At 36.1% G+C, this 72089-nt stretch overlaps 5 protein-coding genes across 5 annotated transcripts in view; all 5 read left to right on the top strand.

Annotated features, from left to right (window-relative positions):
- LOC110775430 (topless-related protein 3) overlaps positions 1-8291 on the top strand; it is a 9458-nt gene extending 1167 nt beyond the window's left edge. The window contains exons 4-24 of the mRNA XM_021980031.2: positions 1096-1254; positions 2031-2205; positions 2328-2463; positions 2691-2806; positions 2923-3058; positions 3163-3272; positions 3409-3475; positions 3592-3665; positions 3749-3844; positions 3939-4031; positions 4241-4368; positions 4502-4736; positions 4856-5023; positions 5599-5727; positions 5800-5910; positions 5989-6168; positions 6260-6388; positions 6482-6577; positions 6924-7106; positions 7198-7373; positions 7698-8291. Coding sequence (XP_021835723.1) covers positions 1096-1254; positions 2031-2205; positions 2328-2463; positions 2691-2806; positions 2923-3058; positions 3163-3272; positions 3409-3475; positions 3592-3665; positions 3749-3844; positions 3939-4031; positions 4241-4368; positions 4502-4736; positions 4856-5023; positions 5599-5727; positions 5800-5910; positions 5989-6168; positions 6260-6388; positions 6482-6577; positions 6924-7106; positions 7198-7373; positions 7698-7914 — 2914 coding nt within the window. The 3' untranslated portion in view covers positions 7915-8291. The remainder of the gene's footprint in view (positions 1-1095; positions 1255-2030; positions 2206-2327; positions 2464-2690; positions 2807-2922; positions 3059-3162; positions 3273-3408; positions 3476-3591; positions 3666-3748; positions 3845-3938; positions 4032-4240; positions 4369-4501; positions 4737-4855; positions 5024-5598; positions 5728-5799; positions 5911-5988; positions 6169-6259; positions 6389-6481; positions 6578-6923; positions 7107-7197; positions 7374-7697) is intronic.
- Positions 8292-20137: 11846 nt separating this feature from the next.
- On the top strand, positions 20138-25440 carry LOC110775426 (pre-mRNA-splicing factor 38). Its single transcript, XM_021980026.2, has 6 exons — positions 20138-20541; positions 20837-20958; positions 21046-21136; positions 22657-22777; positions 22866-22924; positions 24714-25440. The coding sequence occupies exons 1-6, from the start codon at positions 20252-20254 to the stop codon at positions 25165-25167; spliced, it is 1137 nt and encodes a 378-aa protein (XP_021835718.1). The 5' UTR covers positions 20138-20251; the 3' UTR covers positions 25168-25440.
- A 2519-nt stretch (positions 25441-27959) lies between these two features.
- Positions 27960-34910, top strand: LOC110775431 (eukaryotic translation initiation factor 3 subunit A). Its single transcript, XM_021980032.2, has 14 exons — positions 27960-28118; positions 28477-28544; positions 28703-29184; positions 30074-30289; positions 30668-31036; positions 31149-31178; positions 31285-31512; positions 31627-31788; positions 32020-32241; positions 32318-32515; positions 32595-32801; positions 33703-33783; positions 33971-34172; positions 34324-34910. The coding sequence occupies exons 2-14, from the start codon at positions 28499-28501 to the stop codon at positions 34650-34652; spliced, it is 2772 nt and encodes a 923-aa protein (XP_021835724.2). The 5' UTR covers positions 27960-28118; positions 28477-28498; the 3' UTR covers positions 34653-34910.
- A 12800-nt stretch (positions 34911-47710) lies between these two features.
- On the top strand, positions 47711-51306 carry LOC110775427 (single-stranded DNA-binding protein, mitochondrial). The gene is made up of 6 exons (XM_021980027.2): positions 47711-47880; positions 48232-48413; positions 48608-48810; positions 48896-48996; positions 50716-50775; positions 50915-51306. Exons 1-6 carry the CDS (start codon positions 47814-47816, stop codon positions 50929-50931), a joined length of 630 nt encoding a protein of 209 aa, XP_021835719.1. The 5' UTR covers positions 47711-47813; the 3' UTR covers positions 50932-51306.
- Positions 51307-54198: 2892 nt separating this feature from the next.
- LOC110775428 (agamous-like MADS-box protein AGL80) lies at positions 54199-54791 on the top strand. Its single transcript, XM_021980029.2, has one exon. The coding sequence runs from the start codon at positions 54199-54201 to the stop codon at positions 54691-54693; it is 495 nt and encodes a 164-aa protein (XP_021835721.2). The 3' UTR covers positions 54694-54791.
- The last annotated feature ends 17298 nt before the right edge of the window (positions 54792-72089 follow it).

Raw genomic sequence — 72089 nt, 5'->3', positions numbered from 1 at the left:
GTAGAACATGTGGCGACAAATGCAAGAATTGGAAATAGATTAATTTTGGATAATCTGGATAAAAAAGAATATTGCAAACAACCAATAAGAAAAACTGTTGCCCATTTACCATGCACTGGGATGATTGAACACCAGATGGCAATTTCGAGATTTGGAGGTTGATCAAATAATTTGATTCTAGGAGTATGGATAAGAAATAAGTTACATATGAAAAACTTATTTATTTCTAACGCAATTGGGAGAAGTGGAAATTGATCAATTTGGATAATTTGATTTTAGGAGTATTGATAAGTGGAGTAGTTTGTAACAATGGGAATTAACTTTGTATACAACACATGGATTTGTAAGAAAAACTGTTGTTGCGCTTATGATGCAATGGGATGATTACTAAGATAATTTGATCATAATTGAGAGAATTAGAAATTTATCGATTTGGAAAATTTTATAGGAGTATAGATTGTAATAAGTTGCATATGGAAAGTTGTCTTTTATACAACGTATGTATTTGTAAGGAAACGGTTGCCGCACTTGTGATCTAATGACGATTAAGAGTTCCAAATAGAACACCTCTTTATAGCTACAGGGTTAAGGCTCCCCTGTACATGCCTTGGCTGCTGGCTCTTCGGAAAATTATTAGGTTGACCTGGGAGTGTGCCGTGGTGATGTGACAATGATTTAGGGATGGATCCTTACTTCGAATGGTTGGCACGCCACTTCAGAATGCGAAGTCTCGTGTGCACCTTATTGGTGTTCAGCCTCATAAGAGCCATTAGTGGTTATAGGATGCATGGTATGTCTATGATGTATGTGAAAATGTACAAGATTGCTTGCAATTGAGTTATTTTCTCTTGCAATTGTTGAGCTTGACCAATAAATAAATAAAGTTATTAGTTTGCTGAACGGTGGATGGTGGTTCTTTTTCGAGTTATGCTCCCATTCCTTGTTCCATTAGCTGAACAAAGCAGCAAATTATGTTTTATCTCTGGGAAGATTTATCATGCAAGACAATCCAATTCCATGACTTGGATGTGTGTTCTTGCGTTGACTGTTTATATAATGCTGTAAAGTAATTATAACCTTTTCTGGATTCTTCAGGGAAAACGAGCAGCTTTCCAAGTATGGTGACACCAAAACTGCTCGTAATATAATGTTGGTAGAGCTTAAAAAGCTGATAGAAGCAAACCCGCTTTTCCGTGACAAGCTGGTGTTTCCGACTTTGAGATCGTCAAGACTGCGTACTCTAATTAACCAAAGGTAAACTATCCCGGCGGTCAGTTTGTTGGTCTATTGTTGAAGACTTTCTGTAACTGTGATGATTATTTATGGCATTTGCTTGAGCTTTTCTTTATGTCTACGTGAAGACAGTCTGATATCCAATGTTTATTTTGCTAAATAACTGAGTGAGACTGTAAGTCGTGTTTTAGTTGCTGGAACTAGGAAGGACACTGGAAGAAAAAGGAGAGAAAGGATTAGTGTAAGAAAACATGAAGGCAGGTTGTTGCCTAAGAAAAAGATAACGATGATAGTTCATCTTGCTGGATTTGGCCGGCTTCTACAAATGACGCAATTAGAACACGCTGATTGATTTGCTGGGAAAATTTTCCTGTGACCTTTGTAGCTGGTTCAAATATTGAGTTCTTTTAGGTCTGAATATTATTATTCATTCAAACAAGAAGGGGGTTATAAAACATGGCAGTACCAAAAAAAGATCATTTAATGACCAGATTTTCCCTGTAAGGCTTGATGATTGCTAGCAAAGATCTACAATATCTTTATGGTAATTTTGTCTATTTCTCTGGGAAACACCTACCTTGGCTGATTTTTTGTAAATAGATAATGGTGTATTTATTCTGATTTTTATGTCAAAATGGGCTGTCTGGTCAGATTCCTCTTCTTCTGTGTGGTTTTTGGACTCTTTGAAAACCTATAAATCTCTTGGTATCAGATTCCCATGTATTACTGCATTATTAATGTCACAGAAGAATCGGTATATTTTGGTAACTGATACGTTGAGTTTCTCTTTTGTGCAGCTTGAATTGGCAGCATCAGCTTTGTAAGAATCCTAGACCAAACCCAGATATTAAGACGCTGTTTACTGACCATACATGCAATCCTCCAAATGGTGCTGTTGCACCTGCACCTGTAAATCTTCCAGTTGCTGCTGTTGCAAAGCCTGCTGTTTATACGCAGCTAGGAGCTCATGGCGTATGTTTACTATAATCATTTGCTAGAATTTTCCCTTAGAGTTTGCTGAATGTTTGTTCATGTATCTTGGTTATGATGTCTCAAGTAGGAGCTCATGGTGTATGTTTGGTTATTTCTTGCAGCCATTTCAACCTACAGCTGCAGCAGCTGCTGCTAGTGCTAATGCTTTGGCTGGCTGGATGGCAAATGCTGCCGCATCCTCTTCTGTTCAAGCAGCAGTTGTGACTGCATCATCCATTCCTGTCCCCCCAAATCAAGGTTGGTGCCAACATAAAATGCTTGTCTGTGAACATTGACATTTTGGAATTAAATTGAGGCTGGTGAAAAGAATTAAGAGGCTTCCACTTTCTAACTAGTTCCTGTTTAATATTTTGACTATAGAGGTACCTTATGATACGAAGAAGTACCCAGCAGTTTGTGTTGTGTTTTGTTGACTTGTTTTTCCTAATGATGTGCTAAATGAAATGCCTTTTTCGTTTTGGCAGTCCCGATCCTAAAAAGGCCAAGAACACCACCTGGAACACTTGGCATGGTTGATTATCAGAATCCTGATCATGAACAGCTGATGAAACGTCTTCGCCCTGCACAATCTGTAGAGGAGGTAACTGTTCCGTTGTGGGGTGATCTTTTCATGTTGGGTCAAAATTTGAGTATGTTACTTAGACATCAGTGCACTTTGTACTGAATTTTGTCTATTCTTAATGGTTTTGAATTTAGGTTACTTATCCAACACCCCGCCATCAAGGTTCTTGGTCACTGGATGACCTCCCAAGAACAGTGGCCTTTACTTTGCATCAAGGCTCTGCTGTCACAAGCATGGATTTCCATCCTTCTCATTCCACATTGCTGCTTGGTATGAAGGCTATTCAACAATAATTCATATCTTGTAGTTCCATACTTCCATTCATGCACTTCTTTTATGTCTTATGCCAATTTGATGTTTGAACTTTTAACTAGTTGGTTCATCTAGCGCGGAAATTACACTTTGGGAGGTTGCTTCACGTGAAAAGTTGGTATCAAAGCCATTCAAAGTTTGGGACTCGTCTTCTTGCTCTTTACAATTCCAGGTTAGTATATTGGCATGTAGCATAATGTTCGGAATCTCTCTGTGTGCATTTGTATTTCTGCGATTCTTTTCTGGAAATTCTACTTTTATGACTGCATGCTCCTATAGTTGAGTCTAACGATTGTGAGATTTTACAGGCTGCCTTTGTCAAAGATGTAATATCAGTCAATCGTGTAGCATGGAGTCCTGATGGGAATTATGTGGGTATGTCTATGAGCTTATAACTTTTATTTTGTTATTTCTTTACTCTTTTTACTCTGTATTTCTTTCTTTATTTTTTTATTTTACCGTGTCCTTATATTTGGTTTTGCTTTTTGCAGGAGCTGCCTTTAGCAAACACCTGATCCATTTGTATGCTTATTCTGGACCAAATGATCTTCGCCAACAGTTGGAGGTGAGTGATTATTATCCTGCTTTTTTAAGCTAAGTTCTGAAATCTGAACATCATATATGACTTCTATTTCCTTATGCCTGCAGATTGATGCTCACGTTGGCGGGGTGAATGATCTAGCTTTTGCTTATCCAAACAAGCAACTTTGTGTTCTTACATGTGGAGATGATAAGCTGATTAAGGTAAGAATGGAGTAAGTTTATAACCTTCAGGTGCAATTTAGCATGTTTGTAATGATATCCTTATGCTTGTTTTACTATTCTTGTTATGAAACAGGTATGGGACTTATCAGGAAGAAAGTTATTTAATCTCGAAGGCCATGAAGCACCTGTTTACTCAATACGCCCTCATTACAAGGAGACTATTCAGGTATCTAGCCCAATAATGGACAATGGGTAGACATGCTGCTCAAAACTCCCATTGTTCGATTAAAAAAATTACACAGGTTTCAGATTGTACTCTATTTCTTATCTGGTAAATATGTATTTATCTGATTGATGATGAAACTTGTGCTGGAAAAATACTACCCTGTTTCCTATTGTTGTAACATTATGCTCTTGGCTCCCTTTCTTTCTCAGTTCATTTTTTCAACTGCATTTGATGGAAAGATCAAAGCTTGGCTGTATGATAATGCGGGATCTAAGGTAGATTATGATGCTCCTGGACACTGGTGTACTACAATGCTCTACAGTGCTGATGGTACTAGGTATGCATATTATTTATTAAAATTGTCTTGCTCAAATGATTTCTGGTCCATTAGAATCCTATTCCTAAGGTTCAAGACACCATGGTTGTGTGCCACATGATGTTTTACATATGATTGGTTTTTTGCATTGTAGATTATTTTCTTGCGGAACTAGTAAAGAGGGAGAATCTTTCCTGGTTGAGTGGAATGAAAGTGAAGGAGCAATAAAAAGGACATACACTGGATTTAGGAGGAAATCAAATGGTGTTGTGCAATTTGACACAACACAAAATCATTTTCTAGCTGCAGGGGAAGATCAACAGATAAAGTTTTGGGACATGGATAATGTCAATATACTTGCTCAAACTGACGCAGATGGAGGGCTTCCGGTTAGTTTATTTGGATTTATTTAATTCTTTACATCATGTAACACCTCCCCCCTTCCCCAGTATCCCCACAAGAGAGTTTTAGTGCTGTTGCTTACGTTATGTTCTGAAATACGTTTCAGAATCTTCCACGTTTAAGGTTCAACAAGGAAGGGAACCTTCTTGCCGTTTCCACTGCAGAAAATGGAATAAAAATACTCGCAACTGCAGTTGGGCTTCGATCACTGAGGACTGTAGAACCCCCATCATTTGAAGCATTGAGGACACCTATTGAAGCTGCTGCTATTAAGGTGTGACATTCAGTGATCTAACTTTATTTTAGCTCTGTCAGTTGTCTAAATGATATACTATCCCTGTTTTTGAGTTCTTAACACTCACTGTTTGCACGGGCTTGTATGCAATATTTAAGCTCTAATATATCCAATTCCGTATGTGAAAAATTATGAAAAATGGATATTTTGAAAATAAATATCGAGACAAATTTTACGGTCAATTTCATAGTTTGAACACATTTCAAAGCATAAAGAACTTTCAGGAACGGGGTTGGTATTACTTAATCTGTTGACTGTTCGAAATGCTTCAATGTGATGACCACTAAACTTGCGAAGAGAGTAGTGGACTTATTTTGTATGCTTATCCGTGCCTGTATTTCCGTCCTCTGGATTATCTCACCGGAGTTTCTGTTTATTTGGAGTGAGGGCTTTGTTGGAATAATTGTTTATATGAGAAACCTGGACAAAACAGTTTACTGTTGTACCTTGCTTTAAAAATCCCTCCCATTTAATTTTACACTGCATAATCTTTTCTATTCAAATTCCTTTGCATCAGTCTATGTAGCTTAGTTATGGCTTCCCATTTTCTTCAGATTGAAAAAGCTAGGATGGCTGAAGATGTAATTGAGACTAAAGTCAAACCTTGGCAGTTGGCTGAAATTGTGGAGCCTGTTCAGTGTAGGCTAGTGACTTTACCAGAAAGCATGGACAGTTTCACCAAGGTTTGTTGATTGACTCTCAATCCATTATACGGAGAAGTGCTTTTTCTTATCTTGAATGTTTCATGTCATCAGGTTGCCCGACTTCTTTACACCAACAATGGTGTTGGGATCTTGGCGCTTGGTTCAAATGGTATCCAGAAGTTGTGGAAGTGGAGTCGTAACGAGCAAAACCCTAGTGGGAAGGTATGAAGTTTCTGTTGTCTTTTAACTAAAGCTTAGATCTCTTTAATGAAGTGTTGCTAATATTATTGGGTTTCAAAGGCCACTGCCAGTGTGGTACCGCAGCATTGGCAACCAACCAGTGGTCTTCTTATGAACAATGATGTCTCAGGCGTCAACCTTGAAGAAGCTGTTCCATGTATTGCACTTTCAAAGAATGATTCATATGTGATGTCGGCCGCTGGTGGAAAGGTGTCATTGTTTAACATGATGACGTTCAAGGTATGTATATATGTATTATTTCGTGAAACATGCCCACTGTTTCTCTATAGTTTAGCTTAATTATGGGCAATGAATTTTTTCGCATTTTCAGGTTATGACGACATTTATGCCTCCTCCACCTGCCTCAACATATTTGGCTTTCCATCCCCAAGACAACAACATCATAGCAATTGGAATGGAGGACTCATCAATTCACATTTATAATGTTAGAGTAGATGAGGTGAGTGCACTTCCAGCTGCAAAGTAACTCCATCATAGTCTTTTCCTTTATGAGTTCATCATATATTTGTTCATTTGTAAACTCTCCTTTCAGGTAAAATCAAAATTGAAAGGCCATGTGAAGCGCATAAGTGGTTTAGCATTTTCAACCAGTCTTGGTATCCTAGTATCATCTGGTGCTGATGCTCAAGTAAGCGATACTCGTCCTCTTTTGGGAAGTTAATGAATCATTTGATCTTAGCTTTTGTAATTTATGTATGTTGGAAAGTATATAGTTTACAACTTTACAGTGTCAAAAATGAAGTTAGGCACCCGAGATAGGATCCACACTTGGGTTGATGTATGGTCTAGATGCTCTTGTCCTATTCTGATTTGGGCATTAGCGGGCAGTTGGCTCTGTATAGGAAGCTTGGGTTGTTGAACGCTTACTTGTGGCGTAATTAAGAAGTTTGGTTTATGCGCTCTATGAAGCATTTAGAGGCAGCCAATCTCTCTGTATACTATTTACTTTTTTAATGGAGGATTTATTGCTACAGCTGTGTGTCTGGAGCATTGATACCTGGGAGAAGAGGAAGTCTGTTACAATACAACTTCCTGCTGGTAAGGCAGCTGCAGGTGATGCACGAGTCCAGTTTCACTCTGATCAGACCCGTTTGCTGGTGTTCCATGAAACCCAACTGGCAATATATGACGCCTCTAAAATGGAATGCATTAGACAGGTATGCCAAAGTTATTTTATTTTGTTTATTGTGCTTTAAGGTTGTGATTTTTGATGGTCATTTATGATCCTTCTGCCTTTTTAAATTGCAGTGGGTCCCCCAGGATGCATTGTCTTCGCCGATATCATATGCAGCATATGCGTGCAACAGTATGATAGTGTATGCTTCCTTTTGTGATGGCAACATTGGAGTATTTGATGCTGACACTTTGAAACTTAGATGTCGCATTGGCCCTTCAGCATACCTCTCTCAGGCTCAATTGAATGGGTGAGTTGAAGCATATCCATGATGTTGTCCTATTTCTTTATATGATGAATTTATCATTTTATTAAAGAATCCAAAAAAAAAAAAAAAACTGAATTTTGCAATTCTCTTGTTAATAAGTACCTGAATTTGATTGCACGTGTTAATATTGAGAAACTCGATATTAAAATGTAGTGGTGATATTTTTCTTTGCTTTGTAGCCTGTCGTATACTCGAGTACATTCAATTTCTTGGATATTTATCTAATTTATATGCTTAATTAATAGGTTTATGTAGATAATGTAGATTTCTCTTCATCTAATCTTTCTTCTCTTTCCTTGTGAATAGGAGCCAAGCTGTATATCCGTTAGTAGTAGCTGCCCACCCGCAAGAACCTTTCCAGATTGCGGTAGGGTTGAGTGATGGAACCGTTAAAGTGGTAGAGCCGACAGAGTCAGAAGGCAAGTGGGGAGTGTCTCCACCTGCAGATAACGGGTCGTTAAATGGCAGAGCGGCCTCATCGTCAGCGACAAGCAGTCATACTCCTGATCAAATACAAAGATGAAAGAAACTCTCGAGGAAATCTTGTTTGTACATTGTTGAAATTCTTTATTCTGTGTATTACTAGTTTACTACATCAGTTTAGTGTGTAGACTCTAGGACTGTGATGACCTTCCCTTCCGATAATGTTTCCTCAGTTAGCATAAAGAGATGCAGTATTTAGACAGAATTGGTTTAGAGAGATGCATGCTCTTGCATCTTTATCTTGTGTCCAATTGAAAATTGTACTGAACTCTGTATTTTAGATAATTGTATATTAGTTCTTCTTATCCCAATCATTGTATCACTAGTCATTTACAGATGCTTTGAGCAATTGCTCTGCAACAGACTGATTTGTTAATCAAGTATTATTATAAGCATGCATGATGATGCATGTCAATATATTGTTAGCTTGATGTCAATATTGTCATGTTTAAGTTGTTTGCAGTCACAAGTTCGAACGCCCCTTGTGTTTGTGTGCTGAGTTTTTACTTTGTACAAGCAGATTTTTGGGTAATAAAACCAGTCTTGGAACAGTTTAAAGTTGTGGTCTTGCAGTCTTTGGTGCTTAAACGTCAAGTCGAAGAAAGTGTTTGACCTCCATTCGATGAAATGAAGGTAACTTCAGAGTTAATGATCTTGAAAATTGATTTATGAGATTGAAGTTTAAGTTAGATCATGTTTCACCAACTGACTAGGCAATATTGATGAAGCTTTGACAAAATCTCAAAGGAGTAAAGTTGATGGAACATCTAGAGTTGAAAATTTTTAAGTTGTGTAGGGATAGGAAATTTGAATCTCATGAACACTCTATCCTCTTTTTGCTTTCCCAACATGTTTAACAAGCTTTTAGGTACAATGTTGTAACTTGAAGGGTATTTTGAAGGCTAATTATTTGCTCATTTGCTTTAATTTGGAACTTCCCAATGAACAAAAAGAATGCTTTGGGCGTAGCTCGTAAAGTACAACTAGTTGTATGGTGAATACTCTCCATGCGTCCACGTACTCAAAAACTTATTTCCCTTCTTGTTATATACAAATTGCGACTTATAATTTATTTATTTTGTTTATTATAGAGTTTGTTGTACAAAGTACATTACAATACTCCTATTTTATTTGGTACACTAATATTTTAAGGTTATTGATATTCCTATTTTATTTGGTACAATAATAATTTAGGATTATTTCAAAACTAGGTACCGCCAAAAATATGCTCGATTTTTTTAAATTAATATACTCCATCTGTTCCATAACGATCTTCCAGTTTAGATTTTTGACACTATTTACAATTGAAGAGAATTTTCTAAATTATTTTCAATGCATAAGAAAAAAGCATATTCATGCGGGTCTTGTTTGATTCGTCTCAACAAGTACTTTAAGTATATCAAAATTTTGTAATTTTTGCTAATGTGTAATTAGAAATATAAATGATACAAAATGCGCATTGGCAAACGTAAAAAACAAAAATTAGAACATCATTATGGAATGGAAGGAGTACACAGGAAAATATAGTTAAGTTAATTAAATATTTTCACTGGAAATTGCTTTTTTATGAATAATTAATTATTGAATAAGATATTGTTTATAATCCGAATGCAATAATTTATTTAATTAATCTAACTTAATTATTGTTTTAAGTTGGAAGTTTAGGAGGGAAAATCTGATTAATAAACGGGTTGAGAACTTTACAACCCAAGCCGACATGTTTACTTCAACGGTTGAGATTCTCAACCCAACCTAACCTGTTTATAAATAGGTTGACCTGTTGACCCTTTTAAGGTAATAAATCGACTTGACTTTAAACCTAAAGTTTTTTTAGGAAAATCTTGTAGCAAAAAATAATAGTCTAATACGTATATATTTCGGGAATTAAATAATAATTAAACGTTGAAGAAAAAAAGGAGAAATTAAATCTTAAAAATGTATGTTGATCTATACTACATCATTGTTTGAACCTTGAATGGTTGGTGAAATAATATTGCAGTAATGATTTTCAATAAATGAAGGAAAATTTGCCAAATACAACCTAATAAAGTTCTCTATTTGCCAATTACAACCTCAAATTTCTATTTTTGCCAATTACAACCTCAAATTTATACGTCCATTTTAAATTACAACCCGAAATTATTTTCTGGCAAAAATCACCGGAAGATGATGTCATAATGTCATTAAAAAAAATAGTTACATATTTTCTATAAAAAAAATCGATAAATAAGAATTAAAACCAAAAAAAAAATCGAAAAAATATTTTTTTTTACAGATATTATATACTTAATAATTGTTTTTAATAACGTTATGACATCATCTTTCGGTGATTTTTGCCGAAAAATGGTTTTGGGTTGTAATTTAAAATAGATGTACAAGTTAAAGGTTGTAATTGACAAAATTAAAAATTTGAGGTTGTAATTGGCAAATAGAGAACTTTATTAGGTTGTATTTGGCAAATTTGCCATAAACGAATGAAAGAAAGTCATGCGTAAAATTGGTCACCAATCTAAAAATCGGCCGCACTCACAGGCTAAGAAGGGACTCATTATTTACTTCTCCTTCTCGTGTTCCTTCATTGTTATTTAGAAAATGATCCTACATCGTATGCTTTATTTGTTGATGTAGAGAATAAGTTCATAGAGAACAAATATAGGTTAAGAATCTTAGGGATTGGGTAGAGTTGGTAGATATTGAGAGAGAAGTCCAGGCACTGATGACTACTAGGTGTTAGCAGTGGCGGACCGAGGATTATAAGTCAGGAGTGGCACAAAAGCTATACGAATACCTGAAAATTATCAGGGGCACTCAGGTACACTGTACATCTAAAGATATTTTTATGCCCATTAGTGGCTTGTACCACATGTTCTCCTCTATTTAAGAGGCAAATATGAGAGGGTGTACGATGTACCCGGGTGCATATAGTATGCTCTAAGAATACCTGCTAGTATATAAAAAGATATTACTATATTTTTTTGTATATAAAAAAGAGTGGTAACTCTTAGGTTTTTATATGATGTTAAATTCGTTAATTGATTCTAGACATTTGTAGACGCCTACATTTCGTCTCCGGCTAGAAGGATAAGTTCGGTGATGAAACATAACTTGGCAAACGCATTCCTAAACAACAAATATTCTAAGACTGGCTGACTCATTTCCACAAACCCAAAGTTTCCATTTATAGTAACTTCTATTTATAGCAGCTGCCTTTTAAAGTATCCGTTAAAAATAGTAAACCGTCCAAAGACATATTTGTGTCAATGAAATTTTAATTGCATTCCATTTAAAATTCTAAGGATTATAGGAATTTTAATTTCACTCCGATTAAAGTCCTAAGAAGATTGAAAAGCACTTGAGAATTCTAGTCGCATTTCGATTGAATTCCTAGAATCCTAAACATATAGAAAAGGACTAAAATAGAGTTCTAGTGTATTAATATGGAAAATAAAGATTAAAAGAATTTTAATGCGGCATAAAATCGAATTAAATATATAAAACATGAGGAAAACGTATGAAACCAAGATCATGCACAAGAACATTCTTGCGCAGAAAGGAACAGCGCAATTGATCATTAATTCAAGCAAACATTTATGCGCCCTTTTTTTTTTTCTCATGCCACAATTCTAGTCCAATTCTAACTCAAATGCCAAACAAATCTAGCGCTCAAGTGCTAAGCGTGAGACATTTCTCACGCCCAGCTGCCAGGTGCAAGGTGCTTTTTGCGCCCACTTGCTTTTTCAGTGTACCCTAAACTCTTACAAATCATAATATTTTACGCCACTAATTCACTATAAATAGAGGCTAAATCAGCTGAGTAAAGGGAACCATATCATATTCTCATACTACCCACAAGTTCTAAGCCTAAGTCTAAGGTCCCTATACGTCCTTATAATCGCTTTATACGTCCGGTAGTTCCGCCGTCTTAACTCTTGTTAAGCGGAACGCTGTCCGTATAAGTGCCCGAATTAAGCCTGGATCCTGTCCAAGAGTCTAGTGAAGTCGAGGAACGCTCGTTGAATAAAAGGAAAGCATGTAAAGCCAAGTGGTTAGTTTTTGAGCACCGCAATATAGCCAAAACTATATTGTAACGTGTCATAATCTGTTTTATGGCTTTAATCACTATTATAAATCTGTCAAGCCTAATTTGGTTGTTTATCACGCCTAATAAGATAATCTTTGGACAATACGGATTATTATTAGGTACCTTAAGTCAATCTAAATCACCCTTTGATGATCATTAGTTAATATTTGTGCATTAATAGCAACTCAGATTAGTAATGTAGTCTAAACGCGTGTCCCGTCTTCGTTACATTGAACTAGTAAGGACCGCTTTATGGGCTAATATTGGGGACTCCCCGTATTAGTAAATGTCCCCCGAACCCTCAATCTCTACTCCGCTTGATATATGTTGAGCGATCTCCACACCAGGGATCACAATTCACAAGGGAACCTAAGGCCGTTGTGGTCAAATACGTGTGCCTGGGTCTCACAAGCGTTTACGCACGTATCACAATAACCGGGGTTTGTCAGTTTTGTAAAACTGAATGGCGACTCCATAAACTAGTAAAAAGAGGCTAATTTCCCACAATTAGTCCGATTTTACTTAATATTGCTTGCCACATATCCGAGAGGGAAGAAGTAAGGAAAAATCCTAAATCCGTCTTTTTCGACCCCGCTCACAGTGGCGACTCAAATGGGGAGTTTATTGAAATACTCGTGCAAGTAATGAGGGGACCTAGCCCAAGGGAAAAATCTACCGCTATGCCATGTTTATTTTCTTATTAAGTTGGGACGATCTGAAATTTCAATGTAACGATTAAACCGGACAGAACCGGCCAGACCGACACTTAATTCCGACTTCCTTGACATGTTTCATCTCGGAAGTTGGGACTAAGGAAACCTACTAGCCCCGAGGGATGCACGCGCGTCGGATGTTGTGCACTTGGCACGTTCGCAGCGTAGCTCATCCACCCAAATCAAATCGTTTATCTCATAGGTCCATTCTCGATACACGCCACTCCAGTGTTTATCAGATAGGCCTTGATAAAATTCGTCATGAACCCGACTACTTCGACAAAAAGCCTATTGGGGAATTGGTGATAGATTTGGTACCCTTTTGACACCCAACCTGCTATTGACCATAGAGACTTACATAAAACTAAATACGCATATTTAAATTCCGCAAAATCATGTTCGTCGTTAGTTTCATGTAGAAAATTATGTGCTACGTGCAAAACTAATTAACCAGACGCAAAGTTTAAAGTCAGCAATATTATAAAAATTAATAAAAGTGCTTAAGACATTGAAAATAATAAGAAGTTATCTGCGAATCGATTTAAAAACAAAATTAACAGGATACGAACGGAACTTGGCGCATGAAACCTTCCATGCCAGTCCGGTCAGCGCAAAAGAATCCCACGCGTACGAAACAACGCAAGAATTCTTTTACGCCAGAAAAATATTTCTGGTATACAAAAATAAAGTAAGACTGCAACTAAGCGTGAGAATCAACTCACGCAAGCGTTAAAGCGCTTCTTGCGCCCAACACTGTGCGCGAAACGTTCTTTACGCGCAGTGTTGCGCGCAAGATATTTGTAACGCCCACTTTATTCCCTAAAAGTGAATTTCGCATGTTTAAAGAAGTCAAGAAACGTTCCTACAACTAATTCAAAAAAAACCAAAACGCATTCGTGCTAAACGATACGTTGGTTTAGTTAAAGATGTCCATTGAAAAAAAAAGTGCAAATTCAAAATTGCGCCATAAGCATTTTTATGGAATTATGTTAATCGAACGAGTCATGAAATTAATCCGAATAACATTTAAGAATTACCCCAAAGGCTAGTACGCACAAATTATACTTTCGTGCCGGAACGCTAAATGTTTGAGTGCACGTACACTCAAGCAAAGGGCCTAATTTAGTGAAACATAAGCTATGGAAAGATTGGAATGACGAAATAATAATACTCCCTTCGTGCCATGACTTCCCAAACATACTTAATAATTAAAAAATCGATTCGTAAGTTGTTGTTAATTTCTGAATGACACTAATGTGCGGTCTAATATATACCGTCATGCTAATAAAACAATTTCAACGTTCACAGAGCCAAAAAGAAAAAAAAGAAGAAAAGAGTATGTTTTTGAAAATCAGTTTTTTAAAAACATAGATTTACACCAAATTAATCGTTATAATCGCTTAATAATATTCGAGGCAAAGGACAAGTCAAGTTGAGTCAAAAATCCCGACTGAGTCTGTCATCGTTCATGTGAGTCATCCCTTGAATCCATCATGTTTATCAAAGTCTAAATCAACACCTATAGTCATAAACAAAATTGTTTCCTAAGAGTTTAAACCAAGTTAAAGTCTACCAATTGAATCATCATTCACCTAGAATTACCTTCTAGAGAGTCTTCACACACTTAGAATCCTTTCCCTAGCTAGAGTCCACTTACACCTAGGGTAGTTTCCTTAATCCTTATCTTGTAACTTGAGTCAAACCTGTATAGCCAAAAGGCAAAACACTAAAACGGTCATAAAAAGAGTTTTTACAAAGAACTATGAGGCCCATAATCTATCAATCCATATGTATAACCTTAGTCCCATCATCCAGAGTCAGTTTCAGCCCAAGACAGTTAGCAGATTGAAAGTTATAGCTGTTGCAGTCCAGCAGTTTCATAAAAATCCGTTTTTGTGTTTCAAGTCAAACCCATGTCTAACCTTTGAGTCTGAGTCGTCCGAAATAGCACGCCGACATATTCCAAATAATTGGCATGTTGTTGTAGATAGCATTCACTATCTAAAAGGATTATTGAGTCATTCCATACCTTGAAATTAATAAATTAACATTCTTAATTTATAAGCGATTTTCACATTCTGTTTTCATCACCTAGATCCTAAAAGTATGCAAAAGTCAACGCTAGACCATGAGAACACTAAAACTCTCGCTTGACTAATAGACACGGAATTATTGCCCAAAATGCAAGTTGTTATTTTGATTGAATCTTGAGACGATCATGATAATCCAATTTCTAATCGTCTAGATTTTAGAGCAACCTATTTCTTGAGTCTAATACTTAGAAGAAGGAAAAAACTACCTTATGAATTGGCAGCCCAAACTTCCAAGTATTCGACTTGTCACTCAGATTGATCAAGCATTCCTTATCATCTGAACTTTCTAGTAGTGTTAATCAAATCTAGCCACCCCAATTTGACTAATGCATCAATCTTGACTCATTAACATCTTAAAATAGAGATTTTGTGAGAAATCACCTTTTAAAATAGAGATTTTGTGAGAAACCACCTTTTAAAAAAGAATTTGCGAGAAGAAACCTGATTTATAAATATTTTTGCGAGAGACCACCTTTAGCTGGATACTAGTAGTTGACTCTTTTCCGGCGTTGACTTTACACGTGACTTTTTAAAACAAAAAATTAAATAGTTTTTTCTTATTTTTCCCTTCAATTTCACTCTATTTCCTTTCTCTCGCCTCACTCATTGCGCAGTTTTTTTCCTCCATTGTAAGCTTGTTGGGCTTCAATTTTATCATGTTGAGTAGAGATGTTGTTTACTATCAATGTTCTACTATCAAAACTTAGACATCAATTCTATTTACTGCTCAAAACAACAGCTTGTTATTTAGCTCCATACAGACAAGCTACCAACAGTGCACGACTTTTTCCTCTTAGAGAATCCTGCAATATGTGAGGTTTGTTGTTATTCAAAGCATAGATGACATTAGACAATGCAAACAGTGAGTGGTTAATATATCTTGGCACTCTCTTGCAAAATGGTACCTTCGTTTCCAGAATTCCAGACCTTCTGTTATCTTCATTGCCTGGGAGTGAAACCATGTCTAGTCAACGGATGGAGTAGTTCAATGACACACACATAATATATATTTCAGTATATTTATATAACCTGCTAAATCTATAAGGTTCAGTTGTTTAGTAATACTAGTCTCCAGTTGATCAGAAGGTTTAGAAACAGTGATTACAAGTACCGCATGGTTTGCGTTTGAGATTGCCTGAGGGTGGCTGCATCACGAGTTTGAGTGGCTTGAGACTGACTCAACATAGCTGTGTGACATCGACCAAGGCTGACAGTACTAGAACTTGGCATCGCACCCTTGTTTCTGGTATTTGTAATTGCATCTGACACAGGTTCATTTATCTTCCAATGTTAAAAAACATTGCGCAGCCAGAGAGGTGCGGGAGGAAATAGAGTGAAATTGAAGGGAAAAATAAGATAAAACGATTTACTCCCTCCGTCACAGATTAGTTGTTACACTTTCCTTTTTCGTCCGTTCCAGATTAGTTGTTACACTTCTAAATTTGGAATGACCCACAATTATTATATTGTCTCTCTCTTCCCACTAAATTTATTTTTGTCCCCACACCCTCTCTCATTCAATTAAAAAAATACCCCACTTATTCCTATCACATCTACTTTTTCAATAAAATAACAATTGATAACCACACTACTACTTATCGCATTAAACTGTGTGCCCAAGAGAGTGTAACAACTATTCTGGGGCAGAGGGAGTAATTTTTTATTTTAAAAAGTCACTTGTAAAGTCAACGGCGGAAAAACGTGTCAACTACCGAAATCCGGCTAAAGGTGGTCTCTCGCAAAAATATTTATAAATCGGGTTTCTTCTCGCAATTTTTTAAAAAGGTGGTTTCTCGCAAAATTTCTTTTTTAAAAGGTGGTTTCTGACAAATTTGCCAATGAAATAATAACCGAGTAAATTTATGATAATAGCCATGCGCAAATTATAATGTACACCCGATTGCGTGTAGCTCTACACGCAACCATGTTAAAACTAAGTTGTTTTAAAACTTTTGAGCCAAAAAAATAAAATTAAAATCACAAATATTTTAACTTCCGCCAGAAAACAAGCATTTGAAAAAAAACAAAAAAGTTACTTTTATTTATTCAAATACTCTATTTTATTATTTCCATCAATATCTTACAAAATTTACATTATTTTATCGCTACTCCATTTTTGCCTTTTTGCCCTAGTTATTTTTTAAACTTAACCATTACGATTCTATTTTTTTTGAAACTATCATTCGAGATCAAATTTATAGAGACTGGAATTCAAGTAACAACTCTATTTTTTGACATGTAGTGTTTTTGGATTTATAAGGTGCTTTTATTTAGTGTAATGTGTTATTTTCCTAAAAATGTATTTTTGTTTATGATTATGTGTTTTTCATTATTTAATGTGTTTTTATGAAACATTTTGTGCATTTATTATGCTTTTATTAACTACAACGTTTGTACTTTTTATTAAACCTGTTTGTGCTTTTATTATGTTATTATATACTTTTATTAGTATTTTGTGTTTTTCTCTGTCTCTCTTTCACTTTTTGCTACATGTTATTAACACAATAACAAAATAACATAATTTTTTTTAAGTAACTAAAAGAATATAAATATGAATTACGTATAATTGTCTTTTAAATACATAGTCCGAATTACATTCCATTGTCGAACAAGAATTAAAATTACCAAATTAATTATAAACAAATAAAACGAAAATTTATACAGAGTACTATTTATATAAAGTTATCAAAAGAATGAAATTACCCATTAAATTACCCAATAAGTGAACATAAATGTACACTTACTTGAATAGATGAAGAATATTTGATATTCCCGGATTTTGCAATTGTGGCTGCTCCCTTGCTATTTTTAGGGTGGTTTATCTTATCTTATATTTTCTTTTGTAATTTGACGTTTTCAACGAGGATGTTGGATCCTTTACAGTTCTAAAATAACTCTAGAATGTTGCAATATTAACCATTAAATGAAACATCAACGGCTCATAGATTATCTTTTCAAAATCCCCCCTACTTTTTTCATCAATATCCACCCCGTGAATTTCCTTTCCCACTAATATGAATCATTGATTTTAAAATATATGATTTAGATACAATTCTATCTTGTAGAGTTTTATTAAAACTTTAGAGGATCCAAACTCTTTTCTCCTATTTTGATTTGCTTTTTGCTTAATTTTCTTTTTCTTTTGCCATTTTTTTAACCATCTTTTTGAATTTTAAAATTTATTCCTTTTTAAAATAATTGCTAGACTTTTTAGAAGTTTAAAAGCTTAAACCCGATTATGTGTAGAATTACACGTAACCGGGTGTACTTCTACCAAGTGATGTGCATGACATCTTTTTAACTAGTATTGAAGCCCGTGCATTTTCGTACATATTTGTCCTTATTATATCATCGTATACAAATAAGTATTTTATAAATTATACGTATAATAGAAAGTAAAATTCTATTATATACTTAATAATAATTATCCAAATTTAAATTTATCATATGTATTAATTCAAATATCAAAGGTTTAATGTAAATAAAACTCTATTTCATATTTGATACTTATCTAGGCATGGAGTGTTTTATATTATTACGAATATGCATAGGTATGTAAGTGTATAGAATGAAGAATTGTAATTTATCTATTTTTCTTCTTTGATTATTTTATCCACTCCCTATGGTATTATTTAGCATTTGAGAAAACTCACTATTTGATAATTGTTTTTTTTTTTTTTTTCTTATTATTCTTAGCAAAATTTCTAAATTCATACCTTATTGAATGATATTTTTTTATATATGAACGTTCTATCAATTACATTTCTACACAAAGGGTCTTGCATAATTATAACTTAGTCTAGCAACTCAATGATATTTTTTTTATATATACGAATGGGGAGGGGGAATGGGGAGGGGGAATGGTCGAATGAGGAGTGGGAAAAGTAAAGAATTAATGTACGTGAATTACTTAAGCAAGATGAAACACTATCATACTATTTCTCAATTGCTTTAGTTTCTTCTTCTTCTTCTTCAGGATACTCGATGATTGGGCCATTGATACTGCATGTCTGCATGAATTGTCCTCAGTACTTCCTTGGTTGCTTGAGATATCTGAATCTATACCAAAATCATCTTTTTCATTGGTTGCTTGAGATATCTGAAAATTTAGAGGTTAAGGACCTAATCAGGTACCATATACAAAACATTACAACTAATTACGGAAAATTGATAACAATAATTCCGAAAGGTTTCAACCGTAATGGTGTACGACTCTACGAGTAACCACAACCATAGACATCAATAATTTTTTTTTCTTTTCCTGTATATATCTACAAAAAGGTAGAAAAGAAGTAGGATAAATTTTAGTTGAAATCTATCTTTATCATATTATCTACCATCTTATCAAATTCAGTGGTCAATCATGGCAAGACTCTAATATTATTTATTTAATTATATAATAAGTTAATTACATGTTAATTATATAATAAGTTAATTGCAATATGTGATGACATGGAAATCCTACGTGAACGCTCTAAATTACCACCTATTATTATTTTAATTAACATCCATACTCACCGTGTATTGTTATTAGACTAACATTAGAAATCAATTCTTCAATATTATATAAATTAACTAAAAAGTTATAACAATACATAAATAAAATCAAATTGTAAAGGAGAAAATTATATTGATTAATTTTTCCTCCAATAACATATCATGTACTACGTAGTTACATTTATAGTTGTGAGAAATAATTCCCCTGACTTTCATTGATTGTGTATTGTCAGTATATTATACAAATTACCCGTTGTACAATAGCGTGATATAATTAAGAATTCTAATTAATACATAATATTTACAAAATAACTGCATATTCTATCATATCCTCGCAGTCGAAGCGGGAGATTGTCGTACGCTAAGACTGTCCCGAAAATCATTAGAAAGTACGCGTGTAAGACCTTTTATAAAAATATCATCAATCTGGTGGCGAGACGGTACATGAAGGACATCAGTAAATATACAAACTATCTGTTGTTCAATAGCGTGATATGAGGCTATTAATTAGGAATCTAATTAATACATAACATTTACAAAATAATTGCATATTCTATCAATGGTAATTCAATTATATTTTATTTCATTTTTATCTTAGTTCCCTAAAAAATGCAAAGTAAAATCTTTTTAAAAAAGTTGAAAAAAGAAATTATTTTTGGCGGGAAAAAATCGCACCAGGAAATGACACGTGTCATTCCTGATGTCTCTTTTAATATATAGTAATAATAGAAGTAATAGATTAGATTTGGAAATAATAACTTCGGTTAAAATAATAAATTCAAATACTTTCGGCGGGTCGAATCATAACCCGCTCCGAAACTCCTGCAGGTAGAATCATAACCCGAAAATCGCACCGCCCTTTTTATATTCGAATCTGGGTGAGAGGAGAGAAAAAGGGAGAGAAACGCTTGCTCATCTTCGAGCTAAGCTCCAACCTAGGGTTAGGGTTAGGTTTCCGAACCGAGCAGAAATTGAAATCGACCTTCAACAACAATGGCGAATCGAACAGACCCACTAGCAAAGAGTATAAGGGGAACGAACCCACAAAATTTGGTCGAAAAGATAGTTCGATCGAAAATCTACCAAAACACCTACTGGAAAGAACAATGCTTCGGTCTCACCGCCGAAACTCTCGTCGACAAGGCCATGGAGCTCGACCATGTGGGTGGCACTTACGGTGGTAATCGCAAACCTTCTCCATTCATGTGTCTTGTCATGAAGATGCTACAGATTCAACCCGAGAAAGATATCGTCGTTGAGTTCATCAAAAACGAAGATTATAAGTAAATCTCAAATCTCTATATTTCTTATTTTTGCTGCATTTTTCAAATTTATTTATCTTGAGCTCAAATACGTGGTGTTGAAATTGAATTAGCTGCGGCGAATTTGTTTTCTTATGAATGATTATTGATTTTTTTTTTCTTGCAACTACAAGTTTGAATTGTTTTCTGATTGTATTTCTCGTTTAAACTTTTGGTTAAGTGGGAGGTTAGGCAAATTTTTGGATTCAGTGTTCAATTTTAATGTGTTTTTGTTTATTTTCTGGTTCAATGTTGATTGTGGCTATTGTAACTGCAGGTATGTGAGGATACTTGGGGCGTTCTATTTACGTCTTACAGGAACGGATTCCGATATCTACTTGTACCTAGAGCCATTGTACAATGATTACCGAAAGCTGCGTATGAGGAAGCCGGATGGGCGTATGTATTCATATCTATATTTATATCAACTTCTTGCCTTCCTTTATTACTTTGGATTTTGGCTAATCTCTTTTTGTATGTGAACAGAGTATTTGCTGACTCATGTGGACGAGTTCATTGATGAACTTCTGACGAAAGACTATTCATGCGACATTGCCATGCCCCGTATTAAGAAGAGGTGATACTTTCTTTTCTTAATTGTATAATCATGCTGATAATAGGTTGGTACCAGCTGTGTACATGTGAGGTCTCTTCCGTTCTTTTGATTTGAAGTTCCTTAGGTTTGTTTGGGACCTTTTATTTAACAAGCACCACTGCCACTGGCGGAACCAGAAATTATACACAGGGGGCCAAATTTTAACATATAATTTTTTTAACATTGAAAAACAAAAATAAAATAAGAAAATTAAGTATAAAATTGAGGGAGCTAAGAATTGAACCTTGTACCTCCTTGCACATCCAATCATAAAGGAAAATAACCACTTGAGTTATAACAGACATGTGCTTCTGTAGTGCATAATACTTGGACATATCATGGGAGGCATGGCCCCCGCCAGCCCCCCTAATTCCGCCCCTGACCACTGCCTCTGAAGTCCTAAAAGTAAATCGTTAGCTTGTATCCTTGTGGGGTTTCTCATGATTTGTGATTTTACTTCTCTTAGCCCCACATCAACTAACTTTGTGTTTGTTTCTTAACAAGCGCCGGAGTCATAGTTAACATGTACAGTATGCACTGTCAGTTTTATAATCTGTAGGAAGCTAGTTGTTGCGTATTTGTGTTCATTTGGGGAATAGCCAATTGACTTCTTATAATGATGTTTGATTAATCATCCAAAGCAAAATAATAGCATGACACCCCCCCCCCCCCCCCCAAAAAAAAAAAAAGTAAAAAGCTCCTTAAACTGTTATTAAACCTCTTATTGTGCTCTCTAGGGTTGTGCCCAAATGACAGTCACTAAGACAATACCAGGCTAAAAAGCTAGTAATAAATAATAGTTCTATTTCCTATGGCTAGGAACACCGGGTTCAATTGATATTAGGTTGATATGATTGGCAATTCATTTGAGAGGGAAAATCTATTTCCATCTCACTTAGAGAAGGGGAAAATGCATTTAGGACTTTTTTTGCTGTTGTTGTGGGGGGGAGATAACTTGTGCATAGGGCTGGCCATAATGTGATGAGGATTTTCATAGTTTTCTGATGTGGTCTTTGGGTTTAATTAGATTCAATAGCTGTAATTACTGATTGGTGATTTGTCATGGGATTTTGATAAAGAAAAAATATACACACATAGGGATTCAATTTTGAAGAGAAGGCTGTGCTGAGTTGATTGACAAATTGTATAGGTTAGCAATGGCTAATATTTGGAAGGTTTGGATGCTTGGGGTTGTTTTCTTTTGTGGAAGTTCTTGTCAGATTATGCGCTACAATATAGCTTAATGTACTTGTGTAACTTATAGGAAATTTGAAGTGCTCAAAGTTAGAACTGTTCTGTATCTAAAATCCTAGGAGTGATGAGGTTGTTTTGTACCTTTGTGATTCAGTCTATTGTGTCTTTGTTCCTCGTAAGAAAATTGTAATACTTTTGTTGTGTCTGCTTGAAAGCATTCTACACCTTCATGTTAGCACATATTTTTTTCTCAGAGGTCTTTTGGTTTGTATAGGATAGTACCTAACTCATCAGTTCCTGACGAACAGATGGAATCTTGAGAACATTGGTGCTCTAGAACCCAGAAGAAGTGCCCTAGAAGATGATTTCGAGGAGGAGGAAGAAAAGGAAGAAGATGAGATGGATGTAGATGTTGATGAACATGAAAAGGTACTAAAATCCCTGCTCTTTTGAATCTTCTGTTGCAAATTTAACTTTGTAGTTCCATTTCTTACTTGCTTCTGTTATTTTTCAACAGGATTATCGCAGGAGTCCTGTGAGAGACAAGGATAGGAGACGTGATAGTCACAGACACAGGTTTGTGCACTAGACATTATTGTACATTTCTTTGCTTTATTACCGTCTGACCGATGAGAGACAGACGAGCTATGTTTTTAATTCATTTTTATTGTCTATAGTTATTCCAATAGTCTGTGTTCTTACTTGCATTCCCAGTTCAAAGTTGGAACATGATGTCCTTTAGGACAGTATGTTATAGTTGCAAATTTCAATAACTTTTCTTTGTAGTCATCTTAAAGTACTGAGTGGAAATGACTATCCCATTGTAATATGATACATATTCTGATGACGTCCTATCTTCATGAATATTAGAAATTATGGTTTCATTTTTAATTGAAACTTCCTCTGTCTCGAAATAGGCAACGTAGCTCTTGGCACACGTATTAAGGAAGAGGTGAGTGGAATAGGCTTAATTAATTAAACAACTTAAAACTCTTTACCTCCCCCTCCCGTTTTCCCATGCCACACCCTCTGTCAGTTCACCTCCCTCCCCTTCCTAAACACATTTCATGACCACACCGTGTCCCTTATCAAATTACCAACACTAACCCCACCTTCCACTCCCCTCTCTCGTCCAACCCGTCCTTAATCAGTAAATTCAAATGAACAACTAGAGAGGAGCAAGAAGATAACGAAATATCCTGTGGGGATTGACAAGTTCTTTTTTATTCTTGTGTTTACCACATATAGTGGCAGTTTTTGAGAAATCCCAACCTCATGTTTCTTTTTTCTTGTGTTGTTTCGACAAATCTGACGCCATGGTGATTGGGCCATGGTGGTTTTAGTTCCGGAATATTTGACCAAATCTAACCACTATGGGTTTGATTGTGGCTGCTTTCGAGGGTGGTGAGGATGGGGGATCCTTTTTCTCTCTCCAGATTGATGACGATGGTGGTTTTTCGTTGAAGGTGGCGGTTTAGGCACTGATGAGGGTTGGTGGTGGTTTTGGTGAGAGTGCTGATGAAGGTGGGTGACTGGGTGGTGAGAGTGAGTGCTTGTTGGTAGACGTGTCAGTATGGCACTGGTTGAGGTGGTCGTGGACGCATTGTAGTGCAGCTTGTGCCGTGGACCTCGTATGGAGCCATGGTGGTTGTGTAATTTGGGTTAGATAGCAGGGGGGAGATGAGGGATTGATGAGAGAGTGGGGTATTTATATGCCTTAATTTGTTCCTTTAATAAGAGAAATATGTAAGAATAAGAAAAAAGTTGGCATATTGAGCTAGGTTACAAGTATTGCAGCATTGCCATAAAATTAAAGTATTGCAAGTATTTTGAAACAGTGGAAGTATTACTTATTGCATGTTGACTTGCAGTGTCTCAACATTAAGTTGTCTTTAAGTACTTTTTTTATGGATCATCTGCTTGTGCAATATGTGGCGTTCGATACTAGCCATACGGAAGCTGTTCCCATTTTTAGTCACATCCCACAAATTTCACACTAATCACACACTCACAACCGTACAGTTTTATAGACTAAAAAAAACTTTGTGATATATCCTGCATGTCTATTGTCATGCAGAGGTTTAGAGCAGCTTCCTACAGTAAAATATGATGATCCTGCCAGGTTTCTCTGCACTGGCAGTGTGCAGTTGAGAAGTATGATGGGTCACACATTTCTTTATATTTTTATCCTCATTTGTTTGGTAAACAGTCATACTAGTTTTTGCATCTTTTCTATCTGTTTTGAGCAAATTGTGACCGTTATGTGGTAGTACTGTTAAGCCTTATAGGAGGCATTGAAGAGTTAATGGGGAATATACTTTGTATTATATGTTGACGTTATCTCGTTTTTGTTCATCTGGGATAGGGACTATGACCGTGATTATGACCGTGATTATGAGAGAGAACGTGGAAGAGGGCGAGATCGAGATCGAGACAAGGATAGGGATAGGGACCGGGACCGAGATAGAGATTACCGAGACAGGGATCGAGACCGAGATCGTTATCGCATCAGAGATGAAAAAGATTATGGTCGTGATAGGGATAGGGATAGGGATAGGCGTGACAGGGATCGTGGTAGGCGAAGGAGTCGGAGTAGGAGTCCGGATCGCAATGACCGTGATGGTGACCGTAAGAGGCATGGTAGGAGTCCGAGTCCCAGAAGGCATGGAGATGAGGATAATGGTGCACGAGAGGAGTCTAAGAAGAAGAAGAAAGGGAAGAAGGAGAAGAAGGATGATGGCACAGACCATCCTGATCCAGAAATTGCTGCAGCTAACAAACTTCGTGCTGAACTTGGGTTGAAACCGTTGCAGTTATAGATACAAATATGATTGTACATTTGTTGTTAGGTTGAAAAATGTGGGTAATCTATGTTTTCTATGCCCAAGTTGGTTGAACCCAGCAGTTGATGTTAAATTGTTAACTCATCTGTCATACTTCTGTATTGTATGATTCATTTCCAACTAGTTAACATCAAATTCTGGAGAGTGTAACCTTCTTAAGTATGCTTTTGGTTAGCCCATACGCGTTACATGTTGCACTTGATGTTTTGTGGAATCTGCAATAACAATCAGCAGTCGACTGTTTCCTGAGATTTCACTAAATTTTCTGGCCTGCCCAGCAGTTACATTTTGGAATTCATTCACACGTTTGACAAAGATTCGGGTGCTTATTATGTTGTATGATGCATTAAAGCTGTAAGTTATGGACATTATTATGCGTGGCGGTCCTTGTTCTCTTCACCTGATGTGGTCTGATTTTTCTAGTTTCCAGTCTGGTAGGAATGTTTTATGTGAGCGTTTTTGCCTTTTTCTGGGTTTGGTCTGATCTAATAAGCAATAAGGCTAAGGTGCAGAGAACACATCCTTAATAATGCCAATATTATCTGTTGATACAAATCAAATTGAATCACAACAAAATTCATACTACTACATTGGAAAAAAGTGAAAAGACAAAGCTAAAGATAAAATTTCCCTAAAACAATCACTAAATGAAGGGTAATCTTCTTTATCTTCTACAATCAGGAAATACCTTGAGGAACCAAAACACCATTTTTGTCATAATGAAGTCTACCATGAAGAGGTCTACACTTCTCTCCCATCAATATCTTCTTTTTACAAAGCTCGAACCGTTTCTCAACCTTCTCTTTCTCTCTGATCTTCACCTTTATAATCCTCTTAATCTTCACCCCTCCTTTTGCCTCCACATTCTCCCCATTCTCCCCATTCTTCTTTACAGAATTCACCCTATTATTTACCCTCTCCCCATTTACAGTATGACTTGCAACATCACTCACACCAAACTTACAGTTTTTCGACGTACTAGCAGCACTACTACTAGTAACCTCTTTCGATCTCGATTTTTTCGAGTTTTGCTTAGCCATATTACGAGGCTTATTATCCTGACATTGATGGTCTTTACCACGGCTTTTGTCGTTCCTGAATACGAAAGACATAATGGAAGTTACTCCTCTAGGAACCTGCATGAAATTATTATGATTATTATTTTTATTATTCCTTTGGAAAAACTTATTGATCCTCTTGATTTTTCCCAGTTTGATATCGTCGTTTTTGGTACCGGAATCTTTGAGATATTTGTTGATACTGATAGAGGTGGAGTTGGAACCGGTGCGGTGGTGGCTCGGCTTCCTCCTATGGAGAGTCTTAAGGAGAAACTTGGGCATGAAGGTGATGCTCTTTTTGTGGTTTGGGATGTTGGAAATGCTGCGTGAATGTGATGAAACTGTTGGTTTTGTTTTGTTTCTTTTGAATGGATTTTGTGGCATTTTTCTTACTGGTTATTTTATGGTCCTGTTCGGCGGTAGCGATTTAGGTTTTATAGAAAAATGGAAGAGAAGGAGAAGAAGAAATCTAGTCAAGAAGATGATGGGAGTTTATGGGTTGGAATGAGGGAGAGTGGTGAAGACTGAAGATGGTGGGTGAGAATAAAGGATAGTTTCATTATTTTTCAGTTTTGCAATATGTAGTAGTAACTGCTTAATTCTGACTAAAACAAAAAATTAAAAGAGTTGGTTTATGACGAAATCATTTTTTCATTAAAAAAGAAAAGAAAAATCAGATGGATTTGACTTGATAATTTGTAGGATATATTTAATCTGAAGATTATATACTATTATTATCAAGATACTTGATTTTGTGCCTAATTTGTATTAAAAATTAATCGATAATAAAAGGTTTTAAGGAAAGTTTAATGATCGTAGATACTTTCCATAATAAAAATTTCAAGTTGGATAATATTATAGGCAAGCTTATTACGGGTATATATTTTTTGAGTACGTCCTTCACTTGAGCAAATTGTACACACGTGAAATGAAACAAAAGAAATCAATGTAACCACAACAACATGTTTCAAAGTTCGAGTTAGGTTTAATATGAAATACCTGAGCTGAATCAAGATTTTATTTGCTTGTTCGAGTTGGGCTTGAGTGTTCAGGTGTTTTGTTTTTCATGCTCGGTTCACGGATATTTTTTTTTACGAGTAGTTTCTACTTGAAAAGTAGCCAAGTCATGTGCAAATTAAACGAGCTTTCAATAAATGATACAGTCAAGATTCAATAGAAATACCTGTGGGATACTGTAATACTCCTTCCGGGCCGGAATATTCGCACCGGTTTGACCGACACATAGTTTAAGACAATAATTGACTTATTATTTAATATTGTTTATTTTTTTTTAATATAGTTAGTGAAAAATGTGTCAACTCTGTGAGGGTGGTGGAGGGCGTGAGTGAATTTTTTAATATTTTTTTAGATATTAGGAATACAGGTGGGATCTTACGTAAGTGAGAGAAACAAAATAAAATTAGAAAAAAATACCATTTATGAAAATGGTACAAGTATTATAGGACTAAGCGGTGCGAGTATTTTGGGACAGAGGATGTACAAGTAGGATTTCAGGAAAGTATACGAGTTAATTGAGTAGGTTTACAAGCACATCGGCCCATTAAAGCTCCTTGGGGGTAGATTACTAAAATTGTTTATGGCAACTGGCAAGAAGTCCTAAAACTCCTAACTTGACTACGAATCTTCGATCCTGTCTTCCTGGGAGTACTTTAAAACAGATCCGAACCTAACAACGGGTCGGAGTTTCCTTTACTTTGTTGGTAGTAAAACGTAATCGGGCTTTTGAAGATTTAGGGTCAGGCCGCTTCACACTCATCCCACAACACACTCCCTTCATCCTTTCTCTCTCCGTTGCCATCTCTCTCTTTCTCTCTCATCACCTCCGGCGACCTCTCTGTTTTCTCAGAGGTCAGTTCTATGATTCTCAATTTTCCTTTTTTTATGATGCTAAATAATACGGTGTAATAATATTTTTGTTTTAGTTTTGTGATTACTTTTTCGTGATTGATTCTTATGAAATTCTTGTATGCGTTTGATTATTTGATCCGTCGAATTTCTAATTATAGGGTTGATGGATTGATTTTGGATAATATAGGGTTTATTAGTCACGAATTGTGGATTAGATTGGCTCACATGGAGTGAATTTTGTGAATTAGGGTTTCTGATTTGTAGCGTTTTTCACATCACGGGGTTGATTATTATGAAAGTTCAGTTTTTTTAGGATTCATTTTTATATTGTGTTCATAGCGAATAGTCTATTGTGCAGAGGCAAGCTCCCGTTGATCAACATGTCTACTTTTGCGAAACCGGAAAATGCTTTGAAACGAGCTGAAGGTTGGTAACTTTTTCATCTTTTCATTGGCGCGTATGTATGCGAATTTTTATTCTGGGATGCTATTGCACTCCATAATGTGCAAACTTTTTACCAATATGGTGTATTTTGCTGATTTTCTTTGTTATCTTATCTTTATTTTATCTTCATTTTTATGTAGAACTGATCAATGTTGGTCAGAAGCAAGATGCCCTTCAGGCGCTTCATGACCTTATTACCTCCAAAAGGTATAGAGCATGGCAGAAAACGTTGGAAAAGATCATGTTTAAATACATAGAACTTTGTGTTGACATGAGGAAGGGTAGGTATGCCAAAGATGGTTTAATACAATACCGCATTGTGTGCCAACAAGTGAATGTGAACTCTTTAGAGGAAGTAATCAAGCATTTCATGCAATTGTCAACTGAGAAGGCTGAGCTTGCTCGTAATCAAGCTCAAGCATTAGAAGAAGCGCTTGATGTTGAAGACCTCGAGGCAGATAAGCGGCCTGAGGATCTAATGCTAAGCTATGTTAGTGGTGAGAAGGGAAAGGACAGGTCTGACCGTGAACTTGTTACACCATGGTTCAAATTTCTGTGGGAGACATACAGAACTGTTTTGGAAATCTTACGTAATAATTCAAAATTGGAGAATCTTTATGCTGTAAGTGTCCTATTATTTTTGTTTATGTATTCCCAGTTTCAATATTGTTTTATGCTTGCCGTGTTTATGAAATGCTTTATTGCCTTTTGGTGAAGCATATCACTTGTTCGATCTTTGGAGATTTATTTGTATGTATAGTGGGAGGTGATTGTAAGAGTCCTGTTTGTAGGTCTTATAAATCTAATTTAGGGTTTGATTGGTTTAGCATTTGATCAATTTAATATTTGTTGAGCAATCGTGAACTTCTGGGACTCCAAAGAAAATTTAGTTGAGTCTATTTATCTGTTACTGGATTTTACTGTTGGACATGCTTGGGGTTCCCTGTTTTCTCATTTTTACTTTTTCCTTTTCTTTATCTGCACTACATAGTCTGTAGATATGAAGCTCCCTGAATCATACATAGGGTTACCTCAGGAAAGGGTGCAAACGTGTTTTTCGATAGAGAAAGGCCTTAACATGGGGTGATGGTTAATCCCTTTTTTCTTATTGGCGGACCTGTAGATTCTTGCTGTTAGAACAAAGTTACATCTATTGTCTGAAGGATGGGTTAGGTAGTTGTTATTTATTGTCACTGTGCTATAACAGACTAGAGATCTATTGGTTCTTTACCAGCTTGCCTCATGATGTGCTTATGTGTTTATATTTGTTTCTGTTAGTAATGGCTCTTCAGTTCTATGTGAAGATTCATTTTTAACATCAGCTGTATTTCATGGAATATGTATCCTTTCATTAAAGGAATTTGTTATGCCCAATGAAAAACATGGATGTTTTCTTTTGATCCATATGGCGTTCCATGCTTCTCTATCTGAATTTAACCTGCCGTTATTTAGTGATTTGTATGACTTGTGTAAAGTATTTGAGGCTCAAAGTTTGCTCCGTTGTTTTGTAGATGACAGCACATCGGGCTTTTCAATTCTGCAAGCAATACAAACGTACCACAGAATTTCGTAGACTCTGTGAAATAATCAGGAACCATTTGTCTAATCTGAATAAATACAAAGACCAGCGAGACAGGCCTGATCTGACAGCTCCAGAAAGCTTGCAATTGTATCTCGACACAAGATTTGAGCAACTAAAGATTGCAACTGAACTTGAACTTTGGCAGGTGAGACAATGACCAAACACATTTCTATTGCGAAAAAATGTTTTAAGCTACTAGTGAGCGAAGAAAAATCTGAAATAATCTTTGAATTGTTTTTACACAACTACTATTTTCTACTTCACTATGAACAGTTTTAATACTTATTTTGATATTGTTTATTATGACCCAAAGCCAAAGGATTATGATCCTCTTTTGAATGTTTCAAGTCAATACTATTTTCTTAGATGTTTGTTCTGCTAGTTAGGACATAAGTGTTTTTTTGTGTGCAATCCTGACGTGCTGATATGTTGATAATTTATTGGAGATAAATTTTCTTTCTACATATTGATCTTTTATTGGAGATAAACTTTCTTTCTGACAAGGCATCTGTTCTTCCTCCAGGAAGCATTTCGTTCGGTAGAAGATATCCATGGCTTGATGTGTATGGTTAAGAAGACCCCAAAGGCTTCACTGATGGTCGTTTACTATGCCAAGCTGACCGAAATATTTTGGATTTCTGGAAGCCATCTGTATCATGCTTATGCTTGGCTCAAGCTTTTCTTGCTCCAAAAGAACTTCAACAAAAACTTAAGCCAGAAGGATTTGCAGACCATAGCATCATCTGTGGTTTTGGCTGCCCTCTCTGTCCCTCCTTATGACCATGCCCGTGGTGCGTCTCATTTGGAACTCGAGAATGAAAAAGAGCGGAATATGAGGATGTCCAATCTTATAAATTTTAATCTGGATCCCAAACCTGAGAGCAGAGAAGTGGTAATTTAGTTTGTTTATCCATTAGTTTGTTTTGTTTATTACTAGTGTGTGTGTATCCACTCCTTGCCAGTCTAATGGTTCTATTTTATGTTTTTTTTTTGAATTTTGACAGCTCTCACGCTCAGCTCTTCTTTTGGAACTGGTATGACGAAAATAACTTGTGTTGGGAACTCGAGAGAGAATTTGAGGGGGGAAATTTTTCTCTTTAACATCATTTTTTCTTTTCTTTCTTTCTTTGCAACTGGCAGGTCTCCAAAGGTGTTATGTCTTGTGTACTTCCGGAAGTGAAAGATCTTTATCATCTTCTAGAGCATGAGTTTCTCCCCATGGATTTGTCTTTAAAAGTCCAGCCCTTGTTGAACAAAATTTCCAAGATTGGCGGGAAACTCGCTTCAGCTTCTTCTGTACCAGAAGTGCAATTGTCGAAGTATGGTCTTGCTTTGGAAAAGCTAGCAACCCTGAGATTGCTACAGCAGGTGCACTGTTTGTATTATGTTTGCATCCCTGCTAAATTTATTTTGTAAGTGTAAATTGGTATACTGTGCCATAGCTACCCTGAGTGTCATTATATCTTACTTTTGACATTGCAGGCTTCCCAAGTTTACCAAACAATGACCATTGAGAGTTTGTCCCAGATGATTCCCTTTTTTGATTTTTCTGTTGTGGAAAAGATTTCTGTAGATGCTGTCAAACACAAGTTCTTAACCATGAAGGTTGACCATATGAAGGGTGCTGTTTCGTTTAGTATTTTGGTAAGCTCTCGTGTCCAGCATTTATTAATGTTCTTTGCCTCCATTAAGATTGTGGTATGCAGATGTTTGTCTCGGGTTCTTATCTCGGTTAATTGATTTTGCGTCGTCTAACATGTGGATTTTGAGTCGTCTAAACTCCTATAGGTCTTTTGCTTAGGTTAAGATTTTGGTGTTCTGGTTTTTAGGGGGGCACCAGATAAAGTATGTTAACCATTATGATGTTTAATGCAGGATCTTGAATCTGATACCTTGAGAAATCACCTTACAGCGCTTGCTGCATCTTTGAATAAAGCTAGGTCCATGATATATCCTCCCCTAAATAAAGCATCAAAAATCAGAGATACTTTGCCTGGTTTAGCCGAGGTTGTGGAGAAGGAACACAAGAAGCTTCTTGCTCGTAAAGCAATAATTGAACAGCGCAAAGAGGAACAAGAACGCCAGCTTTTGGAGAAGGTTTGTTCATTAATTGCTGTACCTTTTACCTAGGCAGTTCTGTTTCAGAGACTTTACATATTTGTTGTCTTGAAAGGAACGTGAGGAAGAGTTGAAGAGACTAAAGCTACAAAAAAATACTGAGGAAGCTGAACAAAAACGACTTGCAATTGAATTCGAGAAGAGGAAAATTCAGCGCATCCAAAATGAAATCGAAGAACGTGAGAGGGAAGAAGCAAAAGCTCTACTTATGGAAAAGTTTTCCAAAAATAAGAAGAAACCAATTATAGAAGGGGTGAGTTATTTTCTGAAAATACTTCTTCATATTGCTTGCATGTGGGTGCTATAATTTTGTGTGATGTACGTCATTTCAGGATAAGTTGACTAAGCAAGCGTTGATGGAGCTGGCTCTTAATGAGCAGCTGAGAGAGAAACAAGAAATGGAGAAAAAACTTCAGAAGTTGAGCAAGCAGATGGATTATCTTGAGAGAGCTAAGAGAGAGGAGGCTGCTCCATTAATTGAAGCTGCATATCAGCAACGCTTGGTTGAGGAACAGCTTCTGCATGAGCGTGAGCAACAGGTAGATTTAAACTCGAATTGTTTCTACGTACTTGGTTCTGTATTATACAGTTACACCAAAAATTTAGAGATTACTTCCCAGAAGCTAAGGTTTTCCTAAAGAAAAAGATGTGTCTGAATTTGAGTCTCATTTTCGTTTACTTATATTATTATAATAATTTAAAACTATGAAAGCAGTGTCTCCAGAAACTATTTTTCTAGAGGATTTTGGAATATGCATGTACATATTAGCATCATGATATTTTTGAATTATTGTCTGACCACTTCACAAACTTTGGCTTTTCAATTGGGATACTCAAGTCTGGACAGAGGGCCTATTATGTGTTGCATTAGATCTGGGAACACTGTATGGGAAATGTCTACAAAAATGGACCCGGGAACACTGTACCCGACTTGCCTTCATATGGTTTCTGGTTTTTGTGTCTAAAATTTTTAAGTTAACTTTAATTTCAATTGGCGTAAACACTTTTATTGGGGTGGTTATGCCTTCTTTTTCAGACCTGGTAATCCTATTGCATACATGTTTATGGACATATATTGGTCAGTCATAAATATGAAATGCTTCTGTTGTTGCTCTCTTTATTACCCCTATAGCAATGATTTTTAGTACTCAGCTCCAATCTTTCTTTGGTCAAAAAAGCGGGCTTCACGAGGAGCTACTGTATGGAACAGACATTTAATTGTGCTCTCTCCAGTTAGTATCTTCGATTTTTAAGTTACTGTGTGCCATATAAGGCTGAGACTTTTGATATGCTAAGATGTGCATAAATGGAAGCAAACTTAATTACCAGACTCTTTATTATTCTTTCTTTCCTGTTGCAAAACTTAATTGCTTCGCAAAGTGCATGTGCTGCTTTTACCAGATTTAGAAAAGCTAACCGGTCTTGAAAATAACATTACAGCTTGAGGTTGAACTCAGCAGGCAACGTCATGAAAGTGACCTTCAGCAAAAGAATAGACTAGCTCGTGTAATGGAAAACAAGGTTAGCAGCTCATCACTCCTAAAGGGATGCAATTACTTAATTTGTTTTCTGCTTTTGTTATCAGATACATTATATTTGTTTTTCTATTCGTTGATATTATTGAAATACGTAAGATGGTGATCGTCTTTTATTGCCAAGTGTTATACAAGGTTTTATGATCCTCTCTCACCATCTCTCTTATTCTCAGAGGATTTTCGAAGAAAGAGTGATGAGCAGCCGTCACTCTGAATTCGAAAGAATGAGACAAGAACGTGAGGAGCATATCCGTCAAGTTCGCCAGGCACGTAGTCAAGAAAGGCTAGCTAAGAGGAAGATGATTTTCTATTTGAAATCAGAAGAGGAAAGATTGAACAGGCTGCGTGAAGAGGAAGAAGCACGGAAGCGTGAAGGTAGGCATACACTCTCTGCTTACATCCACTACCACCTCCATTTCCTCTCAGCTTACAGTCCTTGCCTTGATGTTAGCAATGTGTGTGTGTATATATATATATATAATTTTTTTTCGTATGTTCACCATTTGGCGGCGTGTAAAACTTGCAGAGGCTGAGAGAAGAAGAAAGGAAGAAGCTGAGCGCCAAGCTAAGCTGGATGAGATTGCAGAGAAGCAACGACAGCGAGAGCAGGAACTTGAAGAAAAAGAGAGGTTGAGAAGGCAACAAATCCTTGTTGGTGAGCCTGCTGTTCGATCTTCTGAGACTCCTACTCCTGCCAAGCCTCAAGTCGAGGCTGTACCTGTTGCACCAGCAGCGGCAGCAGCTTCTGCTGCTCCTGCTGCTGGGAAATATGTACCTCGGCACTTGCGTGGTAAAGTGCCTAGTTCTGGTCAGGCCCCACCTCCGGTTAGGCGTGGTGCAGGTGGTGGTTGGTAATCAACTCGTGTTTGGGTTCTGACGCATAGTTTTGTTACTTTGTATGGCTATTCCCGGAGTTCAAACTCTTTCAATTTTGGCAATGTTCGTATTTATGCTGATGAATAGTATTTGAGTAGAGAGTATTAAGAGGGACATTTGACTCTCCGATAATGTATTTTTATTGAAATATCTTTGATGCCTACCTTGTGGTGGATGTACTTTTTTGGATATTGATCATGGTATTTTTCGAATAATAGATTGGCATCATATTAATTACTTGTCTTATGTGTGTAATTTTATTTGGAAAATTGATTTTTAACCACCTTTCTTTTGTACCTTCCTGGATTTGGTTGGAAATAACATCTTTTATGCTCATTTATTTGTTTTAACACCTTTCTTGGTCAATATTCCATGGTTGGGACTTGAAACATTTTCATTAGCACAAATTTTATTGTATCTGCATGTTCAGCACAATACGGAGAGTGGGGGATAGCTCAGTTGGTAAGAGTTTCCTTTTGGTTCCAGGTGATCATGGGATCAATTTTCATTCCTGCCATTATGACTAATTTTGCAACAAAAAAAAACACATTCAGCACAATATTGCGTATCAGTGAAATTGTTTTTTTCTTTTTTTTTATTCTAAATATTTGCACTAGCTAGAATTAAACACACTTAGGGGTGTTTGGTTTGCGGATTTTAGGTATGAGTTATGAGTTTAGAATCAAACCTACTAAAAAATGAGAATGAAAAACTATAAATATGTCATTTCAACCAATAGAAAAATATGTCTTGTACACTAGATGTACATGTAGTAGGATGGGAAAAGGGCGCATGTATACATAGCGTACAAGATTTTCATGTACACCAACATTAATTTGTTAACACATCATCAAACCCACTAAAAATGAGAATGAAAGACAATAAATATGTCATTTCAACAAATAGAAAAGCATGATGTACAAGATGCCTTGTCCATTAGGTGTACATGTATCACGTGTTTGGTTGGAAATTTCAAGAGTTTTAAACACACCATTATCCACATAAACACGCCATTTTTCTTATTTTTTACTCCGTATATCATTGTTCTTACTTTATATACCATTGTTCTTTTATAACATTGTTCTTATTTTTTTTTTTTATTATTGATCTTATTTTATACCATTGTTTTCATTTTCCATACCATTTTTTATACATGTTATGTACTCCTCTGTATTTATTTAAGGGATACACTTGCCTTTTCCAACCGTATTTATTTAAGAGATACACTTGCTATTTTTAGTAACTTATCAACTCCACCATCTAATTAAATAATACATCTAATTTACCCTATGACCCACCATTCTATTAAACAAATAATTTCATAAACTCATCCCACCTCCCATCCCACCAAAATGACATGGTCCCCACTTGTTTACTTATTAAAATATCTACCCAACCCCACTTACTTTATTATTTTATTTCATTTAATTCTCTTTCTTAATACCCGTGCCCGGCCAAGTGTATCTCTTAAATAAATACGGAGGGAGTATTTGACAATACATAACCGTTGTGGGTTTTTACTTCCTCGTGGGAGATGTGAGTATGGCTCATAACTTTACTCTAGGTATCAAATAAAAGAAAAAAAACTCATCCACAAAATTGAACCTAACACATGGTATTAAAAATCAAGTTCAAAACCCATATCACCTTGATATCATTCCTGATTCTAACCCATACTAGTGTCCAAACCAAACACCCACTAAGGTATAGTATTAATAATCAGGGAGATGATGAATTAAATGAATTTTAACGGGAAAAAACTGTTTGTATTTGTTTATTTCAGAAAAAAAAAAAAAAAACGATTATGAAATTTTTATAATTTTTATGGTAAAAAAATCGACGAACAAGATTATTTAAACATTAAATGGTCGAGATTTAAAACCGATGAAGTGGATTCCATTTTTATCCAGCCATTGAAAAACCTTCCATTCTATCTTTGGCTTTCCTTTTTCGTTAAAGCTCAAGGCTCGCTAAAGCTAAATTTAGGGCTACAAGCTTCACATTTACTATTTAAGTGTAAAGCCCCGACTTCTAGACACCATTAATTAGGTTAATTATCTTTAATTAGCAGCGAAAATTCTAATTTAGTCGGAGCGTCACATGCCTTATCTCCCTGGTGGGAAATACAAGGCGACATAACTTTTTTTAATTTACTAAATATTGTTGAGTAACAATAAATATACTTAACTTCGATTAATATATTCTTTAATATTTATATTGTAATCTAAATAAACCTTAATAAATATTCCTAACATTGATTAAAGATTAATATTAAAATCTAACTCAATACTTGAAATGAAACTTAGAGTTTAATTAATACATCCATTATTACTAGTGAGGCATACTCATTCTTACTAAACATCGATCGTAAATTTGATGGTTAAATCCTCACTCTAAGGCATCCCATGATCTTCTTCGTAGCTAAAAAAAAAAGCAACAGCGTGAGCCGAGGCCCGGTAACATGCTAACCTAACAACGTAAATTCATTTCAACTCATTTTATTTACTTTGCAAACAGGGAGAATAGCATATAGTAAATCACTTTCATAAAAGCATTACAATAAAACATCATTTATAACTTGAAACTTTAATAGTTCCCATTATCTTTCATAAAACCTTCATTTTATTTGGTAACTGACAAGTTAGTCTTGCGGGACATCTCCCACCTTGCGATAGTACTCAATGAGCACTCTCCCTTGTTGGACATACGCTCGTACCTAAATAGTTTCTCTTTTAGCTTGCGGTAACCCTCAAGGAGCACTCTCCCTTGTTGGGTGTCCCACGGCACGACGGTACATGCACGACATAGAAATAGTAACCCCACTAACTGCCAGAACCTGTTACACTTTTATTTATCATGTTTCGTATCTTATTCATAACTCATAAAACATCATTCTTATAAAATCATTCATAAACACGTTGGAATATTATCATTCATAAAACACACTTTATAAACATATTTCATATCCCACAATCCAATAAAAGCATATCATTATGAACACATTTCGCAATCTTTATAAAACACATTTCATAAGGGGACTGTGGGTGTTAGCAATAGATGTTACCTCAACCGTAGTTTTATACTTCCCGTTTGATGGACCGTTCTTCCTGAGCTCCGAGTTCGAATTCTTTCAAAGGATTAAATGGTTGAATTGATATTAAATGATAAATAATTTAAAATCAACAATCATATAATTTATAATTTCGTAATTAATGAAATACTATTCATTTTCAAAATTCTGTCAAAAATATATTTTTAATATCATCATTAAGAATTTATTTAATTTAAATGTTTAAGTAACCATTTATTTTCATAAAACATTAGGATTAGTAAATGGACCAAGATAACAAAACTTACATTGGGAAATTGGGCCAAGGGAATTGTGCTTGGCTTGAGAAATAAAGGAAACAAAGTTCCTAAATGGAACTTGTTTTTATGGAAAGGTCGGGAAACACGAGCACGAGAAACAAGGGAGAGAGCAGGGCACGAAGGAGGAGGGAGGAGAGGAGGGAGGAAGGAGGCTGGTGTCTGGGTGGCTCGGTGCCGCCGGGTTTCGCCGGCGAAGGCGACGGTGGTGGTGTGGTTTTGTGGCGGTGAAGCAGCAAGGAAGGGGAAAGGGGGAAGAGTGGTCGTGCGAACAGGGGAAAGCAGGGGGAAGGGTGTTTTCCGGTCGATTATGGGCGCAAGGTGATAGAGGAGCTCAAGGAGATCTCCTCTAATGGAGATTATGTTGATTTGAACGAGAGAAAGAGAAGAGAAGAGAAGAGAAGAAGACTTCAGAAGAAGAGAGAGAGAGAGAGAGAGAGAGAGAGAGAGAGAGAGAGAGAGAGAGAGAGAGAGAGAATAGAGAAGTGGGAAATAAGTTATTTGTATTCATTGAATTAGCCCAATACAATGAGGAATCTGTTTTATAAGCTGACAAACCAGCTAACAAATTCTAACAACTATTCCGCAATTTAAGGGAATTATTCTCAACTAACTTCCAACTGAATTTCCCGCCAAAATCTAGTATAAACAAACAACTAAATGCTGAATGTTTGATTACAAGATATTATCTAAGTATTCTCCTATATCATAGCTCCCTCCCTTAACAGACTTGTCCTCAAGTCTGAACAATAAAAGAAGAATATCTAGCCTCGAAATCAATATCACTCTCCCAAGTGGCCTCATGGTCCTCAAAGCCCACCCAACGAACCAAGTATTGAACTTGAGGAGAATTCTGAAACTTGACCATTCTTGTTTGAAGTACAGCAGCTGCTTGAGGGGAAGTTTCTGCAGGGTTAACACCATGAAACCAGTCTGGAATATGGGCAACAATGGGAAGTGAACCTCGAAACTTCTTAAGTTGTGACACATGAAAAGTATCATGAATCTTAGCATCTTGAGGCAACTTTAACTTATAAGCCACCTTGCCAATAGGAGCTAACACCTGAAATGAACCATAATATTGATGAGCTAGCTTCTGATTAGTCCTTTTCTGAATATTGTGTTGTCTGTAAGCTTGCAGTTTAAGCCATCCTCTCTGATATATGTTTATCATCTTGGATCTTCACCCTTTCCTGTGCCTGCGTAAGGTGGAATCTAAGGGTGTCAATCATAGCTTCTCTCCTAGTCATGCTTCTATCCACTTCAGCATTGCTAGATTCATGAGGGAGATAGGGTAAATGAAGAGGGGGAGGTTGATTATACACAATCTCATATGGAGTCGGCTTGGTAGAAGTATGGAAGTGAGTGTTGTATCACCATTCAGCCATGGGAAGCCACATGTGCCAGTCAGTGGGATGTTCACCAGTCATACATTTGAGGTAGTTTTCCATACACCTATTCACTACCTCAGTTTTCCCATCAGTTTGTGGGTGGTAAGCACTAGATAGCAGAAATTCAGTGACATGTAAGGAAAATAAGCTTTTCCAAAAGTTACTCAGAAAAACTGCATCTCTATCACTCATAATGGTTCTTGGCCATCCATGATGCTTAAAGACATTATCTAAATAGCATTGAGCAACCGTGATGACAGTGCAGGGGTGAGAAAGTGCCATGAAATGAGCATACTTACTTAATCTGTCTACCACAATAAAGATGACTTCCTTGCCTCCAGATTTGGGAAGACCAAAAATAAAGTCCATAGACACATCAATCCACACTTCTTCAGCAATGGGAAGAGGTTTAAGTAATCCAGGGTAGGCTGCATTATCATATTTGGAGGCTTGACAGGTGACACAATGCCTCACAAAATGTCTGACATCCCTAGTTAACCCCTTCCATGTGAAAATAGCTTTGACTCTTCTTAGGGTCAATTCCCTTCCACCATGGCCACTTTCAGGAGCAGCATGTAGCCAACATATAATCTTGTTTTTGAGATCAACATCTGTTCCAACCACAATTCTATTCTGCTTCCTGATAAGACCATTCTGAAGTTGGAATCCCTCCACCATTTGGCCTGTAGAGGGAGTTTGAAGCACAGTTGTGAGATCATCATCCAACTGATAACTAGCTAGAATTAAAGATGATAAGTTAGAGTCCACCACAGTCATAGCCATGAGTAATATTTCAGCTCCTTGTACCTTAGAGAGAGCATCATCTGCAATATTCTCCTTCCCACTTTTGTATTGAATTTCATAATCAAAGCCCATCAACTTGGACAACCAAAACTGCGAGAAATTTTCTGCTGCAATAACCACTTAAGGCTTTTCTGATCAGTCCTAATGATGAAATGATTCCCCATTAAATACTACTCCCATTTCTGTACAGCAAAAACAATGGCCAATAATTCCTTTTCATATACTGAAAGTTGCTGCCATTTAGGGCCTAAAGACCTACTTATAAAAGCCAGAGAGTGTCGAACTGCTCCAATTCCCTTCTGAGAAGCATCCGTCTCAACAATGAACTGTTTATCAAAATTAGGAGCAGCCAAAACAAGAGTTGTAATTAAGGCAGACTTAAGATCTTCAAAGGCCAACTGAGCCTGGTCACTCCACATGAAACTCCCTTTCTTCAATTGATCAGTTAAGGGTTTGCTGATGACAACATAACCTTTAACAAATTTCCTATAATAACCTGTTAAGCCAAGGAATCCTCTGAGTTCTTTGACAGTAGCAGGCACATGCCAACTTTGCACTGCATTAATCTTGTTGGAATCTGTTTGAACACCCTGAACGGATATGTAGTGGCCAAGATATTCCACTTTATCAGTAGCAAAAAAACATTTACTTAGCTTAGCATACATGTGGTTAGCTTTCATCAACTCAAAGAACAAGGCAAGGTGAGTCCAGTGATCTTCAAGTGTCCTGCTATACACCAATATGTCATCAAAAAATCCCAAAATACATTTTATTGGAAGTGGTTTAAATACCTGATTCATCCAGTTTTGGAAAGAAGCAGGTGCATTGGTAAGGCCAAAAGGCATAACCAAAAATTCATAATGCCCTGTATGAGTTTTGAATGTTGTTTTGTAGACATCAGTAGGAGTAACCCTCATCTGATGATAGCCAGCCCTAAGGTCTAGCTTTGAAAACACAGCAGCACCAGACAACTCATCTAATAACTCATCTATAACAGGTATTGGGAATTTGTTTTTGACTATCCTGTTGTTAAGCTCTCTGTAATCCACACACAATCTCCAAGTGCCATCTTTTTTACCCACCAAAACCACTGGGGAAGCAAATGGGGAAGCACTATTCTGAATAATACCCCTATCCGACATTTCTTGCACCAGTTGTTCTATGACATCTCTCTGCTTAAGAGGGTACCTATAGGGTCTAATGTTGACTGGATTAACATCTGGTAATTAAGAGAGGAATCGAGTGGTCAAAGACTCCTCTCAGGGGTGGTAACTCTACTGGATCTTCAAACACACATTTATATGTGAGTTGGAGTTCTTTTAACTCCTCAAAATCTGGTGTAGACTGTGACTGTGGGTCAGAAACTTTTGTATTCAAACAAGTAGATTCTTGCACCTGTATGAGACACAAGTGAGCTGTTGTAGATAACAATTTAGGGGAAGGTTCTCCCTCAACCACCTTTAATTTCCTACTGGGAATGCCCTTCAATAGGATATGTTTTCCATTTAGGTTGAGTTCCATCTGTAACTGCAAGAAATCTCAAGAAATAGGACCAAGGAGACTTAGCCATTGTATGCCTAAAACCATGTCAGAACTCCCCAAAGGAATGAGCAGCACATCAGTCATAAAAGTAGTACCCTGCATTTCCCAAGAAAAACCCTTGCAGATGTGTTGACAAGCCAAGTGATTCCCATCAGCTACAGTAATAGCCCGGGGTGGGATTTTTTCAACAGTGCACCCCAATTTCTGTGCAATGTTCAAAGTACTCCCTGAGTCTATTAATATCTGTATGGCTTTCCCTTTTACTAATCCCCTTACTCTCATAGTACTGAATCCCTGACTGCCAGACAAAGCACTCATAGAGATTTGAGGCTCACTAACTTCTTTGTCTCCCAATTCCAGTTCCTCAATATCACTGAGTTCCTCCACATCACCAGGAATCTCAACTATAAATAATTGTGGCTCTCTGAACTGAAATTTGTGGGTTCTGTCATAAAGGGAATCACAGTAATAGCACAAGCCTTTGGCTATTTTCTCTTGTCTCACATCTGTTGGAATGTATTTAAAGTTTTTAGTTCTCTGCTGAGGATATTTGATTAAGGACAGGGTTGTGTTTGGCTTAATTTTTGGGGTAGGAAGAAGGGGTGGGTTAGTGTTAGGTAATAGAGGTACAGACTGTAATGGTTTAGGGCTGTAGAAGGGCTGTTTGTAGGTGGATTTAGGGGCTGTTACACTCATGTTTTCCTCCTATAATCGAGCCATATCTATGGCTTCACCAATAGTATCAGGTTTGAAAGCTTTGCCAAATGGCTTAAATGCTGCCTTAAGGACACCAACAAAACACTCGAGTGTATATGCATCTGGTAAAATGTGAACATTCATCATCATAATTGATATCAGATTTTCAAATTCATCAATGTAATCCTCTAGAGTATTAGTTTGCTGAAGTTTATTGAAATTTCTACAACATTGTGGGCATAGTTATCCCTAAATCTCGCATATAGATCAACCACAAAGTCATTCCCATCCACTATGATACTCTTCCTAACAACTAGATAATTCATCATCCAACCTTCAGCTTTATCAGTCATATTAAGGGAGGTTAGATCTACTTTTTGTTCATCAGGAATTGTTCATAGAGAAAAATATTTGCAGCATTTCTTAACCCAAATTCTAGGATTGGAACCATCAAATTTTGGAAAAGATAATTTGGGATATGATTCATACCTAGGGTTCTGGTAGCAGGAAATCGTGGACTGGAGAATGAGGTATCATCATTGCTATTTGCAGAATCCTTAAATGCTTGCAGAATTTCATCGTTTCATCAAATTTATGATCCATTCTTTTATTCTGATCCTCTAATTTGGAGCTTTGTTCTTCTAGTCGTTTCTCCAGGTTCTTAAACTGTTCTTCCATGGCAGTTTTCCTCCTAGTAGCCAGAATTGATCAAGACTTTGTACGCAATGAGAGAGTTTGGCAGCAGTTGCTATGATACCAATGATAGAGGAGCTCAAGGATCTCTCCTCTAATGGAGATTCTGTTGATTTGAACGAAAGAAAGAGAAGAGAAGAAGATTTCAGAAGAGGAGAGAGAGAGAGAGAGAGAGAGAGAGAGAGAGAGAGAGAGAGAGAGAGAGAGAGAGAGAGAGAATAGAGAAGTAGGAAATAAGTTGTTTGTATTCATTGAATTAGCCCAATACAATGAGGAATCTTTTTTATAAGCTGACAAACCAACTAACAATTCTAACTATTCCGCAATTTAAGGGAATTATTCTTAACTAACTTCCAACCGAATTTCCCGCCAAAAGTTAGTATAAACAAACAACTAAATGCTGGATGTTTGATTACAAGATATTATATAAGTATTCTCCTATATCACATGGAGGGTGGTTCGGCAGTGAAGGTGAATGGGGATGGTTTGGGCAACGACGGGGTGGCTGGGAAGTGGCATTGCGACACTCGGTGGTGCGGCAAAGAGGAAAAAAGGGCAGGGGAGTGCGGAGCTGTGAGGAGAGGAGGGAAAATAAGGGGTGGTTGCGATGGTGGTGGATGCTTGTGGTGATGCTAGGCAACAGTGGTAGTGGTGATTGATGGTGGTTTCTGTGGCAGCAGCCACTGATGGTTGTGGTGATTGAGCAGTGGTTCGAACAAAGAACACAAGGTGGAGTGATAATCAATTTTGGTAACTGATTTTGGGTTGAGAAATATGGAAAGAAAATGGCTGATTATAATGGTAAGTAGAGTGAATGAGAAGCTGAATTCCTTGGGGAACAAGGCATGGATGTGTACTGAAATAAGGGAAGAAGGGAAGGGAAGGAAAGGATGGCTTCCTTCTCACTTGTACGTGAAGAGCAAGGAAGAGAAGAAAAATGAAAATTTTGCTATTTAGGGGTATTTTAGTAATTTCACTTAGTTAGGCAAAATTTCTGAAATTTGTTGCTATAATTAGAAATTGACAAAAATAGAAATCCTTTTGAACTAATTCTTTAGAAAAATATTATTAACGAAAAATAAATTTTGTTTTTGAATAAAATAAGAACTTTCCGAAATTATTAAATATACCGAAATAAACTACGGAATGATTAAGATTTAAATAGTAGCTTAAGCTCGTAAATTTGAAATTAAATTATAAATTCTGAAAAATAATAAATCGTGTAACAATATTAAAAATTCAAGCGAAATAAAACTTCGTTAATTAAAATAAAGTTCGAAAATAGGATTTAAAACGGTTTTAAGCTAAATAGAAATAACTAAGCATAATTAATCAAGTTTTAAAAATTCGGGGTGTTACTTTAAGTGTTTTGTATAAAATAAAAACCAACTACATAATTAAAGGTTTGAGCAACACATCTATCAGTTTTATTTGAAAGCCAGTTTTGAGTAGATGACATAAGATGGTGTTTGTTGTGAATCTTAATCAATCAACTTAGAAAGATTTTATATATTCAATTTCAAAATTGTTTTGGATTAAAGAACATGTTCAAGTGAATGTATGGAAACCATTTTATCTCTTTTTCCGTTAAGGACAAAATACATTCATGTAATCAAACATAAGTTGGTCATATTGTTAACATCAAGGGTCCAACCCACCTAATTCAAGCCAGCTAGCCCAATCAAATCAATGTTCAACAGAAAATGAAGCACGTGATCAAGGATTTTGTAGTCGTTAGTTTGTCTTTTCCTAGGTAGATATTTAAGTGATTATGTGTCAATTTGTGTAACTGTGTAAGGTCATTGAACCACTATTTAAGGTTGTATGCAGCCATTTGTAACCCTAAGAAAACCATATACGAAGTATGAATGAATGAAATTAGCTGGTTTGATACAAAGAATATGCACCGTTTTCTTTGCCTTTATTGCATATATTTCATGCCAAAAATGTCTTCACATATTCGTCTCAAATGAATCATATTGTGCATACATTATTTACTTTTGTAATTATTAAGTTGGACTAGTAAGATTGTAGAGAGTGTTCACTTCACTTGAATATTTATATTCTTTCTCTTAAATTACACGTGCTTATTTGATTGCATTAGTTGTGAACTTGAATTATTTGAAATTATCTTGACATTATGGCCTAAAACTTAACTTATTTTTAACTTGTTGTATTTATGAATTGAATGAGTAGGTTGTAAAAGATCTGAACTAAACTTTTTTAAAGTTAATTAGGTTAAAAATTTAAGTCATTTGAATATGTTGGGATTTTTTTTGATATTTAACCCCAAACGTATCGAAACCTTGTTATTTTTCTTGAAAAATGAAATTAATTGAGAATAATGAGGAAAATCTAATCTACATATATAAAGGAGGCATATTTGCTGAAAGATTAGAGCGCCACCTAGGATTACTAATGGTTTCGGCCAATGAAAAATAAGATTTCTAATTTCTTTTTGAATTAAAAAAATCAAGTGCCACGTAGATAATTAATTAGGTGCCATATAGATATTTTAATTAATTAATTATTAATATATACAACTCCATCGAAAATCAAACACTCTAATAATTAAAAAATAATCGATTTTCACGTAGATAATTAATTAGGTGCCACGTAGATATTTTAATTAATTAATTACTAATATATACAACTCCGTCTAAAGTCAAACACTCTAAAATAAAATTCATCCAAAATCAAACAATAATCTAAAATAAAATAAATAAAATTCAATTTAAAATCAAACATTAATCCAATATTAGAGCGCCACGTAGAAAAATCTAATGGCTTCAGCCAATGGAGGAATATTTGCTGAAATATTAGAGCGCCACCTAGGATTACTACTGGTTTCGGCCAATAAAAAATAATATTTCTAATTTCTTTTTGAATTAAAAAATCAAGTGACACGTAGATAATTAATTAGGTGCCACGTAGATATTTTAATTAATTAATTAATAATATATACAACTCCATGAAAATCAAACACTCTAATAATTAAAAAATAATCCATTTCCACGTAGATAATTAATTAGGTGCTACGTAGATATTTTAATTAATTAATTACTAATATATACAACTCCGTCTAAAATCAAACACTCTAATAATTAAAAAATAAATCTAAAATAAAATTCATCTAAAATCAAACCATAAAATAAAATAAAATAAATAAAATTCAATTTAAAATCAAACATTAATCCAATATTATAGCGCCACATAGAAAAATCTAATGGTTTCGGCCAATGAAAAATAGGATTTCAAAATTAATTTTGAATTAAAAAAGTCGAGTGCCACGTAAAGAAATGATTAACTTTCACGTAGATATTTTTTATTAATTATTTATTAATATTACGCATATACAATTTCATCCAAAAATAAACACTTTCATAATAAAAAAATCTAAAATGAAATTCAATGCAAAATCAAAAACTAATCTAATCTAATATATAAAAGTGGTATATACATAGGATTTTTATTTAACCATAACAATTTAATAGAATCCGTGCATCGCACGGGCTAAAATCTAGTATATATATAAAGGAGGCATATTTGCTGAATTATTAGAGCGCCACATAGGATTACTAATGGTTTCGGCCAATGAAAAATAAGATTTCTAATTTATTTTTGAATTAAAAAATCGATTGCCACGTAGATAATTAATTAGGTGCCACGTAGATATTTTAATTAATTAATTACTAATATATAGAACTCCATCTAAAATCAAACACTCATAATTAAAAAATAAATCTAAAATAAAATTCAACCAAAACCAACCACTAATCTAAAATAAAATAAATAAAATTCAATTTAAAATCAAACATTAATCCAATAGGCATATTTGCTGAATTATTATAGCGCCACGTAGGATTACTAATGGTTTCGGCCAATGAAAAATAAGATTTCTACTTTATTTTTGAATTAAAAAAATCGATTACCATGTAGATAATTAATTGGTGCCACGTAGATATTTTAATTAAATATATACAACTCCATCTAAAATCAAAAAATCTAATAATTAAAAAATAAATCTAAAATAAAATTCACCCAAAATCAAACACTAATCTAAAATAAAATAAATAAAATTCAATTTAAAATCAAACATTAATCCAATATTAGAGCGCCACGTAGGAAATTTAATGGTTTCGGCCAATCAAAAATAAGATTTCAAAATTAATTTTGAATTAAAAAAGTCGAGTGCCACGTAGATAAATAATTAAGTGCCACGTAGATATTTTTATTAATTAATTATTAATACTACGCATATACAATTTCATCGAAAAACAAACACTCTCATAATTTTTTTAAAAATCTAAAATGAAATTCAATGCAAAATTAAAAACTAATTTAATCTGATACGAAGTATATAAAATTGGTATATACATAAGAGTTTTATTTAAACATAACAATCTGATAGAAACCGTATACGGTGCATCACACGGGCTAAAATCTAGTAGTTAAATAGAGCCTGAATGAGTGAACGCTATATTGCTAATCTAGTAATCTTCATGTCCGCATTAGTTCATCGATTAATAAAACGCGTCGCTTTGAGGACATAGACGATGACGCACTGCGTGTTGGCAGTCGAGGCAAACCCTGGTTAAACCCTCTACCTTTCTCCATTTTCGAACTATTGTCTTTGAATTTGATAACAATGTCGTCCCTTGCTGCGAAATTTGCCCACCATTTTACAGCCTCTGCAAGATGTACTTCTTCTCTCGGTAAATTTCCGTTCTCTCTCTTTCTCATCTTACTCACAAATTTGCTGTGATTCTTGAATCATTTTCATCATCAAGTGTGTTATTTTTCTGTCCTGCAATTTTAAGATGGTATTTCATTTAGAGCTTTATAGTTGAAAAGATTGATAATTGGTCATTTGGGTTTTTAATTTCATTCAATTTTTAGCTTGAATTTCTCTAAACATTTGATTGTTTTATGATAAGTTTATTCATAGGAGTATATTTTCTCACAGGCATTCTATCAAACGGGTGGTATGCATGTTTTTGATGTTTTTTCTTTATCTTTGTGACTGTTTTTGTGAACTGGGGTGGTTGGTTCTTGTAAATAATTAGTGTCTGGAGTTCAAAGGAGCTCGAAGCTGTGGTACTCGACGGCGTCATTTGGTGGTGATAATAGTAGTGCAAAGAATAGTGAAGCAGAAGATTTCCATGATGATTTTATTCCCGAGAAGCGAGAATCGATAGCGCAAGGTGTAGATCCTAAAAGAGGTTGGACTTTCAGGGGTGTTCATAAGGTAATTCACCAATTACTAGAAAGCATTGATAGTTGATACCGGGGGGTGGGGGAGGTTGTGGTACTTGATATATAAGAGAAGATTATTATATTGGATACATGAATGCAATTTCAATTATTTTGGGAGTTCAATTATATTGGATATGAAGTTCAATTACAATTTCTTTTATAAAGTTTACTCATATTGTTGATCAGGCAGTTATATGTGGGAAAGTTCGTCAAAGCCCTGTGCAGAAGCTCTTAAGAAGTGGAAGGACCTTGACAATCTTTAACGTTGGAACAGGAGGCCTATGGGACCAAAGAGGTGTTAGTGACTTGCCAAAGCCCGCCCAATGGCATCGTATTGTTGTCCATAATGAAGCACTTGGTGCATATGCTGTTCAGCAACTTGTAAAAAAGTACGTGTGTGTGTGTAACTTTTGGTGTATAATTGCTCCATTGATTCTTTAAGTGGTGTTTCTAATCTGTTGAGCATTGTTGCAGCTCTTCAGTTTACGTTGAGGGTGACATTGAAATTCGAGTTTACAATAAAGGCATCACTGGCGAAGTTGTGAGGATGCCAGAAATTTGTGTTCGCTATGATGGTATGTCTGTTGTAAATCATCTTTTCTTAACTACAAATAGTTACCAATGAGTTTGGATTCATTCTTTTAAGAATCCTACTTCGTATTACATTATCCTTTCTCTTTGCTTTAAAGATATTTTATGCTAGTAAACAGGTTGTGCCTGATGGGTTAATTTTTAAAACGTTGAACACCCAATCCTGTACATACGCTTTGAAGAGTCAACTCAACTCAAAATGTGATTATTCTACCCATTTTTTGTACTATTAGTTTTGAAATTAAAATATACAGAGTACTATTTGGATGACAAATGAAGGAATAAGTTGTATGTAAAAAGCATACATGTTAGCTGTTTCTTATTTGTATGATAAATGTTTAGCTTTTACATCCATCCTTGTTACTTAGTATATTATTTGGTGCTTTTGTCGTTACAGAATATCTTAATAGGTTGATGAGTTAAAGTAGGCTATTTTTGGGTTTGACATGTCCTCTTCAACCTGACCCATTTAGTTACGCTGTCTTTTTTGTGTCAACACACCTGATTAAGAGTTGAGTATATCAACCCAAAGCCGCTATTATCATGTTTGGTTCAAGCCTAGTTATCATATTGGGTTAGTTCTGCTAGCTCTACCTGCTATGTCCACTTGTTCTCTTGCATGTTCTATGAATTAATTTATGCACTAGTCATCACTCATCATTGTGATGAAGCATCCCAAATTTCCTAAGTGCACTTTTAAGAATGTTCTACAATAATATGTATGCAGGCAGACTTATAACTGGTTTGGGTTTACATGAACTTATCTTATAATCTTCCTCGAGTATCATTTGGCTTGGTTGTGTGGTTGAGAATGTTTTAGAACCATTTGAAAGTTATACTTTGTAGTAGTTAGTGATTCTAACAAACGGACTGACTTTGGGATAGAGGGTTGTCAATCTTGTATGTGGTAGTTGTTTAATTCTCCAAGTACATATAGAACATAGGAGGACTTGAGAGTGATTCTTGGATATCTGTGACGTCAGGATCTCCTGTTATATTATTTGTTACTTCATCTCAAAGTATCATCCAAATCCTAACTTGTTATCTACGAGTGAGCCATGTGCATCCAATATTGGTTGACTAGAAAGACATGGCTCCCTATTCCTGACATCTACACCTAGTCTAAAGAAACACAAACCTTTGCTACATGTTGTAACTTATAGGACTTTACAAATCTTAGGTGGCACTTTGTGCAATTTCTGGAGCTCTCAATTTCTTTACTTTCTTGTTTGTTTTCACCTAAAGCACACAATTATCAACATATATTCGATCTCCAAGTTACTCCTCATATATAAAGCTGTGGTTATTCTATTTCTATGTGACACACTGTCGCTATTTAATTGCCCTCTGAAATAATCATTAAGCTAAGCTTGTTGTTTTCTGCGTGCTCAGGTATTTGGTATTGTGTTTTTTACTGGTGTCAGAATTCTGAAACAACTTGTTTATAGTTGCCTCTACAATCTTCTTTTCTTTTATATTTAGTCCAGAAACTGTTTGTTGCCATATCAAAAATCAATATTATGAGTCCATTGATTTACTGCATGCATATAAAATCATGCTGTAGAATTTACTGCATGCATATGGCCTTTAGAAACATGCTTGTCTTACAGAATCTTAACACTAAACTGCTTCCTTGTACAAGACATTTAAAATATCTAGCCATAACCTTATGTTTAATTATTTTGTTTTCCTGAATTTGTTAGGTAAGGTTCACCTCATAAAGCCTGGAGAAAGTACTACCAATATTCCCTTTGAAGAACTGCGTAAGTTCTCATAATACTGTGTTTCTGAAGTTGGTTGAATAGCAGCAAGTACTGAAATTATATTTCATCGGTTGATTTATCTCTAACTTGATATCTTAGCATTCTTAGTTTCTTACCATTCATGTCTTCATATTTGCAGGGCAAGGATTGCTGTGAATCAGTGATGTCAAATTAGTGATTGATTGTAGAGACCTGACATGTTCATCTTGGACTCTGCTGAAGCTTCGCTTTGTGTAAGATATATATATGTGCACTTTAGTTTAATCTCTTGCAACTTCTGGAGAGATTTGTTTGAATTGCAATTTACTCAACAAGCACTCTCCAACACGGAATATTATTTTGTGTGTTTTTACATTATTGCAAAATTTAAGTTTAGCTTGTTTTAGATTTGCAGTGAAATAGATTTAGTGTTGCTAAACTGTAATTGCAAGTTCTGATACTCTGACAGTAGGACATAAAGCTGTATGATTTGTGATCAATATTGTAATTTGTCAGTAATTGCATATTGGTAAACCTCTTACCCTTTTATCAGCTTCTTGTTCTTTTTGAACATTTATACTTCGTAGCTGTGTAGAGTTTGCGTTAAGTCTCAATTCTTCCCTATACGAAGAATTATGCCTAGATATATTGTTTTGTGTTTTTTTTTGGTGCGAATGAACCACAGTCCACAAGGGGTTAGGGGCACCAAGATACATTGCACGGAGTAGGTTTGTAGCGTGTCAAGTCGACTCTTCTCATAGTTTTGATTCCAATATTTTGCCCAATTAGCTTAGTTGTTTTTGGTGTTATAGTAACACCAACTTGAGGGGAAATTGAACAGCTAAGTGTTGACTGTTGGCTCTGTTGAGTTTTGAGTTTTGACCTGGATATATCCCATTTAACTATTTAAGCCTTCAATCTCATATTCTTACGTCAAAGGAAAGTTGAGCATTGGTTGAGATTTTAATGGATGGTAGACCCACTATTCGTATCAATTCCCTTTTTAAGTACTCCCTCTGTATTTATTTAAGAGATACACTTGGCCGGGCACGGGTATTAAGAAATAGAATTGAATGAAATAAAGTAATAAAACAAGTGGAGTTGGGTAGATATTTTAATAAGTAGATCAAGTGGAGACCATATTATTTTAGGGGGTGGATGGTGGGGTGTAGTTATGAAATTATTTGTTTAATAGGGTGGTGGGACATTGGATATATTAGATAGATTATTTAATTAGATGGTGGGGTTGATAAGTTACTAAAAATGGCAAGTGTATCTCTTAAATAAATACGGCCGGAAAAGCCAAGTGTATCTCTTAAATAAATACGGAGGGAGTATGAGGTATTGTTTTTCATCCATCAATGAGGGTTTTTATTTGACGCCCGCGTTTTTCTAAAAATGTCCGCATTTATTATATGAAAGTAGGATTTTACCTTTTATAAGAAATCAACCCCCTTCCCCAATGTTGCACATAATAATTTCAAAACTAAAAAAAATGAAAATCCCGGTGCCTCACAGGTTTGCGGCGATGACATGGTCGGGCAGCACAAGATCTGCGACGCCGATGTGTCGCAGACGCAAATCATGTGCCCCCCCCCTACCATGCCATCGGCGCAAAACATGCAACCTGTGCGGCACCGACATTCATAAACAATTGCGGTTTCTTACCTCAGACGATGCGTAATAAACAGACGACGACCGCGATGTTGAACGAAAGTCGTCGCCCATTTATTTGGTTGTAATGATGAAGGAAGGTAGTGGTTCTTGTGTGAAATGGTGGCGACAATCGTGGTGGCTATGGTGATGATGGTGAGTGGTGTTGCTAACAAAAATGGTGAGGCGGAGCTACTGCTGGGGAGGGAGGGGTGAAAGAAGGTGGGTTGTTTATTTATAAGGGCAAAACCGTACTATCACGTAATAAATGCGGGCGATTTTAGCTAATGCGGGAGTCGAATAACGATCCATTTATCAAATACTCCATATATTTTCTTTTGGTGCGAAAAACTCACAAAAGGTATTGCATATCCTCAATTATTACCATTAGGTCAAGACATCATTAGTGGTGTTGACATTTTTCTCAAGTTCATTGACTCATTTTTACTAATTACGACTAAATCTTTAACAGTCACCCGTCGATGCATTTAAAAGAAAATAATTTTTATATTTTTGGTCAAATCTCACTAAGGATGCATTTTATTCACCATAAAACAATAAGTTTTCAATCAAATAAGTCAGACAAGTTATAATTATATCCAATAAGTTTCACTTAAATCCAATAAGTTTTCTCTTTTGCAATTGAATCCAATCAAGTTCAATAGTTCATTTCAGATAAATTCATAAGATTTCAAATAAATAGAACGCACAAGTTCACAACAACCCCGTTGAAATGTATTATACCATAAGTTAACAACGACTCAGATACTTTTTTTTGCTCATGCAACACATAATGTTTTTTTCTTAATTTTAAAAGTTGTTATTGTTTGTCTATGTTATCCAGGTAAAAAGGGAGAAGGATAATAAAAAAAACAAAACTTTTGAAGCAGAAGAAGATGACGAGTTTAGAATTTTGATGAAAATCATTGAAATGAGATTAATAAATGAAATAAATTAATGCAAATACTCCATAATCATTAAAAAGATAGGGAAATAGAAAATATAGAAAAAGTGTCTATGAAAGATAATAAGTTAATAATCATGGTTACTTGCCCAAAAAAAAAAAAAAAAAGTTAATAATCATGGTTACCCTATCTAAGATTTACTCAACGTTTGTAGTTTTGATGAAAAAACTTTTATTTGATGCATATATAAGTTTTTGGCCTATGATTCAACAATATTGGTATTCAATACCCACTCAGATACTATAGCAACTCCGGATGATTTGATGCCATGATCCTTGATATCAACAGGAAACCCTTCCTTTTTAACATGATTTTTCACAAACTTATTAGGTAACAAATTCCCAATATTTAGGAAAATTAAGATAAGGAAACCTAAAAGAAAAAAGTTTCTCTACAAATATTTTCAAAGAATAGTGAAAATAATAACTTTATTCTCTTCCTCTCGTAAAAAAAGTACTATTAAGAATTAAATATAAGCATTTTAATCTCCAATTTTTTACCCTTTTAAACTGCCAGACAGTATTTTCCAAGAATTTGCGTGCAATATTATGACGTACCACTAAAATTTGTTTGTTATGGAAATACTCCGTAATATAAGTAATACGTTGCCTAATTCTTATTATTACTACTATTGCTAAGACAATTATTTGTATAATAGTGTACTTCGCATTATTTATTTATTTATATTTTCTAGAATTACAAGGAATAACGCGTTAAATCTTGGCCAATGAGAATAATGTTTTCACCTCTCACCCCCTATATATACCTCTATTGCCTAGAGCAACAAACGCACACAAATATTCTCTAGGGCTTTCTAGGAAAAAATATGACTAGAAATAAGGTGAAGCTTGAGTACATAACCAATGACTCATCAAGGAAGGCAACTTTCAAGAAGAGGAAGAAGGGGTTGCTAAAGAAGGTGGAAGAGCTAACAACCCTATGTGGGGTGGAAGCATGTGCCATTATTTGCAGCCCATACGACACGTATGCCGAGGCTTGGCCGAGCAAGTCCGGAGCACGAAATGTGTTGGCGAGGTTCATGAGCCTCTCTCATGAGAAACAAGGGAAGAAGATGTTGGATCAGGAGACGTACTTAGGGCAAAGGGTCGTGAAAGCAGAGCAACAATTGGAGAAGTTGATGAAGGATAACAGGGAAAGGGAGATCACTAAAGTCATGTATGAATGCTTGAATGGGGTGAGGAGCCTTGAAGGGTTGAATTTGGAGGATACCATGGATCTTTTTGTGGTGGCTGATAAGACTTCAAAGATGGTTGCTAAGAGGATTGAAAGCCTTCAGAAAAATGCAGGAAATAATAAGTGATTTTGCATGCATGCACAATTTTATAAAAGTGGCAATATTAATAATATTTTATGTGGTTCGGGGGAGGGGAATTAGTCACTTTATTGTTAGTTTGTTTGTTTGTGATGTGATTTTTATTTAGTTTTTCTATTATCAACCGCATTTATTATGAATAAAACAAAGATTTTTGTCTTTTTTCATGCGTTGACCGCTCTTTTATTTCATGGTATGTATTAGAAATCATATATTGTGCAAAATTTGTGTAGTTTTTCTAGTAACAAAGTAATGACAAGTAAAAAGATATAAGTTGAAAAATATTACTTCCTAGCTATGTTTGGGGATTAATATACATAGTAGAGGTGAAAAGTTGGTATGAACCGCACCGAACAGTAACCAAATATTTTTTACCGGTTTGGTTTGGTTTACAGTTTCAAATTCATGGTTTTGTTTGAGAATTTTTTTCAAACCGCAATTTATTGTTTGGTTTTATTATTTGGAAATTTGAAACCAAAGCAAATAGCAAACAATAAATTTTTTATGTATAAATTATTGTTAATTTTATGTGCTTAAAAAAATTATTTCCAATAATATAAAAAGGGCCAATGATATATTAAAGAATTAGTACTCACTTATTTGTTTGGCCAATTAGCTTAGATTGTTTTTGGTGTTATATAGTAACACTAACTTGAGGGAAAATTGAGCAGTTAAGTGTTGACTTTTGAGTGTTGACCTTAGATTTAAGCCTTCAATCTCATATTCTCATGTCAAATAAAAGTTTGGTCTGGGTTGAGATTCTGATGGATGGTAGACCCAGTATTCATATCAATTCTCCCACCCCCCCCCCCCCCCCTGATTGCCTCGCTTTGCCTAACCATAAAGATGGAGTCTGAATCTGCAGTCCCATCATTCATGTACTATTTTTGCATCACTTCTTTTTTATTGATTGATATTAATGTAATTTTAGATAAGAAATAAAGTGGTTGATTTATTATAAATATCAACCAATTGGAAGAATGACATATAAGTGATAAACAAATTGGGACTCATAGAGATGTATGTACTAATATACGTACAAGGTATAGTTTTTCATTTATCAACAGGGGATTTTTATTCGACGCTCGTGTTTTCCTAAAAACATCCGCATTTATTGTATGAAAGTATAGATTTGACCTTTATAAGAAATCAACCCCCTCCCCGGAATGGCCCACATTATAATTTCTAAATTAAAAAAATAATCAAAATGTCGGTGCCGAAGAGGAATCGCGACGATGACACGGTTGGGCCGCACAAGATGTTCTATGTCGCTGATGTGCTTGTAATTAGCACATAGTTAGGAGCCAATTAATATCTATTTTGTGAACATATTAGCGTAGTTTAGTTGCATTTAGGTGCATGAAGAGCTACTCCTACTCTATTACCTTTCTTTGCTTGTTTTCTACGGAGAGCTCCTTTCTCCCAATTTTCAGGCCAAGCTAAAGCGGCGCACAAAGTATCGATGTCCCTCTAATCCAAAAGAGTGACTTACCACACCAATGGGGTTCGAGATCAATCTTCGCGGCATCCTAGTCATCCCACCTACATCACTATCATTGAAGGCGACTAAGAGAAGGAAAAGTATGGGTGGAAAGCTTCAACCAAGTCGAGCCTATGCACTTGAAGGAGACGATATTTATACAACGGGTGAAGTGAAGAAGAGAAGAAGGAAAGATAGGGGCATCATCCACACATAGGTGATGCAACCCTTACATTGCTTTGGGAAGGAAGAACGCCATGAGGAGCAGCCAAGCACAAGTCGTGCACGATTCGACCTAGGTTGTGCATATTATGGTGGACGACCTTGGCACGGGTAGTGAAACATCTTCTACCCACACCCAACGCGAGGTCGTGCACAAATAGCACGGGTAGTGCAAAGCTGAAGAGACCCGTGTAGAGTATGACGTCAACCCTACTCTTTGGGTATATTTTCCCCTTAGTATAAATAGAAGGATACCTCTAAGTGTAAGGTGTGGAGTGTGTCCTTAGGTTTATTTTCAGTCATTTAGTTATCTCTCTAAGTGACACACTCTCACCACCCTTTGTTGCTTTCTAGTTTATTTTAATTACTTAATTGTCTTTAGATTTATGAATTCTTGCAGCCAAATCTCCACTTTCAATTCAAGTAATTTTTTTAGCTTTCATGTAGATTTTATGCATTTACATTAGTTTTAATTTATGATTTTTTAGTGCATGATTTGTAGTTGAATTTCTTTACCCAAAGTTTTATGTTCTTGGTGTTCATTCTCAAGTTCATATCTTAGGTTGAGTTTCTTTACCCGAAATAGAAAGTCATGTTTTCATGTGTAGTTTACTTAGATCTACTTTGTTTAAGTGTAGCTATATGTGAGTAGTTTACTTAGGCCTTGGGGTTGGCTGATCCCTAGTAGAATTAAGGCATGATCTCTCTCTCTCTCTCTCTCTCTCTCTCTCTCTCTCTCTCTCTCTCTCTCTCTCTCTATCTATCTATCTATCTATCTATCTATCTATCTATCTATCTATCTATCTATCTATCTCTCCCTCTATCTATCTCTCCTTGTGTATGTAAGTTTGGTATTTGTTGGACTTTTCTAATTGTTGTGGGATTATGTCCTTTGCTTGAGATGGGTGTATGAGCATGTTAGGTGATCCTTACTTGCATAATACCTTAGGTTGATCCTTGCCTGCATGATAGATACTTTAGGATTGACCCTTGCTTGCTTGTTGCCTTGTTCCAAACCCCAAGGAAAAGAACGATTCATGTGCTATAGTTATTCTCCTAGATAGGCATTGAGCATGGAGTCGTTGACATGAGAAATTCTCCCTATGACAAGGAAAAGTGCTCATTCTTTGTGTCGACACTAGGAGTGTGACTATAGTGTGTGTTGAGCCTCATTTCTATTATCTAGTTGTCACCGTGGCTATCGGGAACCTAGGTAGGAAAAAAAACAATACTAGACTCTTGAACCACACCGTGTGAAGGAAATAATGCCCTTGGTCCAAGTATGCATTCAATGCTAAGTCTAATAAATGCGGTTCAGTATTAAATAATTAAACAAGTTAATAAATTCAGTGAGATCATGTGAGCTGAATGCCTAGCTAGAGGCCGCTTCAGTTCAAGTGGAATTAATAATATTAATCCACAACTTACTCTTGACTGAACCCGTAGGGTCACACAAATAGTACGTGAACGGATCAAATATTTAAGTGAATATATTATTCATTAAATACTCTATTTATGAACATTCCGAAACAACGGATCTCAGTTCCAGTGGGAGCTAAAATCGTCAAAAGGAAAAAGATAGAATGCTCCAGAAATGATGATATTGCCGGAAACGCAAATATAGATCATGACGGAAATATAAATATTATCCAAGTCGTAGATGTTTTCGGAAACGAAACATGGTTCGTATCGAAAAATATTATCGGAAATAGAAATATTGCTGGAATCAGAAATATTCTCGGAAATGAAAATATTACCGGAATCGGAAATATTGTTGGAATCGGAAATAAATTCCGGAATCGGAAATATTAATGGAAACGTAAATATTTGTTCGAATCGGAAATGAATTCCGGAATCGCAAAACGAATCGGAAGCGCGACATGCGAGTGCTCGACGAACGAGCTTGCGAGACGCAAGGTCCAGCGCAAGCGCCAGGCCCAGCGCCAAGCAAGCCTGCACGCGGAGCAGCGAGCAAAGGCAGCAGCGCCCAACGAGTGGGCCGCGTGCTGCTTGCTCCCACGCCCAGCGCGCATGGGCCGAGCAAAGAAGCAGCGCCCATTCGTGGGCTACAGGCTGCGTGTTGCACGACCAAGCAACGTGGGCTCAAGGCCACACGTGCAAAGCCTTGGCCGGCACGGCTAGGATTGCTTGCGAGTCAAGTAAATCGTGTTTTCCTTATTCTACTGAAATTAGATGTTTTAGTCAAATCTGAAATACTTAGTATTTGATTAAGCCTAAAATTCTAATGTTATTAGTTAATTAGAATCCTTATGGATTTAGTTAATCAATTCCTAGTAGAATTCAAACTCCTCTATTTCCACCCTATAAACATGTGGTTCATGATCACAATTTATAATGCAATTCAATATACTATTCTAACTTATTAAGTTCAAGAGAGAATTTAATATTCGCCTAATATTATTGTGAGTTTCCCAAGTGCACATAAAACATTAGAGAATATTCTAGTTGGTTAAATAAGGCGGATCCGAACGTCCTGTGGACTATCTATGGAGGGTGGACATTTGGAGTCGTATACTTGTTCTTGTTCGGTTCGGGAGCAGCTAGGGAAGGCACGCATCACACTGTATGTATCCTAATTATGCTAATTGACTATGTGGCAATTAATTTGGATTCCTGGCTTTATGGTTTTTCCGCATGAATTATATTGTTTATATTATTCATAACCCCACAGTGGTATCACGAGCCTCTAATTAATCCCATAATCAATTATAGTTAACATGGATTAAATTTTATAAATTTGCAATGAATTAAAGGGGTGATTAATTTCGTGTATGTAATTAATTGCAAATTCGTGAGATTATTTGATTATATGTTCACAGGAGTTTTCGGCAGTTTTGTCAATAATGGTCGGAATCTTATGTTTTTATAGTTAATTTCGCATGTAAACGACGTTTTAAAATTTTGACAAAAATCATAGATTTGATGCCGAACCCAGAACTCCAAAATTCGAAGCCTAACTATGACTTTTCGGAGGTTTTAGTTTTTCGAATGCAAAATTTGTAACTTTTATGATGTTAAATTAAATATTTGCGAATCTTGTATGTAAATCTTGAATCTATGATTGACCTACTGTATATGTAATTTTAGTCCTAATCTTGTTAATTATACAACCTAATTTGTAATTGTAAATAATTTGTTGAATTTCAAACAATTTAGAATTTGTTTTGAATTTCAAATAATTTAGAATTTATTTTGAATTTCATAATTAATTGACATTTTAATTAGGATCCTATGATCAAAAACCACCATAAATTTTTTTAAAATTGATAAGTTTTAAAAGTTTATGACCTAGATTTTAATCCCTAAAAATACATGTAATCGGAAATTAATTTGAATAATAAATTTTCGATTTTTCGCCTAAATTTAATGAAATTAATATGGATTATTAATTTGTCGTTAAATTAAATATAAAAGTCATTAATTTTTATAAATCGGTCACCAATCTTGCACGCACGAAGCAATGAAAGCTAAGTGTTACCCTTAAGGGGTGTTGCATAGTGCGGGCATGCGACGACGAGCAAGGGAGCTCGTCGCCCATGCGGTACGAAGCAATGAGCAAGCAGGAGCATGCGCGCGGGGACGGGCCTGTGCGGTGTGTGTTGTGCGAGTGATCGAGCAAGGCGACGATGCATCATAGCGCAAGGCACGAGGCAAGGCAGCAGCACTACGAGCAAGGGAGCTCGAGTGCCATTGCGCAAGCCCCTGCCCAGCGCGCAGCAACAAGCACAACGATGGGATGGTGCGTTGATGTGGTGCGTCACTCGGACAGCAACAATGCAGGCCATGGGCGCTCCCTTGTGCACGCGGCCCATGGGCGCTGCGGCGTGGCTGCTTGAGCGAGGCGTGGGCTTCGGTCTACGGCCTTGCCTTGGTATGTTTGGGCCGTTTGTTTATGTTTCGGTTGAAAACGATTTTAATTAAATTTAATTTCGTAATTTAATTTTTTTCTCGGAATTTAATTTTGATTAATTTAATTATTATAAATTATATTATACTAATTATTTTAATAAAATTAAAACCTTGATAAAATTTAATTAAAGGAGCTTTAAATTTTAATTGAATTTGTAAGTTTTCGGTTGGACTAGGAAATACAATTTTTATGTTTAAAATTTTTAAAGCATGTAAATTCTTGGTTTTAGTGGGAGCTTTTAGTCATTAAACTCTTGATTAGGTCTACATTAATTTAAGGTTTAAACAACTCGATTAGAACTAATAAGGTTGAATAATTTGTAGATTATTTGAACCTTTGATTAGTTACTGCAAATGTTTATGTGATGCAAGATTTTTCTACTTACTTGCTACGTGGGCCATTCATTGATAAATGAATGGGTGAATGGTATATTGTAAATGTACTGTTTTGCAGGTTATGGAAAGTGACTAGTATGACCCAAATAGGATATATGGCCTGCGTACCATTAATTTGAATGTAAAATTGGTCTAATGCACCGAAGTTTTTATATTAAATATGGTCTGCGTACCATCAAATAGTTGTAATTAGTTTTAATTATAGCATATCCTATTTGAAGAAAATGGCGCCTTCCATGGTGAAATTCAAGATGGATTTTCCAATCCATTTTCAAAGACGGAGTTTGAAGTTGAAGCTTCAAGATGAAGTCGGGCCATACTAGATCACATTTATATCTTATGCATGCTTTAAGTTATTTATTTCTTTAAATATGTCTTAATTATGCATGAGATTGTGGCTTGATTATGTTGCATGATTAAGGATTTTAGTTCACTTAAAATCTAACCAACATAGTAAGAGCCTTAAGTTCCAAACTTTAAAAATTGAGTTAAAAGGTGCCATGCCAAAATAACACTTACTTGGATAACCTTTACATCAATCTTAGTAATAGTTTTCCGCCTAAGCGAGGTGTTACTTGTTGATCCTAAAGGGGTAAGGTACACAAATCATTGTGAGTACATGTTAGTTTTGTGAAACTCAACGATATAAGTAATGAGTCCTTTTATGTCGTGGCAAATGAGATAGGTTTACCTAATAAGTTCTTAGACGTACCTATCAACCAAGAGTAGTTTCTAGACTATTAGCAAAGGATTTGCTTACCTAAAATATTTTAGAATTGAGTCTAAATAAATAATGTGCTTAATTCTTCAATGATTTAAGGATCTTGGATTCATTTTATTCACACCTGTCGGAACATAAAAACTCGAATAAAATGCTTAACAAATATTGAATTATGCATGAATGCTAGAATTTAAGTTTATTAAGAGAAACTATGAAAGGTTATTTATTTGTATATTCTTTTCAATAGTAGTTTTAACTATGGCAAACAACAATTCATTCAACATCCGTTCAATTCTCGAAAAGGAGAAGTTGAGTGGGAAAAACTTCCTTGACTGGCAAAGGAACTTGCAAATAGTTCTTATGCAGGAAGAAAAGGAGTATATCTTGGAAGAGGCGATGCCCGAAGCCGCGGGAAAAGGGGTCACTCAGGCATCCCTCAATCGTTGGATTGATGCCAACAAGGATGTGAAATGTCTAATGCTTGCAACCATGAGTGCAGATCTACAGAAAACGTTCATCAACTCAGATGATTTCACGATCATCAGTGAGTTAAAGAACATGTTCTAAGATCTGGCTCGAGTCGAAAGATTCGAGACTCATAGGAAAATTCTTGACACCAAGCTCAAGAAGGGCGAGCCCGTAAGTCCACATGTTCTCAAGATGATTGGATTAATTGAGAATATGAGTCGGCTGGATCAACAGTTCTCTCAAGAAATGTCTGTAGACACCATCCTCCATTCTCTTCATAGCGGGTATGATCAGTTCAAGCTGAACTACAACATGAATAGCCTGGACAAAACGCTCATTGAGCTTCACGGTATGCTGAAGACCGCTGAAAAGACGCTCAAAAGTGATAAGCAAGATGTGCTTATGGTGCGTGGGGGCAAGTTCAAGAAATCTGGCAAGAAGAGGAATGCTAAGAAAGGTGTAAAAAAGGCCAGCCCTACTAAGCAAGCCGTCGGCACCAGGTCTGAAAAGGAGAAGGTGATCCAACCCACTTCTGAATCTGAATGCTTCTAGTATAAGAAAAAAGGGGCATTGGAAGAGAGATTGCTTGAATCTTAAGGAAGATCAGAAGAACGGAACTGTCGTTCCATCTTCAGGTATTTTCGTTATAGACTGTATACTTGCTAATTCAACTTCTTGGGTATTAGATACAGGTTGTGGCTCACAGTTATTTTCCAATTCACAGGGACTAAGAAGAAGTAGAAGGTTAAGCAAGGGTGAAGTCGATCTACGAGTGGGAAATGGAGCAAGGATTGATGCATTAGCTGTAGTAACTTATTATTTGTCGTTGCCCTTTGGCCTAGTTTTGGAACTGGAAGAGTGTTTCCATGTTCTAAGACTAACTAAAAACAACATTTCTGTTTCTTGCTTAGATGCTAAGGGATTTACCTTTTTAATAAAAGACAATAGTTGCTAGTTTTATTTTAAAGAGATGTTTTATGGATCTACTAGATTAGTCAATGGACTTTATTTACTAGATCACGACAAACAAGTTTATAACATAAATACCAAAAAGGCCAAAAAGAATGATTCAGATCTCACCTATCTGTGGCATTGTCGATTAGGCCATATTAACATGAAATGCATAGAAAGACTTCAAAAGGAAGGAATTCTAGAACCATTTGACTTAGAGGATTATGGTAAATGCGAATCAATGCTTACTTGGAAAAATAACAAAACAACCTTTCTCTAAATTTGGAGAAAGAGAAACTAATCTATTGGGTTTAATCCATACAGATGTATGTGGACCAATGAGTTCAAATGCTAGAGGTGGTTTCAGCTACTTTATCACTTTCACTGATGACTTCATCAGTAGATATGGTTATGTATACCTAATGAAGAATAAGTCTGAATCCTTTGACAAATTCAAGGAATTTCAGAGTGAAGTAGAAAATAAATTAGGCAAGAAGATTAAAACACTGCGGTCTGATAGAGGCGGTGAATATCTGAGCTAGGAATTTGATGACCATCTGAAAGAATGTGGAATCTTGTCAAAATTGACTCTCCCGGAACACCTCAATGGAACGGTGTGTCAGAACGGAGGAACAGGGCCTTGCTAGACATGGTTCGGTCAATGATGGTTCAGGCCGAACTTCCAATAGAATTTTGGGGACATGCACTAAACACAGCTGCACTCACACTAAATAGAGGTCCGTCTAAAGCTGTCGAAAAGAATCCATATGAGTTATTGTTTGGAAAGCCTCCAAATGTGTCCTTTCTTAAGATTTGGGGTTGTGAAGTATACGTCAAACGATTAGTTTCAGACAAACTTCAACCAAAATCTGACAAATCTATCCTTGTGGGCTACCCAAAGGAAACAAAGGGGTATTACGTCTACAATACATCTGAGAACAAGGTGTTTGTTGCTCGAGATGGTATCTTTTTGGAAAGAGATCACATTTCCAAAATGACAAGTGGGAGAAAAGTAGACCTCGAAGAAATTCGAGTCGAACAACAAACACTAGAGAATGCTCAAGATGACATTCAGGTTGAAACTCATAGATCTTTAGAAGTATCTGGTGAGAATCAAGAACCAACAAGATATATAACCCCGCGTAGATCGCAGAGATATAGGTCTCAACCGAAAAGATACTTAGGTATTTTGACGAACGAGAGCCATGAAGTTCTATTGCTGGAAAGCGATGAACCTGCGACTTACAAACAAGCTATGACGACCCCTATCTCCAAGCAATGGCAAGAAGCCATGTAATTTGAATTAGACTCCATGTCTGAAAACCAAGTTTAGGATTTGGTCGATTTGCCAGATGGCTACCAAGAAATAGGAAGCAAATGAGTTTTCAAACTGAAAAAGGACAAGGATGGGAAACTAGAAGTTTTCAAAGCTAGATTGGTTGCAAAAGGTTACAGGCAAGTCCACGGTGTGGATTACGATGAAACCTTTTCACCAGTTGCAATGCTAAAGTCTATTCTGATAATGTTAGCAATCGCTGCATATTACGATTATGAAATATGGCAAATGGATGTCAAAATCGCTTTCTTAAACAACGTTTTAACAGAAACTGTGTTTATGACACAACCTAAGGGTTTTGAGTATCCAAAGAATGCTAAAAAGGTATGCAAGCTTAAGAAATCCATTTACGGATTAAAGCAAGCATTAAGGAACTGGAATATACGTTTTGATGAAGCAGTCAGTGACTTTGTCTTCGTCAAGAACGCAGACGAATCTTGTGTATACAAGAAGGTCAGTGGGAGCAAAACTGCTTTTCTAGTATTATATGTCGACGACATATTACTTATCGGAAATGACATTCCTATGTTGAACTCTGTCTAGATTTGGCTTGGGAATTTTTTTTCGATGAAGGATCTAGGAGAAGATCAGTACATACTGGGCATCAAGATCTACAGAGATAGATCTAAAAGGATGATTGGACTTAGTCAAAGCACTTATATCAATAAGGTGCTTGAAAGGTTCAAGATGGAAGACTCCAAGCGAGGCTACTACCCATGTCTCATGGAATGACTCTAAGCAAGACTCAGTGCCCAAAAACACTTGATGAGCGTAGATGAATGAGTGGGATTCCATATGCATCATTGATTGGTTCAATAATGTATGCTATGATATGTACACGCCGGATGTTGCGTATGCAATCAGTGCTACGAGCAAATACCAGTCAGACCCAGGAGAGGCACATTAGAATGCTGCCAAGAATATTCTGAAGTACCTGAAAAGGCACAAAGATGATTTCCTGATCTATGGTGGAGATGATGAATTAATTGTTAAAGGCTATACGGACGAAAGTTTCCAAACCGACAAAGATGATTTCAGATCACAGTCTGGGTTTGTCTTCTGCCTCAACGGAGCTGCAGTAAGCTGGAAAAGTGCTAAGCAAAGCACCATTGCAGATTCTACAACTGAAGCGGAGTACATTGCTGCACATGAAGCAGCAAAGGAAGCTATATGGCTAAGGAAGTTCATAGGTGAACTTGGTGTAGTCCCCTCCATTAAAGGACCAATAGCCCTATATTGTGATAATAACGGAGCTATTGCACAGGCAAAGGAGCCTAGACACCACCAAAGAGTCAAGCATGTACTTCGTAGATTTCACCTTCTACGAGAGTTCGTTGAAAGAAAAGAAGTCGAGATAAGCAAGATTGGAACTGATGACAACATATCAGATCCATTGACTAAACCTCTGCCGCAGGCGAAGCACAACTCGCACACTGCAGCTATGGGAATCAAGCATATTGGAGAATGGCTTTGATGTCCTTGTTTAATGTTTTAAAGTTTTAGAGTTTAATACTTTGTAAAACATTATTGGTTAATCATTCACAATAAATGAATAGAATTCATTTTCCATTTAATTTGTGGTTTATTAAATGATGAGTCCCTTCAATTTGGTGATATATTCAAGATAGACTGTCAGGACCAGTCCTGTGACTAAGAATGTCTATCAAGTGAACTTGAATGTCAAAAGTTGAAAATGGTCCCTGGTCGGAGTTTTCTATAAAGATGGACGCATAGAAAACGTTAGACGACTAGAATGCAAGATGACTAGTAGTTCTGTTTCTTGAACTATGTGGACATGGCAATGTCGTAATCATTTGCATAGATACTTACTTTGGGAAGACTAGTATCGGACAGACCTATGAAACTTTACTGTATGAGATGAAAATCTGTCATAAGTAAATTTCATTAAAATTATTAGACACTAAATCCTCAATACCTGAGTGATTTGAGATTACTTGTTTGAGAACTGGTTACTTTGACGTTGACCAACCGTCGCACCGTAAAAGGAGGCTATAAAGGCAACGCTCAGGTAATCACCTATCAAACGAAGTCTAACCTCAAGATCACAAGATTGGGATTGTCCCATAAATCAGGATGAGATGCTGAAAGTTGTACAAGGCCACTCGGAGAGCTAGAAACTGAAAAATGCATGGCCGTGCTCAGATGAATCATAGGCTATGATTATCTGTTTATTTGATCAGTTGAACTCTAAAATTGAGAAATACCTCTGGACATAATAAGGATGACTACTCTTACCTTATGTTCATGAGCAAGCATCAAGCGACAAAGGAATTAGGTAATGGACACTAGTCCCTAAGGACAAGTGGGAGACTGAAGGAAATAATGCCCTTGGTCCAAGTATGCATTCAATGCTTAGTCTAATAAATGCGGTTCAGTATTAATTAATTAAACAAGTTAATAAATTCAGTGATATCAAGTGAGCTGAATGCCTAGCTAAAGGTCGTTTCAGTTCAAGTGGAATTAATAATATTAATCCACAGCTTACTCTTGACTGAACCCGTAGGGTCACACAAATAGTACGTGAATGGATCAAGTATTTAAGTGAATATATTATTCATTAAATACTCTATTTATGAACATTCGGAAACGACGGATCTCGGTTCCAGTGGGAGCTGAAATCGTCAAAAGGCAAAATATAGAATGCTCCGGAAATGATGATATTGCCGGAAACGGAAATATGGATCATGACGGAAATATAAATATTATCCAAGTCGTAGATGTTGCCGGAAACGGAAACATGGTTCGTATCGGAAAATATTATCAGAAATATAAATATTGCCGGAATCGGAAATATTGTTGGAATCGGAAATATTAACGGAAACGTAAATATTTGTTGGAATTGGAAATGAATTCCGTAATCAGAAAACGAATCGGAAGCGCGACATGCGAACGCTCGAAGAACAAGCTTGCGAGACGCAAGGCCCAGCGCAAGCACCAGGCCCAGCGCCAAGCAAGCCCGCACGCGGAGCAGCAAGCATGGGCCGAGCAAAGAAGCTGCGCCCATTCGTGGGCTGCGGGCTGCGTGTTGCACGACCAAGCAACATGGGCTCAAAGCCACACGAATAAAGCCTTGGCCGGCTAGGATTGCTTGCGAGTCAAGTAAATCGTGTTTTCCTAATTCTACTGAAATTAGATGTTTTAGTTAAATCTGAAATACTTAGTATTTGATTAAGCCTAAAATTCTAATGTTATTAGTTAATTAGAATCCTTATGGATTTAGTTAATCAATTCCTAGTAGAATTCAAACTCCTCTATTTCCACCCTATAAACATGTGGTTCATGATCACAATTTATAATGCAATTCAATATACTATTCTAACTTATTAAGTTCAAGAGAGAATTTAATATTCGCCTAATATTATTGTGAGTTTCCCAAATGCACATAACCTTAGAGAATATTCTAGTTGGTTAAATCTAAGGCGGATCCGAACGTCCTGTGGACTATCTACGAAGGGTGGACATTTGGAGTCGTATACTTGTTCTTGTTCGGTTCGGGAGCAGCTAGGGAAGGCACGCATCACACTGTATGTGTCCTATTTATGCTAATTGACTATGTGGAAATTAATTTGGATTCCTGGCTTCATGGTTTTTCCGCATGAATTATATTGTTTATATTATTCATAATCCTACACCGTGACCATCGGGTGGGAATGGTTTTTTGTAGTGTACAATGCTCCTAGACTAACTTGTAATTCTCCAAATGTTCATGCTTGAGTAGAGTAGAGAGACCTTGACTTTTCATAGCTATACTAGGTAGAATCCCTATTCCCTAGTCTTATCCCTTTATATTGATTACCTCCTGTTTGTACGATTAGTGACAAGTTGTGCAAACAACTCAACATTGATTGTTGTGTTCAAGTAAAGTGTCTAGTGAGTGCATGTACCTTGCTAGTGTAGAAAACGCTTGATCCCCGAGAGTTCGACCCCTTATTTACCCCTTGTCTACTATATATTGTGTATTTCCATAGGATTGAGTCAAGTGGAAAAAATGGGTATCACTTATGTGCCGCTCCCATGATTAACGACTAGTGGGAGTGCATCAGTGCCCGTGTTGCCGGCGCAAATCCTCTACGTCGTCGCCATGTCATCGCCGCAAAACCTCGGCACTGATATTCAAAAAAATTTGTGGTTCCTTACCTCCACCACGCGTGATAAATGGACGAATACCGTGACACTAAAGGAAATTCTTCATCCATTTATGCGGTTGTAATGGTGAAGGAAGGTAGTGGTTCTTGCGTGAGATGGTGGCTACAATTTTAGTGCCTTATGGAGAGTGGATGGTAGATGATGGTGAATGGTGTTGCTAAAAAATGGTAAATAAATGGCGAGGCAGAGCTACTGCCTCCCGAGGGAGGGAGGGGAAAGTATTGGTTGTTGGAGGCAGAAGGGGGGAAGGTTGCCGGAGGAGGGAGGAGCGAAAGAAGGGTTGGTTTTATAAGGGAAAAATCATACTTACACATAATAAATGTGGGGATTTTACCTTTTTTTTGGGAATAACGATACATTTATCAATACAACGTATATTGTTTTGGGTGCGAATGAGCCAAAACTCACAAGTCACAAGGGTATTGTGAATTATAAAAATAGGAAGGGATTCGGACATGTGACACATTGTATACAAATTCTCAATTGTTACACTAGGTCAAGACATCATTAGTTCATTATTATTATTGGAAAAGAATAAGGGAACACCGTCCTATTAGTTTACCCATTTACCCCTCATATATTTACCTTCTTCTTTTAACTTATTCCACCTCCAATCTTCCCACCATATTTTTAGACACCACCAACTCCATCCACTACCTAAAAGTAGTGACTTATGTATTTTGAGTTTTTGTCATAGTATAGATTTATACATTTTTAAGTTTTAACTTGTACCAGGCTGTAACACCCCGACAATTCTCTCTTTTCTAAAATAATCTTTTAATATAAAACGTAGAGAATTATCAAGGCATTATCGCCCGTGTGAAAACGTAACGGCTTATTCAGAATTTTGCAGCGGAAAACATAAAACTAACTTTTAGGTTCATAAATAATCTATTACATATTAGGTCCAAACCAATTAACTGAATTAAGGAAATACGAATAGTACGACAAATTTCAAATCCAAGTTAACAAATTAAATCACTTAATTAAACAAATAGAACTACAAGCTCTCTAATCCCGATCCCAATGATGCATCATCTTCAAACCTGTAGATGGGCAACGCTTATTGATCCTTAGAGACTGCTCACCAAAGATGGGTCATCACAGGATCAATAAGGCATAGCCATGATCAACACACACAAACAAAGCACGTAATCAGCAAAGCTGAGTACTACATACTAAAACAACAACAATCCTAGCATGATACTATCAAACCAACAACCCTAACATGATACTAATAAATATAAGTAAGGACAGACAAAACATAATAATTTGACGACTATACTTGACTAGACTAAGCTAGACTTGATAACCATAATATTATTTTAGTTGAAATAGACAATGGACCGAGTTGACCATCCAGAAGTCTTCACTAAGGAAGACGAGGTACGGGCGCGACTCCGTAACCTCAGTGACCTGCGATATCGAGGAACGTTTAAATAAAAATAGGACACGGTGATCAATCCGGTTCCAGAAAAGGCCATGGGCTACCACCATGAACCCCAACTCCTGTTTGTCCGTCACTTCAGACGTGCACAGTCTAAAGCTATTGCTATTCAGTTTCACTTTACATGATTTATAAATTGAGATTCCGTTATGACTCAACCATTACATAAGACAGACAATTCACATTTGTTCACAACTGTTTTTATCTTGGAATTAAGTAAGTGATCATAAAAGCATCAATCAAGACTCATTCCAACTTAACCAACCTTTCCTTTAACCATGAGCAACCCTGTATATGGGCATAAAGTTTCAACCTACTAAACAAGGTCCTCCGCCCTTATAAAGTAGTGAAAAGATAGAAAGGGAACAACAACCAATCGATCCAACCCAATCATATAGAATAATCTAGTGTTCCCAACCAACATGTTTGTATCAAACATCCATACTAACATGTTACAGTTTTTATAGTGCAAAATAAGTTCAATAAGTTTGTCCAACAGTATTAAACATGCACATTCAATATAACCCAGTTCGTCCATAATATCAACATCACCAAGTTCAACAACAAGATTCAACATGGTTTCAACAATTAGCACACATTCCAAGCACACAGGTATGTACGTACCTTGTATAAACAACTAATAGGCCACTTTAACACTTTCAAATATCGCCTAAAGAAAATTCTCCGCCTAAAACAACCAACAAATAATCCCAATCAATTTCTAATCATTTGCAACCATAATAAAGCATTCCAAATACATCCTAAATATACTTAGAACATTCCCCAACATCAAAACTTGAGTATTTGATTTCCTAGCATAATAATTATTGAATCAATGATTGAAATTCGTTGAAAACTCTTCGCAAACATCATACTTTAATTTCCAGCAATATAACTACTTTCAAACTGCTCCAAAACATAATTAACATGTTTGAAATCATAAAAACAATAACTTTAATAATTCCTAAACATCCTACCATGATTTAAAATTATTAAAAACCTTAAAATTCATACTTTAAATAATTAAAAATCAATATTTCAATGCATTTATATAATCTGAAAATTAATAATTTAATTATGCAAACATATAATTCTTGAAATTCATAATCAAATCATAAAAGTTATAATTTTAATTCAAGAAACATAATTAAATTATTAAAACGTAATTAAATTCATTATTTAGTTTAGGGTTTAAGGAAATAACCAAAAGTTAGGAGAGAGGAAGGACGAAGGCATGGCTGGAGGCGCGGCTGGAGGCGCGGCTGGGCGACAGGGTTGCACACGGAGGTGCGCTGGTGGCTGCGAACGCATAAACAATCGAGTAAGGTTGTAGAAAACGAACAAGAGAAAGAATGAAGCAAGAGAGGGAGGAGGAATAAGAGATTACCGGCGCAGCAAGCATGGAGGCGTCTCAACGGCGCGGCAAGGTGGTGGAGTAGTAGCGGCGACCAGGTGGTGGTGGTGTGCGAGAGGAACACGCAAAACAGAACCCATGAATAAGGAGGGCAAATCGAAAGAAAGAAAACGAAAGAGAAGAGGAGGTGGAAGGATTACCGAACGAAGGAGGAAGCCGGGCGTCGGAGGAGAGCAGCGGTGGTGCGGCTTGTGGTGACGGCTGCCGGCGGCTGGGGTGGAGTTTTGAGGGTTCACGTGAAGTTGAAGGAAGGAGGGTTAAGGGTTTTCTAGTTCACGTGAATTTGATGGAGGGAGTGTTTGTAATTTTTTTTTTTTTCTTGTTTTTGTTTTTTTTTTTTACGTACAATAAGAGTAGGGAGGAAGAGTTTTGGGTCTTATAGTTTGGGCTTTTCCAAGTGGGCTTAGAATTAGGATTTCAATCCAAAATCAATTAGGATCGTTTTCTAAATTCAATCGGTTTTCGTAATTCGATTTCTTTTCAACGTAAAATTCTAAAATTACTCTTGATTTCATAAAACGTTGAAATATTTAGAACGTATAAAATAAATTACGTTAAATATATATTTATTACTAAACTTCATAAATTCTATTTAATTATAAATAATATACGTTAAAATATATTTAATAAAATTTATAAATTTACGGGGGATTACAATCTACCCCTCTTAAAAGAAGTTTCGTCCCGAAACTTGACACGAAATTTCCCGCATTTTTCCCAAAAGCTTTTAACTTATTCTTACTAGATAAGTACTTGTGCCACCGATGTGCACTCTTTTGCCAACTCAAAGCTATTTGTGTTACTCATGAACACCTTTTCTTATGCGGAGAATCTATTTGCTTTGCATTAACT

The sequence above is a fragment of the Spinacia oleracea genome, chromosome 4 (assembly GCF_020520425.1).
Source record: "Spinacia oleracea cultivar Varoflay chromosome 4, BTI_SOV_V1, whole genome shotgun sequence".
NCBI lineage: Eukaryota > Viridiplantae > Streptophyta > Magnoliopsida > Caryophyllales > Amaranthaceae > Spinacia > Spinacia oleracea.
The sequence above is the reverse complement of the archived record's forward strand: the minus strand, read 5'-3'. Positions and strand labels throughout refer to the sequence as shown.

Excerpts from the sequence above, each read along its gene's own strand:
- LOC110775431 (XM_021980032.2), top strand. The coding sequence starts at position 28,499 with ATGTCTACTTTTGCGAAACCGGAAAATGCTTTGAAACGAGCTGAAG. Across the intron at positions 31,513-31,626 it reads CCCTGAGATTGCTACAGCAG|GCTTCCCAAGTTTACCAAAC; the intron begins GTGCACTGTTTG and ends TTGACATTGCAG. Across the intron at positions 32,242-32,317 it reads AACGCCAGCTTTTGGAGAAG|GAACGTGAGGAAGAGTTGAA; the intron begins GTTTGTTCATTA and ends TTGTCTTGAAAG.
- LOC110775428 (XM_021980029.2), top strand. The coding sequence starts at position 54,199 with ATGACTAGAAATAAGGTGAAGCTTGAGTACATAACCAATGACTCATCA.
- LOC110775426 (XM_021980026.2), top strand. The coding sequence starts at position 20,252 with ATGGCGAATCGAACAGACCCACTAGCAAAGAGTATAAGGGGAACGAAC. Across the intron at positions 20,542-20,836 it reads ATCAAAAACGAAGATTATAA|GTATGTGAGGATACTTGGGG; the intron begins GTAAATCTCAAA and ends TTGTAACTGCAG. Across the intron at positions 22,925-24,713 it reads CGTGATAGTCACAGACACAG|GGACTATGACCGTGATTATG; the intron begins GTTTGTGCACTA and ends CATCTGGGATAG.
- LOC110775427 (XM_021980027.2), top strand. The coding sequence starts at position 47,814 with ATGTCGTCCCTTGCTGCGAAATTTGCCCACCATTTTACAGCCTCTGCA. Across the intron at positions 48,811-48,895 it reads GTTCAGCAACTTGTAAAAAA|CTCTTCAGTTTACGTTGAGG; the intron begins GTACGTGTGTGT and ends GCATTGTTGCAG. Across the intron at positions 48,997-50,715 it reads AATTTGTGTTCGCTATGATG|GTAAGGTTCACCTCATAAAG; the intron begins GTATGTCTGTTG and ends TGAATTTGTTAG.